General features: G+C 38.2%; 2 protein-coding genes across 2 annotated transcripts; both read right to left on the reverse strand.

Annotated features, from left to right (window-relative positions):
- Nucleotides 1-41,741: 41,741 nt before the first annotated feature.
- Nucleotides 41,742-43,032, reverse strand: ACRALDRAFT_1032533 (uncharacterized protein; the record flags this gene model as incomplete). Its single annotated transcript, XM_071014926.1, has 3 exons — nt 41,742-42,567; nt 42,652-42,910; nt 42,966-43,032. The coding sequence occupies 3 exons, from the start codon at nt 43,030-43,032 to the stop codon at nt 41,742-41,744; spliced, it is 1,152 nt and encodes a 383-aa protein (XP_070871318.1).
- Nucleotides 43,033-47,535: 4,503 nt separating this feature from the next.
- ACRALDRAFT_2023016 (uncharacterized protein) lies at nt 47,536-56,124 on the reverse strand (the record flags this gene model as incomplete). The annotated part of the gene is made up of 4 exons (XM_071020120.1): nt 47,536-47,554; nt 47,602-47,641; nt 48,506-48,700; nt 56,112-56,124. 4 exons carry the CDS (start codon nt 56,122-56,124, stop codon nt 47,536-47,538), a joined length of 267 nt encoding a protein of 88 aa, XP_070871319.1.
- Nucleotides 56,125-72,089: the final 15,965 nt, after the last annotated feature.

A 72,089-nucleotide genomic window follows, 5' to 3' on the forward strand; every position in this document is an offset into this window, starting at 1 on the left:
GTCTTTCGAAAGAATAAGGAAAAGAAAGGACGAGGAAAGATGAGTCTCTCTCGAAGAGAGAAGCATATAATAAACCTCATACTAAAGGTAAAGCAACAGCACGTCTTCGATACGTCTTTAAAACAGGAAAATAATGACGAGTCTACTACGGTTACTATGATTTTAGATTAGTAAAATTAACTATAGAAACTACAGGAAAGGAAAAGCAAAAGAAAAAGAACAGGAAGACGATAATAAAGATAAAATGGCAGGTGTTATTTTTAAAGACGTCCTCCCTCCTCCGTTTCCTCTTCTAAACCATCCAAATCCTTTTACATAGGATCTAATAGATATGGATCAGGTATTTACTATCACTTCTAAAGTCAATAATAATAAAAGAATACTAACCTTAATATAGATGAGTTGGTAGAAAACATTTATGAAATATAAGCAGAAAATAGTATTAAATCGGATCTGAATTTTCATATAGATAGCGGGGCTACGGTATATATTATTATAAATAAAAGACTCTTTCCTACTTCTAAAAGACAAGAAAGGACTATTCGTTAAGGTCAGGTAAAAGAAATAAAGATATAAGGTAAAGGAGACTACGTAAAAGGATTTAGAGATACTAGAAACCGTCTGCTTCTAAAAGAGTGCTTTTATATACCGGAAATATACACTAATATTATTAATCTCTCTCGCCTTAATAGTAAAGCTGGCGGTCTTACTAGAAATACAAAGCTCTTACTATTTAATAATAAATAGCCCCTCTTTCTTTATATAACGGCTCTGCTTTATAATGGGCTATACTAGGCTATAGCACGGGCATTACCGTATAGAGGAGTTAAGTCTCTAAAAATAAATATAACGAATACTGGAAAGAAACATAAAGAAACTGTTATAAAGAGGTATTTTACCTAAGGAATAGTCTTAAGAGTTAACTAGAATAAGAAGGGTTTCTAGGTTTAAAGAATGAGTTTTAAAGAAACTAAATAAACAAAGAAAAGCGTTAGTTAAACCTTAACTAAGTAAGAATATAATAAAGACACCTTAAGAAGAGCTTTATAAACAGAGAGACCGTAATAACTGTCGAAGAACTAGTACTATAACTGAAGACACAACGCTATGACATAATACAATAGGTTATATTAACTCTATTACCTTAAAAGGTCTTTATACTGATACTCTTTAAGAGGACTTTAATATAAGTAATGAAGAGTTAACCGAAATATAGAGTTATAATGCCTAAAAAAGAAGTAAGTCTAATACACTTACGAAGAAGGATTTAGTTAGTAAGTATAAAGACGTTTCCTATTTAGAAAAGGTTTATACAGGTCTTTACAGACCGATCAAACCGCTTTCTTATAATAAAAAGCGTTAGATTTTATTTATACTAGACTGTTCTACCCGGTTTCGATAAACATAACTACTCTCAGACAAGTCTAAAATAACGGTAATAACAGCTATAAAAGAGTGGAAATCTCAGGTAGAAAATAATAATAATAATAATAATAATAATAAATATCACTTCTTTATTAAAACAAATAGATACTAACAGTAAAAAAGAATTTAATAACGCCTCTTTTTAACGCCTTTTTACAGGCGTAAAGCATAATATAAGGCCACCGTATACTCCTAAAGCTTAAGGCTCTATTAAACGAGTAATAAGAACTATAATAGAAAAGATTCGCGCTCTTCTTTTCCACTTAGGACTACCTAAATACCTTCAGGGTGAAGCTGTTCTTTTACCTGTTTTTATATATAATATATTACCTAATTCAGCTCTTAAGTCTAAGAGACCTTATACCCTTTTATAAGGTCAGAAACCTAATATTAATAAGATACGGACTTAGAGTTCTATTATTTATTATAAAGATAACGACCCGAATATAAAGAAACTAGATCTAAGAGCACAAACAACTGGTTTAATAAAGTTTAACAACTATAACTATAAAGTTTATACCCTAGTAACTAAAAAGACTGGTTGGTTTCGCGACATTTACATTTTAGAAAATCAGTTTCTTACTCTTTTTTAGATAACTATAAAGACAACTATACGCCTAAAAACTATAATAACCTTCCTCCTTGTATTAATACTCAGGTATATAATCAGGGTTCTAACCACGGGCCTTATTAAGCCGTAGAGTATAATAAAGGAAGCGCTTTTAGTGAAAATACCGGTTGATTCTTATAAAGTATTCCTTTACGCGTTTCGAAACCTTCTATTGGGTCTACTTAACCCGACGAAGAGGATAATAATAATAATAGATCAAAGAGTCTATGGGCACCGGGCTATAAAGTTCTAGCTATTAATAATAATAATAATAATAATAAATCCATTAAAATTCCTACTATCGTAATAGATAGTAAGAGTATCAAAAGCTCGGTAAAAAGCCTGAATTTTATAAACGGGTAAAGTATATCGACAGACAGTATCACTACTAAAGGCAATAGCTATATAATAACAATATATTATTATTATTATTATTATTATTATTATTATTATTATTATTATTATTATTATTATTATTATTATTATCTTACTCCGCTATTCTAACTAGTATAGGAGCCCGGCTTAGACTATACGGTCCTTCTTAGCTGGTTATAGGGGGGGAAAAACTCGTTCGGGTAGAAAGACATCTATACTCTCCTTATTAGGATCAGTGCCGCGTCGGGGCCGTAATAGTCCTGGTAATAACTTAATACGTATCTGGATTATACCTTTAGTCTAGTAGCTAACGGGAAGGCAGCAGGCTAGGGGTTTCGAGTTAGCCTAGGATATAGTACATTATGCAGGGAGCCGAAAGAGGTCCGCGGCGGCTCCGCGCTCTAGGAATCCTCCCTATATCGGGGTGGCCGGTTTTATTTACGTCTTCCTTTAAGGCGGGGCATTTTAGTAAGGGCTCCTGCCTTTATTATATATACCCGCCGAATTCGGCAGCCTTTGAAAATTATAGCTAGCTTAATAGAAATTTCTATTGATATTATACTTATAATAAGTAATAATCATCATAATAATATAAATATACTAGGTATCGTAAATACGATATCTTGGTTATTACTTGAGCAAATAACGTGGCGTGATAACCGTCGCGTAGGCTGTTGACGTAATAGTCGCCACCTAATCTTTCAGGGTCTTTTGCTAGCCCCGGATCCAGGAAGAAATCCTAGAAGTTAGTTCTTTACATATAAGTGAAATAAGCAGTAATCCTACGGATCTACGAATTTAATAGCTTTTACTTAATATTCCCCTCTTCCGCACGTACAGCCTACTACTCGTAGCCCAATCTAACAAAAACTTCTGAAGGCCTCCGCCCTTTTTCTTATTTTCCCTTCTTTAACCCTCTTATCGTGATATCGTAGGTTTCCCTTTAAGCCGCCCGCCCCTTTACTCCCGCCTTTATTCCCGGCTCTATACCGTAGCTACTAATAAAGCGTCGGGTGGTCTATAAATAGGCCGGGTCTTTTTTCCGTTTCTTTTCGGTATCGTCTATTTATAAGTAGTAGCGTGGTAACACGGTTAAGAAGTCGGCGGCTTTAGGGCGGGCTAATAAGATAGGTTATAGTTAGTTAAAAAGAAATAATTAAAATAATTAATAACCCGGAGTCGTTAGTATAAGTTCGAGGGGGTGCCGCGGGGGGCGTATTAGATCTTAGCTCGGTGTTAATAGCTTCCTCGATACCGCCTAAGAAAAAATAGTCTAAGAAAAAAGGTAATTCCCGCTATTATAAGGCTAGAGCCGCGCGAGTGCTGCCGTGGGTTTTCCGAGAGGTGCCCTTAGGGTACCGGAGTAATACTGTTAGGTAGCCGTCTCTAACTTTAAGTAGATATCCTAGATATACTAAAGGCCTTAGGGGCGAAAAGCCCAAAGATATAGAAGTATATACTAATATTATCAGAAAGGGAGTGGTATATTATTAGTATACTAATAGTCGATAAATCTATCACGATAGAAGTCGGTCTTATAATAGTGTCTTAGTAGTATCGGGGCGGTGGTAACAGGTTCTAATATCTAGACCAGGTTCTAGCTATAGCTTTAAAGTATTAATAGCGTGTCCTTACATATTATCGAGAGTTCGTGAAGGCTATTAGTAAAGGCGGTAACGGAGTGGTTATAAGTTATAGCCCTAGGGGGGTCAAAGCTATATCATACTAAGTTAGGGTAGGCTTAAGGTCAACGTATAGCGGCGGTAATATCCTTTAAGCGCGCCGCTAGGCCTGCTCGCTATGCTAGTCGCCGCTATAATAATAACGCCCCTCTAGCTAGTCTAGAGCGCTAATTAAATTAGCTAAAGGGAATAATCGATATCGTATTAAGGGTGGCCGTATATATCCCTATAGTCCTATTATAGTAAAGTAGAGCTAATATAATAGAATAGGGTCGTGAGTATAACGCTAATAGCGATAATACCTCTAAGAGTAATAATAAGGAGGAGGATAATAAGACTAAGGCTAAGTAAAGAGTAGATACCGCTATAGTATATTCTTTTACTGCCGCTAGGGCCCCGGCTTATAAGGCCCTAGAGTAAATAAAAAGTCTAGATTAGGTGCTATCTTTATTCCGTGTATTCTTTACCGGGCCGATCCCGCTACGGGGTCTTTAATATATAGTTCCTTATAATTTCTAGGGCGAGACGGAAGTCGTTTAGACGGCTAGGATATAGGAACTATTTCGTTATTGCTTTTACTTTTTCGGGGTAGTTTAGGGCGTTAAAAAGGTCTCCCCTAGTTAAGATCGGCCTCCCTATAGCACTATAAAGGTCCCTTCACGATTCCGGAGTGGTGTTTTAGTATTTAGGATAATATATTTAGCTATCTCCGCCCCTCCGTCTCTGTAGGGGTATTAGGCGGTAGTAAAACCGGGAACCCTCCCTCTAAAAAGAAAGGCCCTAAGGCCTAGTTTCTTAGAGCGGATCTAGGTAAGGACGGAGCTTTATAAGTTTTAGGAGGCCTTTATACCTCTAAAGGTCTCTTTTTTATATATTTCTGTCTAGTACCGCCGCGGCATAGGTCGGGTTCCGCGTAGACCCTATATCTTACTACCCTTTCTTTTATTCCTCCCGGAGGGTAGTATCCGGGTTAGATTTATTTATCTAGTTTTAGGCGGTAAAGGATTAAGCGGGCTAGGCGAGTACTTACTAAGTAATATAACAACGCCTTAGCGCCACTAATACTCTTATAGCGGCCTAAGTACTAGCTAGGATAAGTCCCTTACTTCCGGTATTTTAGTAATTAAAAGCTTTTTTAGCTATAAGACGGGTAAGATATAGATTTAAGGGGGGAATATATATCTCCTTTTCTAGGATCCGGATCGGTATAGCCTTATAGGCTCCCGTAATAGTCCTAAGGCACTTATTCTAGGCCGAGCTAAGAGCTGTAGCGAGGCTATAGCAGGGTCTATCGGTGATTCTATAGAAGATAGGGGCGTAATAGGAGATAGCTAAACGGATTATAGCGGTATAAAAGCGTTAGGCGTTAGTAAAGCTATAGCTTTAAGCTATTACGCGGAGCCGGGTTAGAGCGTAGTTTTATATCGTTAGTTTACTTTAGATCTCCTTCCTATACTATAAGAAATTTAGTTTCCGGTCTAGCTATACCCTAAGGAACCTAGTCTCCACTAAGGGTAATACCGGTATAGTGCCGAGGTAAAGAGGTAATAGGGATAAGGAATAGGATTTTATTAAGGGTATAAACACGTATTTTAAGGCCTTAAATTAGAGCCTACTCGCCTAGGACTAAGCCTTATATATCCGCTAAGCGGAGGCGAGTCGGTACCGCGTTTAGGCCTTTATATAGCTAAAGGTAATAATATTTATATTATCCGTAAAGCCGATAATAATAGTTCTCGTAGCGTGTTCGTGCTCTTTATATAGAGTAGAAATATATAAAATAAAAAGGATTAGAGAGACCAGGGACCCTTATATTATGCCGGCGCGGAGGGGCCGCGGGGTTACCGCCTAGCCGTTAAAGAGAGGGTAGACTATCCGGTCTTAGAGAAAGCTACCGGTTAGCTAAACGGTCCAGTCTAGGAATCCCTTACGCTTAAGGGACTTAAGAAGTCTGGTATAGGGGACGGTATTAAAGGCCCCGCGTATATCTAGCTAGAGTATCGCGGAGGTGCCGCCTAGGGCCTAGGCGGCTCTAATAGCCTTTATTACGTGCTATATAGCCGTCTTTATACTACGCCTTGGTTTATTTCCTATTTACCCGCTAAGGAGTAGTCGGTGTTCTTCCGCTACGGCTATAAAGCAGTCCGCTATAATACTTTTAAGTAGCTTCCTAATTATATTAAGGAGGGAGATTGGCCTTTAGCCTTTAGCTATCTTATAGTTACTTTATAAGCGGCCCTCCTTTTAGATAATTATAACGGTAAAGGTATAATAATAGCGCGGGAAGCAGCTTAGGGATAAGCAGGCGAAGGGGATCGTGGCTAGGATCTAGTATAGGACCGGGCCATAGGCTTTTAGGAGGCCTACTAGAAAGCCGTCCGGGCTAGGAGCAGGCTATAGCTTAGTCCGGCGGAGGCGGCCCTAAATATCTGCCGCGGTGATATTCCGGTTTATATCCTACCTAAAGGGGTACTCTCGCCTTAGGGGCCTAGGATCTAAGTCTCTAAAGGGGGGGCGGGGGGGGGGGGAACCTAGCGTATAGGATATTTACTTTCTTATTATAGGAGGTCGCTAGGTCGCCTTAATCGCGGTATAGCGGTGGTATAATAGGGGGCCTGGGTGGTTAGTATCCCTTAGGTCGGGCCTATCTTTAAAGCCTTTAAAGGAGCCCGTTATTCGCTTAGGTCGAGTAAAGGAGGTAGCGGTAGTATTACCTTTTCGCTACCACTATAGCTTTATCGCGGCGAAGCTTAGCTTACCCATACTCTTCTTACCTATTCCGTGATTTCCTTACTATATATCGCCTATATAGTTTACGCGCTTCTTAGGTTAAGAATATTAGCTTATCGGTCCACTACGGGTAAGGTAGGCGACTAGGGGGGCCGGTTCGGCGTCACGGGGCTATCTAGTCGGTAATAATAATAAGGTCCTAGATTAGCTAGTTAAGGGCTTTCTTAATATTAGAGGGCGTTATTAGGGGGCCTAGTTATATAAGGATCCCGGGAGCTACCTAATAGGCGTGGGAGGGTATAAATTCCTTTTAGACCTAGTATAGGCGGTCGGGGGGCTATAGCGGGGATATATGGGCAGGGCGGTCTATATTAAGGTAAATAGTCGCGGTTTAAGAGAGGTAGTCTAATCCTATAACCTTACTATCTATACCGCTATAGCTATAATAGAGCCCCTAGGACGCCTAGATAAGGTTAATAATACCTAGCCGCCGGCCTAGCCTTGTTAAGGGTTTTCGTGTAAAGAGTAAAGAGACGTTATAAGATAATTAAAAGGGCAATATAAAGTAATAGGTCGAATTAAGAGTTAAATTATTCGCTGAACCTCTAAGTTAGGAGTTTAGCTTTACCTATCCCTTTTATAGATAACCAGAGCCTTTTCCCCGAGAACCTTATAGAATCCCCCCAAAAGTATTTCTAGGACCACGATCTATCCGCTAATAGTCCTCCCTATTATACTATACTAGACCGGCCCGGATAGTACTAGTCCCGGAGCCGACTCGACCGCCTATCTCCGAACACTATACCCTATCTAATCTCCTTTATAACCATTAAGATATATTATTTCCTCCTATTTAAGCTATCCCTGGCTTTAATAAATTATACCCGTGATATTACGCCCCCTCCTTTAGTGCTTATATTCCTAGGAGTAATATAGTTAACCGGGTGCCCTTATAAGGACCCTCTTTTATCTAACCTATATCCTCCGGATATAGCTCTAAAAAAGACGACTCGGCCCCGGACGGTACCCGACTACAAATAGCTTAAGTTAGCCTATACTAGGATTTTAGCTCGTAAGCCACTATTCGTATCCAGGTTATAGCTATCCTATTATAGGACCTTTTATAAATAACTTGTTAAAGCCAGAGCTAAATATAACTATAAAGATCGACCTTCTTTAACCTCTAAGCTATTATAATAAAGCCTAAATAAAGCTTCGTAAATTCTTTAATACTCCGCCTTTAAACTATCATTAAAGGTTTCGTGAATAACCTATAAATAATCGGATCGCCTAGTTAAATATAACGGCTATAGACTTAAAGGAGTATACGCGACGCTTTATTATTACCTAAATAATAAACTATAGGTACGCTCCTAACATAATAGGTATACTTAGATTATAGAGTAGGCAGGAGTAACCACGTAGGCTCTACTTAAGGTCCGGTAACTATTATAGAATATATCCTAGCTAGTCCTCCTAGCTTATTATTATTTTCCTTTTCCCTTCTTTACCTATTCGAGTAACTATTATTATAGCCTTACCACGAAGTTCTATCTATAAGTTAATCCTTATCACTGTATCTTAGCTATAAGGTATTATCTTAGTGGTTTATCTCGAGTTCTCTAGAGGTCTTCTTATCGCGTTACGCGAGGTCTCTGGCCGTCCCTTAGTTTTAGTAGTCCTAATATCTATAATAGCTTATTATAAATATCCTTTATACGAATAATAATAATCCCTATTAATAATATACCTTAATTTTGTGTAGAATAATAATATAAGTGATTATTATACGTGTTTTCCTAAGCTTAACTAACCCCCGTGTTCTAGTATAGCTCCTTAGAAGCGTTAGTTATGTACGGCTAATAAGGTAGCTCGTTAGCTCCAGTCTTCTAATAACTCTCCCGCTAAAAAGCCGGCTTTACTTAAAAAGTCCGTTACTCCTATAAAGGATAGTAAGAAGGCTAGCGGTGGCCTTAATACCGCTACTAATAAGACCTCCGTTATTAAGGATAGAGTTATTAAGAAGACCACTAAGAAAGGTAGCACTAATAACGGGTTAACTGTACCTAGCGCGGCGTCTAAGACGCCCGCTAAAGTAAAGGGGCCGGCCGCGCTTAGTACGGAGTTACTTATAACTCCTACTAAAGCGCGCCTAAATAATAAAGGGTCCGCTATGCCCGGTATAGTATCTAAGATACCTATCAAAATAAAGGGGTTAGCCGTACCTAGTACGGGGTCGCTTATAACTCCTACTAAAGTAAGGGGCCTAGCCCTCCCTACTAAGAAGACCTTTGTCGTCCCTAATTATTAGGTTAGCCGGGTTCTTGCCCGGTTTTCCCTAATAGTTAAGTTAGACGATAGTTTAACTAGTAGCTAGTCTGCTAGCGGCTAGAGGACTCTATCTCCGGTGCTATCGGACTATAAGGGTAATAATAATAATAATATCGACGATAGTATCGTTAACTATAAAGTGGATAAAACTATATCGGGTAATGCTAATAGTATCCTCTATATTAGTAGCGATAAGAGGGGAAATAATTACTTTGTCCTTAGCGGAGGTAAGAGCTTCTTAGGTAATAATATCTTCGGTAATAATAACGTTACCGATAAAGGACCGGGGGCTAATAGGGGCGATAATAAGGCTACGCCTTCTAATAACAGCGATCCCTTAGGCCTTTACCCGGTCTAGGAAGTAGTTATAGGGGGCGACCTTTATAATCCTCCCTATTAGCGGTATTACTTAGGATTCCTTGATATTATCTTAGATAGCTAAGGTCCTATTATCTTTGGTTTATACCGTAACTCTAATCGATAATCATTTAAATACCACTACTATTAAAAGGACTAGAATGGTAAGAGATATAAGGAGGTATAGTTATACTCCCCGCCCGCTATAAACCGCCCTGGTATACTAACCCTTTCCTAGATAAATCTCTGTACTACTTATATTACTATCGCTTTATAAAAGGCACTTATTAATACTATACGCTATAGTGGTTTTACTAATAAGAAGCTTATAAGTTATCTCTCCCCTGTTTTATCTATACACTCGTATTAATTCCTTTTTATTAGCGTGCCGCCTACAAGCTTCAGGGGGAGCTATGCTAAGTATACGCTAATAATTAGTACTATAACTTCCGAGGTTTTAATACGGCTCGGTATAAGTATCGTCGGGCCGATATAGTTACGGAGGCTTACCTTATATAATATTTAGGCACGGGAGTCTTATAAGCAGATAAAAGCCCTTTATTAAATTCGCGACCTCCTATAAGTCGCTAGCGGTATTAAGACTAATAGTAATAATAATAATAAAAAGTATTTTATTAGATTATAGGTATAGAATAAGAAATATATCTAATAATCTAACTTGGCCGGCTATCGTTTATACACTATACGGGCACCACTCCGTTTCTTTTCTTTTTAGTATTTAAGATATAATATAGTAAATTAGTAAAATAAAGATAGTAACGCGACCCTCCGGGGTTATAGTATAATAAATTAATAATAATAACGAAGGACCCTATAGGGTTATAATAGTCTCTGTATTTTCCGAGCCCTCTCCTCTTACCGATTATAATATTCTTAAAGAAGTTCCTCTAGGATATAACGCCTCGATTCCTAGGTATTATCCTTATACCTATAATCCGCCTACTTAACTAAATACTGCCTCTGTTTCCTATTAAACGGATAAGCTAAAATCCCCTTTACCTTATACTCCTCCGACTCCTATAGCTCTATATCCACCTCTATAGGCTCGGGAGCCTAACTATCGCGAGACCGCTAAGGCTCTAATAAAGAGATCGGGAAAATATTATAAATCTTTATCGACTATAGGAGGTCTAGCTTATAAGCGAGACTATAATAACCGATAACTAAGGTGATACGGTACGGCCTAAGGTACTTATTTAAGAGTTTCTTATTAGGCCGCTTTTACTTAATGTTTTTCAAGGAGACTAAGATATAGTCCCTTACCTTAAACCGCTATTAAGTCCGTCCGGTATTATAAAACCTCTTATAAGACTCTTAAGCCTTCCGAATAAAAGTTTCTATTACTTAATAATTAGCGATTAGGTGCTTTACCCGTTATTTAGCGGATATCGCCCTAATATCTAATAATTTAGGTAACCGGACGTTATTAGGGCTATAAGGGTTATAGCCTATTAACGCTATAAAGGGCGTTTATTTAATTACCGAGTATTACGCGGTGTTATAAGTAAACTATATAAGGGATAGCGTATCTACCTAGTCAGTCTACTCCCGCGAGTAATAGCTATAAAGGTAATACTCGATACTCTGATTCTAACGCTTAGTCTGCCCGTCGGTCTAGGGGTAGAATATAGTAGATATTCTATAGTAGAAGCCTAAAAGATTATATAGGGTCCTTTAAAACTTATTTATAAATAATAAACCCCGATCCGAAATAGTACATAATACGATCTAGTAACCCGTAAATACTAAAAAACTCTTAACTATAGGATATTAGCTAAACCTTTAGCGGTTAGTATACTACTATAAGGCATAAAAAGGGAATACTTTATATAACGGCAAACCACTATAAGGATTATATTCTTTTTCTTTCCGCCCTAATTAATAGGAGGGAGACCTATAATAAAATTAATTAAAATCTCCTAGAACGGATAAGACGGAACTAGAAGACTACCTAATAGGCTATAAGGGTTATGCTATCTCCCCTTAGTCCTTTAATATACCCTACACGTAGGCACGAACTTCTTTATATCCCGGGATATATACTCCTAATAAAACGAGTCCGAAATCCTCTTAATCGTTTTACTAAAACTATAATATTTAATAATAGGTTTATTGTGGAAGGCCTATAAGATCTTTTTCCTTAACCCCTATATATCTAGGATAAAGAGGCGACCTCTAAAAAGGATTAGGCCCTCTTTATCCCTTAATTATAGGTTAAATAACCGGTCCTTCCTAGATAAAGAAATATAAAAGGGATTATCCCTTTAGGTATCGGCCACCTCTTCCTTTAAACTTAGTAACAAGTCCTCGGAAACCCTAGGTGCTCTGTCCGTTTTCTCCACGGCCCTTAAGACGAACTTATAGGTAAACCGCTTAATAGGCTTTTAACGCTCGGTATCTAGGTCCGCCTACCTAGAACTATACTATAGCTTCCGCGATAGACTATTAGCTAGGTTCTAAGCCCCTGGTTAATACTTAATCTTAAAGTTAAATACCGATAGCTCCTTTAGCTATCGCGTATACTATAGCTTAATCTTAAGCTTATGTATTAGGTACCGATAATTAAGGTGGTCCGTTAAAACTTCTATTAGGGTCTAGCTATAGGCTAAGTGATACCTTTAATACTAGGATACCTTAATAATAGCTATTAACTCCGTGTCCGGAGTCAAATAGTTTAACTCCGTACCCCTAAGCTTCCTTAAAAAGAATACGATAAGATACTATACCCGATCTATATACTAGCTAATCACCGCCCCTAAAGTAAACCCCGATATATCCGGCTTTAGTCGAATATGCTATGCGGATTTCCCGTATCTATATGTCATAGACGTGTATAAAGAGAATTCAGAGAAGTGAAGATATATTATGTAAGTACGAGCTCGCAGAGCTCTATAGGACCATAGACTAATATCTATAAAGGTCCCGCTAACTAAAAAGAGTGTATATAACTAAGCTAGTGGATATATATAATAAGTGCCCTCCGCCGTAAAAGTAATCGTCCCGATTACCACACCACACTCCTCTCCTTTATATTTCCTTATATATATCGTTTTCTATATTAAAGCAAAGTAAAAGCTAAATAAATATCCCGTCCTATTCTAAGCAAATAACCGAAATTCTAATCTCCCGTGTCCCTTTTCGACGCTTATCCTTCTCCTATATCGCCGTCTGCCGATATTAATCGGAATCCTCTAGCTAATCCGTCGATTACGAGTTTTATCGCGATATCGAAGAAACTGGTTATTACGAAGATACTGGCTGTTACTACTAGGGTTACGGCTACGAGGATAAAGGCTGCTGCTATAAAACTTTTAGCTTTACCGACTTTAGTCGTGGCGCCTATAGCGGCTACTAAGATATAGTCGGTTAGGCCGATTTTGGATAAGCTGATTTCGGCTATTTCGATGTCTTCGAAGCTTTTTTTTAATTAGGCGATTTCCTTTTATATTATCGTGATCTACGCTTTAAGTGCCCTGATACTTACCTTTATAACTGTCTGATTATCTTCGACCTTCTTATTAATCTGCTATAGTTCCGTCTACTATCGTTAACTATCGCCCTCTAGCTGGTTAATATCTACGCTAGGGGAGCGGCTATAGCGTTAGGGCCGTTAACGGTTTTCTTTTTTTCCGGGGATTCGCGTCTATAAATTCCTGCAGGTTACTAGGGGAAGCTAACCTTTTCCGCTATCTATTATTTTCGCCCTTTTACCGCCACTATATGATTTAGTCGACGATAATTTCTCGGTTTATTATATTCGGCTAGTCTAGTCCGATCATTGCTTTATCTCTAAGTACTAAAGCGATAATATAGTGTTTAATAAAGGATTTTCCGGCTACTAACTTATTCCTAAGCCGGACTACCAGGTCGGTATAGTCGAAGAATATAGATCCTAATAAGTGGTCCACTTTAGCTATAGTATGCTAGTTATTAGCTCCCTCCGCCCCCGCGATAGCGAATCGCTAGTCCGTAAATATTTACTTTACTCGATTATTATTACTAGTTAGCTATACTTAAGTCAGGTTAGCCGTTAACTGCTATACGGCTATATTAGTAAGGGGTTATAGAGCTAAAATAGCGGCCGGCTATAGGGTTATACTAGCGGTTATCTATAGTGCTACGCTCGGCTATAGGGTATTAATTTATTACTAATAAGGATCCGTTTACTAGCCGGCCATAGTGACTATATTATCTAGCTTGTTAGCGTTATTATTATCGCACGGGCTAAAATCGTTATCGCTATATACGCAGATATTACTATCGGATATAGCAAAGTTTATATAATCTATATTCCACCGTTTATCGTCTCCGATAGAGTTATCGTCCTACGCGTTAGTAATAAAGCTCGGGTCCTCCTAGTATCTAAACGTCTCGGTGTCGATTAAACCTTTCTCGAATAACTATAAGGCGTTTTCGTTATCGGGCAGGTAATTATCGTCTTAGATTCGTTTATTTACCGTATCCTATATATCCTGCTAGCTGTTAATATATCGTTTCGTACCGTTTATCTAAATATAGTATACTACGTGCTATACCTCCGGTAGGTGTGGGCTTAGGTTATTCTTAAGGATAAAGTCGTTAAAGTTTTCGGTTTTCTTTTTATTACTACTACTCGTAACTATCTAGCTGGTATAGAAGGTCGTGGTGGCCTTCCTTTCCTAGTTATTACGTCTCCACTCTACTAATAAAAATAGTAGGACGTCGTGATACTACTTATATAATCGATAGTATTTATATAGATATTTGGATATCTTTCTAAGTAGCTTAATACTCTCCTCTGCCTTATTACGGATAAAGCGTTGTTCCTATAGATTAGGAATAGGGTCCTTGCCTTTCTTCGCTATAGTAGAGAAGTGGTTAAACGTAGGGGGAGGATGGATATTTATGTGTTAGTATCCGTTGGCGTGGAGGAGGGATCTTAATTACTGTTTTCTGCGAGAGCAGATAAAATAAGAATCGGCTAGACGTAAAGAGGGTTAGAAAGAATTATCTGTTTATTACTTAAAATCGCTAGGCTAGGCGATTATATCTTTTTATTCTATTCGGAAGCTTAGGAGGTTTAAGTAAGAATAGAATATAACGTAAGGGATATCTAATTACGCCTCCTTTTCTGGAAGCGGCTAGTCGTTTTGTGTTCTTTCTCCGTTTAAATAGGTCTTCTTATAAAGGATAACTACGTTTATACTCGTATAAGTCGTTTTTTAACTTCTATTTATATAAGGGAGTAGGGCCGAAGATAAGAAAGGGGTAAGAAAATAAGGGAAAAAGGGGTTAAACGGAAAATAGGGGAAAAGGGGTAAGCGAAATAGGAGAAAAGGGGTAAGCGAAAGTAGGGAGAGGTGTCCCCTTTATTAGTTATTATCGTTAAGGCTTATCTCGTAATATTCTTCGTCGTCCCTGCGTCGCCCGTATAGGAGTACTAGTTTAATATACCTCTAATTTCTTTATCTGCTAGCGCTAATTATTCTTTCCTCTATCTTATTATCGCCTATCATTTAACCTACTAACTCCGCTATAATAATTAGGTTCCGTCTCTTGAAATCGTAGACTATATCGCTTATATTCTCTATTAATAGCTATCGTGGATACTATTTATCGTACTATACCGGCTAGCCTTTCTATTTTACTAGGTATTCCGTCTATAGTTATCCCCTGATTTTTATTACTCGCCGTCTCTATAGCTTCTTGATTTTATAGGATCTCTATTCGCCGTCGTCTCCGTCCACTACTATAGGTCCCGGCTTTATTCGTTCTCTACTAAACGGATCCCCTATTAGCGTTAGTACTAGCTATATAATCGATACCACCCTATAAACTCGCTATAACCGAGGGAAATCTAACTCGTATATAAGCGGATTAATCACTCTAACTACTCGGAAAGGTCTAACCCTTTATTACGACCACTTTCTCGAATCGTGAGCTTATCCCGGAAGCTTATATCCTCGGTGTAGATAAAGATATACGGAATCGCCTATTTCGAAGGTATACGGATATCGCGTTACGTCGTACCGTTATTTTATATTAGCCATAGCGATCGTTACTAGGTGCTCCGCCTCTTAGTGATATAGCTGCCTAATATACTCGGTCTATTCCCTATTATAGGCTTACGGAGCGCCCGTGCCGACTATTAGGTCCGTAACTATCTATGGACGCAATCTAAGAAGGAATTCGTTTAGGGAGGTATTAAGCGTTTCGGTGTATACTTAATTTAAAGCGTGCTATACCGCTAGAATAATATCTGGCCACGGAATATTATTAGTAGAGGTATAATATCTTAGGATAATTTCTATAGACTAATTCTTCTATTCGGATAATCCGTTAGTTTATACGTGCCACGCCGTTAAGATTATTAGCAGCACTCCTAACGCTTTAAATAACTCGCGCTAGAATTCCGCCACGAATTTCGGGTCCTTATCGGATATAATCCTTATAGGTAGGCCCTAGTCCGTTAGCTATAGTATCCGGAGTAGCAGCTTTACTTAATCCTTTACGGTGTATATAGAATATCCGGGGACAAGGATCGTCTTTTTACTAGTTTTATAGGTAACTATAAGTATAGTATCGAGTCTATTTATTAACTTACTCTTAATCTTCTAGAATAGTTATCGGTATTCTATAGGTAGTAAGCTAATTATAAAGTCGATCGTGATTACAGAAAATAGTATCGCTGGCGGTGGAATCGGTTATAGTTCTCTAAGCGGTTTTTATCGATCTATGGTATTTTCTAGGTATACTGGGTAATATATCGTCCACTCCGCTATAGCATATATTTTACCTTTAAAGCTAAAGTTATCCAGGGCGTGTATTATTCGTTTTTCGCTAAAATAGTAATTATTGTTATGCACTATTTATAGGACCTTTTTAATAAGTTTACGGGGCACTACTAACCTTAGTTTATTAGCTTCTCCGACCGTATATAATAGTCCGTTCTCGAGTCGGGTTAGTAGAGGTCTTATTAGTCTGCCGCTAAAAGTTCGTTTATCGGTTTATCTGGCTTTAACTTCGTCGATTATGGCTTTATATTTCGGATCCTCCTGGTATGCTTATTAGAACTCCCTTTTTAAGTCGTCTAGCATTACGTAGTCCACTGCTATATAAGTTAAGGAGCGTTTATCTATATCTATTAGTAGCCTTAGGTCCGAGATAGCTATATATACTACTAATGCCTTATTATGCTCGGTCTATATATCGTCTAACTCGCTATTATAGGCCTGTTTCTTCTTATCTATTCTTTTCGCTTTCTTAGTTCCTATTAGTGCCTTAGAATCCTTATCGTTTGCCGTTAATAGTCGAGATAGTGTATCTGATACTATATTCTGTTATCCCGGAATATAGCGGATATCTAGGCGAAATTAACTAAGAAAAGTAGACGCCGCTATTAGGCGTGGATTTAGTTTATTAACGTTTATTGTTTTTAGGGATATTTATCCGACGATTCCCTTAGTTACTTAATAATCGGTAAGAACTACTATAGGCTCGCGGCAGGATTATAGGCGTGTTCGGAGTATTTTATAGGCCTAGACCAGGGCGTAGATCTCTAGCTCTATCGCTTTATATCGTGATTCCGTTATTATTAGCTTTCTTAAAAGGAAAAGTATCGGCTAAATAGTATTAACTAGGATTTTGCCGCTATCCCACGGCTTCGCTAGATAAAAGAGGAATACTCCTAAACCGTTTATACTAGCGTCTACATTTAAGAAAGTAGTTTTATCGGGGATATAATAATATAACCTTATTTCTTCTATAACTTACTTCTATATAATCTTAAAAGCCTGTCGTTTAATATCTATAGGTTTATAAGTTAACTTACCTATCTATTTTTATCTTAAGTGCTTAGGTGCGTATACGGTAATCTATCCGGCCTCTTTTACGTTATTAAGTATAGTTATCTTCCGTCGTTATAAAGGCTTAACCTTAACTCGGAACCACGGGATAAATCGCCGTAGAAATCCCACTTTGCTAACGTATATCTCTAGGTCGCTAAGCTTTTCGGGTATTTTAATCTACCGTAATACGTCGATTTAATCGGATATAGTATATAGACCTAAGCCGTCCACCTTAAAACCGAGTAATCAAACCGAATTATACGCGTAGAAGGACTTTACTAGAGATAGTGCTAGCCGGATATCTTCGAATAGCTTTAGTATAGTCCGGAGGTATACTATATATTCCTCGAGGGTGTCTAAGAAGATAATAATGTTACTAATATACGCCCTATAAAAGTAGCGATACTTAAATAGTCTCTAGTCTATAAATTATTATATAAACAGCGGTAAGTTTCGGAAACCTATTAATACCACTTCTAGGCGTTCTAATCCTTTAGGGGACACGATTATTATCCTCTCTTTATGCTTTTCCTTTATAGGCAGCTAATGAAAAAATAAGCTAGCGTCGAAAGCGCTAAACCACTTCTTCCCCTATAGATACTAGATAATCTTATCCTATAATAGAATCGGGTATACGTCCGGCAGAACGGTTACGTTAAGCTTCCGTAGATCCACGACCACTCTACCTTTCTTTACCTTCTATGCTATACGCTATACTATAAATACTAGGAAAGCGAAAGGGGTCGGTAATTTCTGCTATATTATACGTCCGACTTTATATATCCCGTCGAACTTATTATCGAGCAGGTTATAATCTTCTCCGCTAAGTTAAAAAGGCCTTAAGTATAAGTTTATCTTCTACTATCCGTCGATTAGATCGACTCGTATCCGTTCGTTAAGGGGTAAAGGTATAATTCCTTTATCGCGCTACACGTTAAAGGATTCTAATAACTTAACGATTTCCCGAGCCTTCGGTAAGTCTATCGCATACACGTATACGCCATCCCTTATTATAATTTCGGGTATATCGTCTAGCCGTTTAGTCTTTATATCGCTATACTTCTCTCTGTCTACTTTAGGTTTATCGCTTTTACCGTCCCTTATCGTGTCGTCTATTATAATCTTCTAGAGTTCCTCGGGGGTGGCTCTTAGTAATCGGCGCACTAATTCGGAGTCCTCGAACTCTCCGTGCTTTTCTATAGCTATTAGTGCATAAGCGTTTACCTAGTTAACCTCTTCGACTTCTTTATTATCCTATAAATCTATTAGTCGGCCTATTCTTTTATTTCTACGCAGGACTTTTAGTTTATCCGAGTTATTTATATAATACACCACCTTAGGGGTGTCTGTATCGTGGATATATCGTATTATATCGTGCTACGGGTCTGGATTAAAGTGAAATTCGTGGTTCTTAGGCAGATTTATATACCGCACTAGCATAAATATAGCTGTATATAGCGGCACTATAGTGGTTTACGCTATTATAACTCGGCGTTAGTGTCTGTCTATAGGCTTTCTACGATACCCGATAATTAGGATCCGTATACCGTGATATCCTGCTATCTATAGTATACCGGAAGAATATAGGATATCGACGCTAAAGGTCTTTAGGAAGGTTCCTCCGAGTAGTATATTTAGTTCTAAGTCGTTAATTACCTACGCTATAATTATAAAGTGACCTGTGACTAGGGTATCTTTAATATAGCCGCCGACGTAGAAGTCGAAAGTAGCGACCTCCTATACTTGGATTATCCCCGTAAGTCCCTTTATCGGTTTCGGGTCTATAGCTTTTCTATATTAGACGTTCTTCCTATATTCTATTAGCTAGTTTCTATCGACTAAAATTAATATATATCCGGAGTCTATATAGACTTCCGTAGTCTCGTTATCGGGTATAAACTTAATCGCTATCTTATAGTGTGTGTATCGCTTGAATCCGGGTTTAACTAACGCCTATGCGTCGATAATCTCGTGTAGCTTAAATACGAAGTGGTAGCTAAGTTTATCGGGCTTAGGTGGTCTTAGTGGCTTTATATCGGCCATCGTCGGCTTAGCCTCTTTATCGGTTAACTGCGTGTATGTGGTTTCGGATCTATACTATATATCGGTGGATTATATTTATATAAGGTCTTCCGTGCAGATCTCTGGTTCGGTTAGCTATTCGATAGACTCGGATAGCGTCTTAGGATCTTCTAGCGTGATTAGCCTAGTTACCGCCGGGATAATAAGGGCTTTATAAGGTCCCTATCCCTTTAGCTTTGGCTCTGTATAGGTATTTAAAAACACGTGTCGAAAGGGTTATGTGTTACTAGGGAAGTAGGCGTTATATTTTCTGTAACTAGTATATCGGTGGCTTTGGTGATTACGGTAAAGCGGGAGTCTATAAGGTCTGTTATAGACATGCTAAGGTTTATTCTGATTTATGTTTATATGTTTATCGGTTACTTATATAGGATTAGCCGGCTTAGCCTATAAAATAAGAATAATAAACGTTAATTTCACTATTAACTAAGTCCTCCTCGCTAATCTTATAAATATAGGTCTCCTCGCCCTCGCTAAGAATTTTATTAATAAGAATATAGCCCTTTTTATATAAGTCTTTTTTATCGGTATCTCTGCCGGGGTTATCCTCCGCTATATATACCACTTAGTGGTTACGATTACCGCTGCTTTTTACCTATTATCGTATACGTCGCTAGTATAGGCGATATTCCTCGCGGAACTAGCATCCGCCTCTACGAAACTAGCGACCTTTATAGCCGTGGTTACCGCGGCTATTATTACCTCGGCGACTTTAGAAGGGTCTGTCGCGATTACTAAAGTCGTTTCTTTACGGTCGGCCTTTTCCGAATCCGCTATAATTACTAAAATGATTTCCGCTGTTATTAAATCGTCCTTTATCGAAGCTTCCGCCCTAGCGTCCCTAGTTTATATATTCGCCCGTCTTATTTATATCGTCTACGGGGACCACGTCTACCGTGTATACGATTAGGCGATTATCTAGTATTATCTATACGGGAACGTTGGCGTAGGGTGCGGTAACGTTAGTATAAGGTGCGATCTATTATACCGATAACGGTCCTAGTTAATCTACACGGAATATACTATACTAGAGTCAGTGTCTTAGCGAGAGTTATCGGTTAGCGATCTAATCGTCGATTTATCGAATGAATTCGTCTAGATACCTGTTTATATCGGGTCGGGCATAGATTTCTCGGAGTAATAGATTCTATTCTAAATTTCCTGCTATATATTAAGATTAGTATAGGGGCTAATTCCCGAGGCTTTATGTAGACGGGCAAGGTGGTTCGCCTATTCGGTAAAGGCTTTACCGTTAATAATATCCCTAGCTATAAACCGTAAGTCTATTATCTTTACCGCTACGGTCTCCGGGTTAATTTACTAATATCGGCGAAGAGCTATATACTATCCGTCCAGGGAACGGCGTACCTCGCTACGCTACGTGGCCGTAAGGCTAGTTAGCCACTATAAGGCTGCCTCGCCTATAAACAGCGCGTATAAGTTAATATAAGCCTTTTCTGCTATATCGGGGGTAGTCGCCTATTCCTTAACGTTTTCGATAAAGAGCTTAACGTCGTGCTAAAGAACTTTATCTCCGGAGACTAACTATAGGATAAAGGTTAGCGATACGTGCTTAGGAGGGCTAAAGAATCCGATTATAGTTAGTTTACGACGGAAAACCTAAGGGCCGCTATTATTCTACGTATCGCTATTATTAGCGTTACTTAGTCCGGCGCCTCCGGTGCCTCCGCTATCGGCGACCGGAGTTCTATTAGCGAAAAAACTTATTATACGTTAGAACTATTCAGGGGTGAATATAACTACAGGCGGCTATAGGTTTAACTAGGGAGCCGTTTACTGCTACTAGTCTTAATACTATCATCGGCTACCCTGACTCTAGGTGCCCGAACTAAAGGCTTATATCTAACTATTAGTATCTATGGCTAGTTAGCGTGGTGGTTACTCCGGGGCTAGTTATTCCGGGGCTATAAAGGGTTCTCGAGATATATATAGGGGTGGTTGGCTATCCTCTGGCGTCTATAGAGTTTATGCTAGGGGAACCTAGCTTACCGGCTGCTATATATATAACACTTCGAACAGAGGTCGATATAGGGCGTTAATATTTAAGGACGTTAATTAATTATTAATAGTTTATAGTCTGTTATCGATTAATAGCTATCGGCTATATTATTCGATTACTTATCTGCCTACCTGTATACTCTATAATAGGTTCTGGCTATTATTACGGGAGTAAGTTCTGCTGCTATTCTAACTTCTACTAATATTTAAGCGCCTTAGCATACCGGCGAGAGTTACTTTTACTACCTAATTATCTATCTCCTACTATACTAGGAAGGTCGGTCGGTTATCTATAGCGGAGGTTCTGTTATTACGTCTAGCTATACGGATTACGTCTCGGTATTCCCTTACTACTCTATTATATAGAGCTATTCCCTCTTATCTAATAATAGCGATGGCTCTATCTAGCAAATTCTGTTATACGGCCTACTCTAGGTATGCTTAAAGAAATTTATGGATACAGAATAATTCTCTCTTAGCAGTTATTAATAGTTCTATTTATAGCAGAGGTGCTAATAACATAGGTTTATAGCGGGGTAGGAAAAGTGATAGAGGTCTTAAGTTTATAGCTTAGTATTTTATAGCTCGTATAATTAAATATAGTAGGTGATACTAGGTATAAAAGATAGGAAGGTGTAATTATAAGTGGATAACGTAATCGCCTGAAAATAAGGTTATAGAGAGACTAGGAATAATAATAGAGGGGAAAAATAGGGAAAATAGGGAAAATAGGTAAACTGGTCCTACAAATATATAGTAACGCGTCGAGGTAAGCCGTTTTATAACGGCTATGGACGTCCTTGCTGGTTGCTTAAAGGCGAGCTCTGGTGTAGGTGTGGAGATAATACGTCTGCGGTTGTATGCTGTAGATGGGTGATCAGCTGCAGCTGTGGGAAACGAATTCGAATGACAGCTATAGGATTGATTTGTGTCGCGGAAATAAGAAAAAAGGGGGTTAGGGTATAGTATAGAGCGAACGATTGCAATAATTCAGTTACTACTATTTGCTATACGGATTTCCCGTATCTGTGTGTTATAGACGTGTGTAAAGAGAATTCAGAGAAGTGAAGATATATTATGTAAGTGTGAGCTCGTAGAGCTCTATAGGACCACAGACTAATATCTATAAAGGTCCCGCTAACTAAAGAGAGTATGTGTGACTAAGCTAGTAGATGTGTGTAACAGAATAGGTAATTTAGGATCGAAATACTATAAAACCGGAGCCTTCTAAAACCTTTAGCGTAACTCGTTAAAAGCCTCCTTCTCCTTTATAGATAATATAAACTCCCCCTTTACTCTACTCTTTTTTATTAAGTCTAAGAGCGGCGCCGTAATCTTTAAATAATTCTTAATAAAACGCCGGTAAAACCTAGTAAACCCTAGGAACATTTAGATAGTCTTTACCGAGTTCGGCTCTTCTTAATCGCGAATAGCCTTAACCCTAGACTAATCTATATAAACCCTATCTACTTTAATAATAAACCCTAGGAACTCCACCTTTTAAGTCTTAAACATATACTTCTTAGGATTCGCGTATAACGACCACTCCCTTAACCTCCCTAAAACCTCCTTTATATATACTTAATAAACTTCGAGGTCCTTACTATAAATTAAGATATCGTCTAAATAAACTATATACATCGTATCGACTAACTCACTTAATACTTAGTTAATATACTATTAAAAGCTAGCTAGGGTATTAGTAAGCCTAAAAGGTATAACTAAGTACTCGAAATAACTATAGCGAGTCCTAAAAGCTATCCTCTACTTATTACCGGGTCGTATATAAAGTCGATAATAGGCGTCCTTAAGGTCTAGCTTAGTAAAGACCTTTAATAAGGAAAGCCGGTCTATAATTTTATATATTAATAGGAGCGGCGTATAGTCTTGACGAGTAACCTTATTTAACCACCGATAATCTATATATAATCTTAACTTCCTACCCTTTTTCGGTATAAAAAGAATAAGAGCACCCGTAGGGCTAATAAAGTAACGAATCTAACCTTTAGCGAGGGCGCCCTAAAGGTACTCCTATAACACCGCTAACTCTTCCTCCGCTAATAGGTAAATCGGCCTAAATAGGGGCGTTTTCCTTTTCTCTAACTTAATTCCATAGTCCTATTAATAGTAACCGGGTAGCTTACCGGCCTCCTTTATATTAAATATATCTAAGAACTTATAGTACTGCTCTGGTATAGCTATTAATATCTCTTCTTAACCTATAAGTAAGGGGTCCTCCGGCGGTTCGAGTAATAGTTTAGGTAGGGGAGTAGGCGTGGTCGTGTCCCCCGAGATATAAGCCTAAACATAGCTAACCCGCGCTACCTAAGACCTAATAAGCCTAATAATTACCTTCGCCCTATTCGTAGCCCTCTTTAACTCCTTTTATAAACCTATAAACTTTAACTCCTCCTTCTAAATCCAAAACGTCTAACTCCTTTTTACTTAGTTAACTATTAGGTTATACTTAGTTAACTAGGGGATCCCGAGGATAACCTCTAACCTATCTTTACCTAAATCTATAATATATAACTCTATATACTATATCCGTATACGATTCTAACTATCTATAATCCGAACTATAAATAAGATCGATCTAAGTATTTTAGTTATATATTCCTTATTTAACTACCTAACTTCCTTAGGGGGTCCGGTGATTATTATATTAGAGGGTATTATGTATTTATCGATAATATTAAAGTCGGTAGCGTTATCTATAATTATAAGTCGATAATCCTATCTATTCTTTAGTTATATATTAAGCCTTACCCTTACTAGACTAAGGGGAGGGTCCGACTCTAATAGCGTATTATCCTAAGCCTAACCCTATAAGGCTTAGGGTAGGGCCTATACTTAACCTAAACTGGGTCGATTAAGGGCTATAGCCCCTTAATTAGGGTTAATAGCTAAGGTAGAACTTTAGCTAGCCCGCCTATTCTATAAGCGAGGGTAAAAAGGTTAAATATAGCCCTTATCTCTATATTTATAATATTTCTAGGGGCCCGAGAATTCCGAGGTTCCGCTAGGGTTATCCTGCTATTAGGCAGGGGTAGTAGTAATAGCCGCGGTTATAATAGTAAGGGGCGTAGGCGAGTTATTATAAGGACCACTAGCTTAGGATACTAAGGGTTTACTATTAGTTCCGTGCTTCCTCTTATAACCCTAATTACGGGGTATATAATAGCCGCGATCCTAATTAGACAGTTTACCTTTACGAGATAATATAACCTTAGCCTAATAAGCCACAACGTTTAGCTCCTAAAAGGTCTTAGGCAAAATCCTAGTAATAATTTAACCGCGTAGAGGTCTATTTAATTTAGATATAATAAACTATATACGCTATTTATTAGGAAAGGGGATAAACACCTTATTAAATAAGGTATCTAACTTATTAATAAATTAGTTATAGGTCTAACCGGGTTACTAAAAGGTTTATTCTAAAAAGATCTATTCCGTAACTAATAACTCGCGGGTCTTATCATCGACTAATTACTTAGTTAGGAAGGCCTTTACCTTAGCCTATATTGCCTTTATTAAAGAACTATAGGTCCTCCTTTAATAAGCTAATTAACGGGACTTCGTGTTCCTTTTAAGGTAACTAGCGGTAAAGTAAACCTTCTTCGCCTTTATTATAAAACTAGCTAGATTAAGGTAAAAGCGTTCTTTAATCTCTTTTATAAAGGCTTTAAACTAATTGTATAACCTACCGTCCTACTTTAGGGTAGGAAGGCTTACCTTAAATAGGTTACCGCGACCACCTCGGGGATAATAGTGGTTTATCGAATAAGGGGGTAGGGTAGTATCCGGGTCCTCGCCACGATAAATAGCTTCTAGACGCTCTAACTTACGCTCTTGCTGCTTACGTTCCTTATAGTAATTTAGGAGGAAGTCTAGCTCCTCGGGAAGTAGTGAATCCGGAGGATAATTCTTTAGTTCCTTAATATTATACCGCGTATCCGATTAAGGGTAAGACGGTGGCTTTATAGTATTAACCGGGGGAGCCGCGGGTATTTTACGCTAAGGGACTATAAGAGGCTTATGCTAAGGTGCTAGAGGTGGTTCTGGCTATAGCTTTAGAGGGCCCTATAGGATAATAGTCTCCTATTTACTAGGCAGAGGCGCGGTGGTATTACTTCCCGGACTAAAAGATAGCGTGTGTTTATAAACCGATTCGTGATCCCTGTCCTTAAGGGGAATAATACTAAAGCGCGTATAAGAAGGTATAGTTATTTATTAGCTAATAAGTAAAGGTAAATTATACTTATAACTCTTAATAGTTATTATACCCGTTAAAACGGTTAAGCGAATAATATATTAAGGGTTTTTATATAAAGAGTAAAGAGACGCTATAAGATAATTCAAAGGGTAATATAAACTAATATGTCGAATTAAGAGTTAAATTATTCGCTAAACCACTAAGTTAGGAGTTTAGCTTTACCTATCCCTTTTATAGATAACCAGAGCTCTTTCCCCGAGAACCTTATAGAATCCCCCCGAAAGCATTTCTAGGACCACGATCTATTAGCTAATGGTCCTCCCTATTATACTATACCAGACCGGCCCGGATAGTACTAGTCCCGGAGCCGACTCGACCGCCTACCTCCGAACACCACACCCTATCCAATCCCCTTTATAACCATCAAGACATATCATTTCCTCCTATTTAAGCTATCCCTGGCTTTAATAAATTATACCCGTAATAAGCCTATACTAGGTGGTTATTCCGGGGGGGTAATAAAGTCGAGGTTTTAGCGGGTAGTTAGCTCTAGGAGGGTGCTAGACCTAGGATAGAGTCTAGGATAGCTAGCCTAAAGGGGATAGTAGAGGTTAAAGTCTTTAAGGAGGATATAGCGGTCCTAGGGGGGGGCCTATAAGGTCCATAGTTAGAGGGGTATACTATAGGGTAAAGGCAGATTAGTAATTCTCGGAGTAAATTAACTAGATTATAACGGCTTAGTCGCCTACGCTAAAAGTAACCGTATAGGAGTCCTAGTAGGCCCGCTATATCTATATGCTAGGAGGGTATTATTAATAGATGTAGAGCAGGGCTCTGCTACTATCCTAAATTAGGAGGTATAGAGCCCTGTCTAGGGCTTTTAGCCCCTTCGTAGAGGGGTTAAGCCCTGGCTCTTAGATAGCTATTATATCGTACTCGGTATAGGTCTATAGCGGGAGCTCTACTCGGGCCTATTTAGCTCCTATATCCTATATTAGGACACGGAGTGTTATTATTTAAAGGGGGAGGGGTTTAAGATTAATCCGGCTAGTACGGCCTCCTAGGTGTCTTATATCAGAGTCGGGTCGGTCCCACGGGGGATAAGGAAAGGCTCTAGGGGTCTAGAGGCCGTGGGGTATTCGCTGGGTCTTTTCGGCGGGCGGCCGGGACTATAGCGGATAGGGGCGGCCTATAATAGGGTAGGGGAGGGGGAGGGTAAGGGATACCGGAGGCAGGGTCGCTAATATACCGCTTTAGTCTATTTTAAGATATTAAACTCTTTTACCCGGTATTTATAGACTTCCCGGGCTCTCGTAGCTTCCTATTTCCTAGCTTAGTAGCCGTCCTAGAAACCTTTATAGTCTCTATTATAAGCGGTATACCTCCGGGTAGCCTTTTAGGCCGATACTAGATAGTTCTTAAAACTATTCTAGTGAGTAGATTCGGGTTTAGTATAATAACGGCACCGCTTCTCTGCCTTTAGGCACTAAACGGCCCTATACCCGAACTATAGGTAGGTATAGTACCGTAAAAGGCTTATATCCGGGTTATAGAGCTTATATAGGCAGCTACCTCCCTTAAAAAGGAGACTATTCTATATAAGGCTTTTTACGCTTTCTGGCGCAATAGTCTTAATAAATGGTATTATTACCTAACTAATACTATATTTAAGGAGCCGGGTCCTTATTGAGTATATTTTCGTATTAGGATTAAAGATGCGTGGGGACTATAGGAGCTTATTTTCGGTTAATAGGTCTAGGATTAAACGGGGGATAGCTTTTACTAAGACTAGGTAGGTTCGGGTAGCTACTTTAGCTGTAACACCGAAGGCCTAGTTAACCTAGTAGTTAGTAAAGGTAAACCACTATAACGCCCCTTTAATAAAGGTTAGGTATATATCGCGGCTAGGTAGTCTCTAAGCCGTTATAGCGTTATCGCGGCTAGTGGCCGTGTTTATAGCTTAGATAATCTTTTTCGCGACCAGGCTTAGAGTATCTAGTCTAGCTAGTCTTTATATTTAGGGAGCACTTATTCCGACTGGGGCATTTGTTTATTCCGACTAGGGCCCTATTTTTTGCAGCCGGCGCTAGCCGCCAGCTATCACGAACCTTCCATTAATTAGGCAGGCAATCCAATTTATCCATCTACTATAACCACGATATCGTCTTTTCCACCTTTATAACTATCCATCTTTAATAATAACGTCAAAATAGCGCTTTTACCGCCTTAGTTTTTTAACCTTAGATACGACGATATTAAAGAGCTTCTTGCCCACGCCAATAAGTAGGCCCGCGATAACGGATACGCGATTATAATCCGACGTCGAACTAACCTAGCTAAGGACAGTATATATCGCCGCTATAATCTTTACTATAATCGTGGAGGCTCTATACGCCCTTCGGTTACTAGGGGCGCGAGGCCTAATATAACCTCGAAGAAGACTGCCTGCCCCTTTTAGGTTAAGGCTAATCTTATTAACGATCGTTGGTTTACTATGATTATAAACCCTGATTATAACCACGAGGTAAGCCTCGATATCGCGGCCTATCCTATCCACCGTAAAAGGAACTGGACCGATAAATAAAGGGAGGAGATCCGCTAGTAATTCCGTATAACCCTATTATCGGCTCGTGTAATTTACTCGTTTATACGCGAGAAATATCCAGACCAGGTTAATACTTAATCCTCTATACTCTTCCCTATTTAATATATTCTTTTTTATTAGATTTAGCTACGAAGCGATATCGTTAATAAGATCTTAATAGTATAGGAGGTGTTACTCGGTGGCTATACGCCTATATAAGCCCTAATCCGCGAATTCGAGACGCGTAGGATTAAGCATAGCTATTAATAGCTTAGGGGAGTAATCACTTCGATAATCTAGACTTATCTATAGTATAAGCAGATATAGAAGCTTAATCCCGAGGTTATAATCAGCGATAATATATATAAGACTAATCGGTTTAAGATACCCTTCGTTAATATCTATAGTATTAGTAATATCCAGCGCACCTTTAATATCGCCTTTTACCTTATTAACAAAGAAGACCAGGAAGCGTATAAATAGACCCTCTAACGTCTTAATAAATATCGTGTCGCCCTCGATATTAAGCGCCCGCTTATAATTATCTTAGACTTCGATAAGGCATTTAAGAACGCTATAGCTATTATAGTATTTAACGATACCTCGTAGCAGATCTACGTATAGTATATAAATAAAAACGTATAAGGTAAGATAAAAGATAAATAGATCTAGGAAGGCGATAATACCGATTAATAACGCGAGGCGTTTAAAGCTTCCGAAACTATGGCGCCTCTTTTTAGTAAACTCTCGATACCTAAGGGTCCCTTTTATACGTCCCTCCCTAATCGTAGTAAGATTCCGTATAATCCTCGCGGCTTTATAATAGTCTAGAAGGCTATTATATACGCAAAATCGGAAAAGGATTATAAGGCCGCCTAGCTATTTATACTTAAAGAGTTCCCTGACTAGGAGGCCGTTATTTAATATATCCTTAAGACTTAGATACTATAGCGGAAGCAGTTCGTTACTTTTTAGACCTTATAGCTTCGGAATTTTAGTATACGCGTTACGTTACGCGTAGAGTCGAGCCATAAGGAGATTAAGAGCTATCTATATAACTCTACTACCGATCTTAAATTCTTAGCCGAACGTATAGAAGAAATAGTAAAGAATCGTTAATCCGAATATAACGCGGAGGAGGCTATTTAGGCCTTATATTAGATCTAAGACTATCGCTTACGCTAGTGGATAGGAGATATAAGAATAAGATATAGTAGGCCCGCCTTAGCACTGGTTCTAGGCTAATATCGTATAGCCGTCGGTATTAAGAAGGGTAATCTATTATTAATAGATTATACTAATATATTCAAAACCTAGTTCGGCTTACCCTGCTCGTATATAATTCTAGTAAAAGAGCAGGAGGCTAATCTATAGCCGTTTACGTATCTTAAGTTCTATCCACACTAGCACCTTAATCGCGATCTTATTATAGAGGATCGATTACGTTATATACTTAACCCTATCGTTATTCTATCTAGCCATAGCCGCCCACGTATCGAGCCTAACGATATACTAGTTACCTTAATTCCTCGTGGAAATAATAGGCGCCTATAGAATATAGCGACGCGTGCCCGCGACCCTTCGGAATAGGAACTCGATAAAGAGAGGGTTCGCTAGCGGCAGGCAGAGGTTACCGCCCGGTTTATAAAGGAGTAGCAGGATTAGCCTCGTGGCCCGGGTCGTGGCCGGGGTTATAGCCGGGGTCGTGGTCAGGGCCGTGGCAAAGCTCGTGGATAACGTAGAGGGCGAGGGCGAGGATAAACACAGCTAAATTTAGTAGGAAGCACCTCGATATAAGCTAGATCTTAGTCGGGAACGGATAAGGCTATACGCAGGCTATAGGAAGAGCTAGGACGGCGTGAGTAATACGGTAGGAAGATAGCTTATAGCTAATTAATTAGTTAATTAATAATCGTATCTAAGGGTAAAAGGATAATCCGAATAATATAATAAGCTACTATTTATATTAAACTAATTAATCTAAAAAAAGAAAAAATGAAAATAATAAAAGATAATAGCTAGCGGCTAGCGCCGGCTATAAAAATAGGGCCCTAGTCGGAATAAACAAATACCCTAGTCGGAATAAGTGCTCCCTATATTTAATAATTAGTTCTTTATAGTATTAGGCTAAAATCACTTTAGGGGGGCCTAAGTCTTATAGGGGTGCTATAATAGGCGCCGTTACGGCTATTATAGCCTAGATCGGCTGTATTCCTTTTCGGAGTTCCTCCTTAATTATACTCTATACGGTGGCGTAAAAGTATATAATCGGGGTCGTTACGGTACTCTAGCTATTAAGGTAGTATAGCTTAATAAGCTCCTCTATTAGCTTTATAGCCTAATTAATTATACTCCTACTAGCTAATAGACTTTAGATTAAGGTCTTAGCTTACTGTATTTTTATTCTAGGGGCCCGCGGAGCCCCCGTATCGGTCTTAGTTCGGTTATATACGGGATTACCCTAGCTTAGGCGGTAGGAGTCGAGTAGTGGTCACTATTGGTAGGGGCGGTTTAAAGAACTTTTAGGTGGTAGGCCGGTCGCTACTACCCCTTTTATCGTATTTAACCCCGTATCCGCACTACGGCTTTTACTCGGTGCTATCACGGCGTAAAGGAGGGAGTTAGGTTCTTTCTCTAATTAGTTTTATCCTTTTTACTTAAGTTACGCGTCGGTTAGCTCGAATCCTATCCGTGGAGTGCGTTTATATTCACTATATATAGCCTTATACGTTAATAATAGTATAAGAATCGTATATATTAATACGAAATTTAATATAGAGATATAATAACAAAAGGTGTAGTAAAAGAGACTTATAATACTCTTTACGGTTATATAAATCTAGGTTATAAAGACGATACGTTGCCTGAATATAATTTGCCGTCTTATAATAATATCTAATAATTAAAATACTAGGTTTTAATACTTAGTATTTTAGGCTCTTTATAAGGGGGTATAACTAGGTTTTTTACCTTCGCGTTTTCCTAGATATTAAAGGATTTTCTAAACTTTCCTTTCAATAACTATACACTATAAAAATAATAAGGATTTATGAAATTTTCCCTTGAATTAAAAAGAATAGGTTGTTTCTAATATTTCCTTAATATATTCTAGTCTTAGATAGACTAGGATTACTACGCAAAAACATAACCATAACCTAACTAGGCTACAGTTATTATATAAGAGTCAGCTTACGGGGGGTGTAAATATTATATATATAATAATATATATAATAGTTATAATAATAATATATCACGGGTATAATTTATTAAAGTCAGGGATAGCTTAAATAGGAGGGTATAATATATCTTAATAATCACGAAGGGGATTAGATAGGGTATAGTGTTCAGAGATAGGCGGTCGAGTCGGCTCCGGGACTAGTACTATCCGGGCCGGTCTAGTATAGTATAATAGGGAGGACTACTAGCGGATAGATCGTGGTCCTAGGAATACTTTTAAGGGGATTCTATAAGGTTCCCGGTGAGGAGGCTCTGGTTATCTATAAAAGGAATATATAAAGCTAAACTCCTAACATAGAGGTTTAGTAAATAATCTAACTCTTAATTTAACCTATTAGTTATATTACTCTTTAAATTATCCTATAACGTCTCTTTACTCTTTATATAAAAATCCCTAAGATATTATTCGCTTAACTATCCTAATAAGTATAATAACTACTAAGAGTTATAAGTATAAGTTACCTTTACTAGTTAGCTAATAAATAACTATACCTCCTTATATACGCTTTAGTATTATTCTCCCTAAGGATAAGGATCACGAATCGGTTTATAAGTATACGCTATCTCCTAGTTCCAAAAGCGACACCACCGCGCCTCTGCCTAGTAAATAGGAGACTATTATCCTATTGGATCCCCCGGAGCTATAGCCAGAACTATCTCTAGCACCTTAGTATAAGCCTCCTATAGTCCCTTAGCGAGAGATACCCGTGGTTTAATCGTCTAATACTATAAAGCCATAACCCGATCTTTAGCCGAATATACGTTATAATATCGAGGAGCTAGAGAATTATCCCACGGATTAACTGCTTCCTAAGGAGCTAGACTTTCTTCTAAGATATTATAAGGAATACAGGAAGTAAGAGCATAAGTTAAAGCGTATAGAAGCTATCCGTCGCGGCGAATACCAGGACGCTACCCTACCCCCTTACTTAGCGAACCACTACTATCGCCGAAGCGGTTATAGCGATTTATTTAAGGTAAACCTCCCTACCCTAAAATAGTACGGTAAGTTATACGATTAGTTTAGAACCTTTATAAAAGAGATTAAGGAACGCTATTACCTCGATCTAGCTAGCTTTACGATAAAGGCGAAAAAAGTCTACTTTACTGCTAGTTACCTTAAAAGGAATATAAAGTCCTATTAGCGAGCTTACTAGAGGAGGACCTATAATTCTTTAATAAAGGTAATATAGGCTAAGCTAAAGGCCTTTCTAACTAAGTAATTAATCGATAATAAGACCCGCGAGTTATTAGTTATAGAATAGATCTTTTCGGAATAAACCTTTTAGTAACCCGGTTAGACCTATAATTAATTTCTTAATAAGTTAGATTCCTTATTTAATAAGGCATTTATCCCCTTTCCTAATAAATAGCGTATATAGTTTATTATATCTAAACTAAATAGACCTTTACAGGATTAAATTATTAGTAGAATTTTACCTAAGACCTTCTAGGAGCTAAACGTCGCGGCTTATTAGGCTAAGGTTATATTATTATATAAGGGTAAACCGTCCGATTAGGACCGCGGCTATTATACACCCCGTGATTAGGGATATAAGAGGAAGCGCGGAACTAGTAGTAAACCCTTATTATCCTAAGCTAGTGGTTCTTATAAAGACTCGCCTACGCCCCCTGCTACTATAACCGCGGCTATTACTACTACCCCTGCCTAATAGCGGGCTAACCCTAGCGGAACCTTAGAATTCTCGGGCCCTCGGAAATATTATAAATACGGAGAGGAGGGCTATATTCGACCTTTTTACCCTTATTTACGGAATAAGCGGGCCGGCTAAAGTTTTACCTTAGCTACTAACCCTAAATAGGAGGCTATAGCCCTTAATCGACCCACTTTAGGTTAGGTATAGGCCTTACACTAAGCCTTATAGGGTTAGGCCTAGGATAACGCGGCGTTAAAGTCGGACCCTCCCCCTAGTTTAGTAAGGGTAGAGCTTAATATACGACTAAATAATAAATAGGACCGTCGAGTTATAATTCTAGATAGCGCTACCGACTTTAATATTATCGATAAACGCGTAGTACACCCTAATAAAATAATTACCGGACCTTTTAAGGAAGTTAGGTAGTTAAATAAGGCATATATAACCTAGATACTCAGATCGATCTTATTTATAGTTCGGATTATAGATAGTTAGAATCGTATACGGATATATTATATAAAGTTATATATTATAGAGTTAGGTAAAGATAGGTTAGAGGTTATCCTCGGGATCCCCTAGTAAACTAAGTATAACCTAATAGTTAACTAGGCAGAGAAGAGTTAGATATTTCGGATATAGAAAGAGGAGTTAAAGTTTATAGGTTTATAGAAGGAGTTAGAGAGGGCTACGAATAGGGCGAAGGTAACCGTTAGGCTTATTAAGACTTAGGTAGCGCGGGTTAGCCGTGTTTAAGCTTATATCTTAGAGGATATAACCACGCCTACCCCCCTACCTAAACTACTACCCGAACCCCCGGAGGACCTATTACCCGTGGGTTAAGAAGAGTTATTAGTAGCCGTGCCGGAGCAGTATTATAAGTTCTTAGATATATCTAATATAAAGGAGGCTAATAAGCTACCCGGTCACTACTAGTAGGACCACGGAATTAAGCTAGAGGAAAGGACGACGCCCCTGTTTAGGCCGATTTATCCGTTAGCGGAGGAGGAATTAGTAGCTTTACGGGAATACCTTTAGGACGCCCTCGCTAAAGGTTAGATTCGTTATTCTATTAGCCTTACGGGTACTCCTATTCTTTTTATACCGAAAAAGGGTAGGAAGTTAAGACTGTATATAGATTATCGGGGGTTAAATAAGGTTATTTATAAGGACCGTACGCTACTCCTATTAATATATAAGATTCTAGACCGGCTTTTATTATTAAAGGTTTTTACTAAGCTAGACCTTAAGTACGCCTATTATCGACTTTATATACGACCCGGCGATAAGTAGAATATAGCTTTTAGGACTCGCTATAGTTATTTTAAGTACTTAGTTATACCTTTGAGGCTTATTAACGCCCTAGCTAGTTTTTAACGGTATATTAACTAGGCCTTAAGTAGGTTAGTTAATACGATTTATATAGTTTATTTAAACGATATCTTAATTAATAATAAGGACCTCGAGGTTTATCGAGTAGACGTTAAGGAGGGCTTAGGGAGGTTAAGGGAGTGGTTATTATACGCGAATCTAGAGAAGTGTGTGTTTAAGACTTAAGAGGTAGAGTTCCTAGGATTTATTATTAGAGTAAATAGGGTTCGTATAGATTAGTCTAGGGTTAAGGCTATCCGTGATTAATAAGAGCCGAACTTAGTAAAGACCATCTAAATCTTCCTAGGTTTTACTAGGTTCTACCGGCGTTTTATTAAGAACTATTCGAAGATTATAGCGCCGCTCTTAGACTTAATAAAGAAGAGTAGAGTAAGGGGGTGTTTATATTATCTACGAGGGAGAAAGAGGCTTTTAACGAGTTATGCTAAAGATTTTAGGAGGCTCCTATTTTACGGTATTTCGATTCTAAGTTACCTATTCGATTAGAGCCGGATATATAGGGGTTCGCCCTAGGGGCGGTAATTAGTTAGTATATAGACTGGGTATAGTACCCTATCGCGTTCTTTTTAAGGAAGCTTAGGGGTACGGAGTTAAACTATTTAACTCTAGACACGGAGTCAATAGCTATCCTTAAGCTATTCCGGTATTAAAGGTACTACCTAGCCTATAATTAAACCGTAGTAGAAGTTCTAATAGACTACTTTAATTATTAGTACCTAATAAATAAGCTAAAGATTAAGCCGTAGTATACGCGATAGCTAAAGGAGCTATAAGTATTCGACTTTAAGATTAAGCACCGGCTAAGAGTATAGAATCTAGCTAATAGTCTATCGCGGAAGCTATTATATATTTCCGATTAAGCGGACCTAGACGCGGAGCGCTAGAAGCCTATTAAGAGGTTTACCCGTAAATTCGTCTTAAGGGTTATAGAGAAAGCGGGCAGAATACTTAGGGTTTCCGAGGACTTATTACTAAGTTTAAAGGAAAAGGTAGCCGATACCTAAAGGGATAATCCCTTTTATATTTCTTTATCTAAGAAGGACCGGTTAACTAACCCGTGGTTAAAGGATAAAGAGGGCCTAATCCTTTTTAGAGGTCGCCTCTTTATCCCGGATATATAGGGGTTAAGGAAGAAGATCCTATAGGCCTTCTATAATAAACCTACCGCTAAATACTATATTTCTAGCAGAACGATTAAGAGGATTTCGGACTTATTCTATTAGGAGTATATATTCCGGGATATAAAGAAGTTTATGCCTATATATAGGGTTTATTAGAGGACTAAGGGGAGATAGTATAAGCCTTATAGCCTATTAGCTAGCCTTTTAGTTCCGTCTTATTTATTCTAAGAGATCTTAATTAACTTTATTATAGGTCTCCCTCCTATTAATTAGGGCAGAAAAAGGAAGGATACGATCCTTATAATAGTTTACCGTTATATAAAGTGTTTCTTTTATATCCTTTATAGTAATATACTAACCGCTAAAGGTTTAGCTGATATCCTATAGTTAAGAGTTTTTAGTGTTTACGGGTTACCGGATAGTATTATTTCGGATTAAGGTTCTTTATTTATAAGTAAGTTTTCGAGGACCCTATATAGTCTTTTAGGTATTTATTATAGGATATCCACTACGTTCTATCCTTAAACCGATAGCTAGATTAAGCGCTAGAATCAGAGTATTAAGCACTACCTTCGTAGTTATTACTCGCGGGAGTAGAGTAACTAGGTAAATAAGCTATCCTTTATATAGTTTACTTATAATACCGCGTAGTACTCGGTAATTAAGTAGACGCCTTCCATGGCGTTAATAGGCTATAAATCTTATAGCCCCGATAACGTCCGGTAACCTAAGTCGTTAGACGTTAGGGCGGTATCTACTAAATAACGGGTAAAGCACCTAATCGCTAATCGTTAAGTAATAGAAACTTTTATCCGGAAGGCTTAAGAGTCTTATAAGAGGTTCTATAATACCGGACAGACTTAATAGTGGTTTAAGGTAGGGGACTACGTCTTAGTCTCCTCGAAAAACATTAAGTAAAAACGGCCTAGTAAGAAACTCTTAGATAAGTACCTTAGACTATACCGTATTACCTTAGTTATTAGTTATTATAGTCTCGCCTATAAGCTAGACCTCCTATAGTCGATAAAGATTTATAATATTTTCCCGATCTCTTTATTAAAGCCCTGGCGGTCTCGTGATAGTTAGACACCCGGGCCTATACAGGTGGATATAAAACTATAGGAGCCTGAGGAGTATAAGGTAAAGGAGATTTTGGCTTATCGGTTTCATAGGAAGAGGAGCCAGTATTTAGTTAAGTGGGCGAACTATAGGGATAAGGATAACACCTAGGAACCGAGGCGTTATATCCCGGAGGAACTTCTTTAGGAATATTATAATCGGTAAGAGGAGAGGGCGCGAAAAGTATAGAGACTATTATAACCCTATAGGGTCTTATTATTATTATTAATGTATTATATTATGGCCTTAGAGGACCTCGTTATTATTAAAATTCGTTATATATCCTAAATACCCGAAAATAAAGATTATAACTAGAGATTAGATAGCGCGTCGATAGCGCCCCCCGCCTAAACTCTTACCACACCTTACTCGTCTTACTGGCTATTAGCAGCCTAACCCTCCCGATAATAACGACGAAGTCTATTATCGTTAATATCTTTAGTCTTTAGAAAATTATACAAACCCTCTAGAAATTAGTTAGCCTTCCTTATCTCCTCTATAACGGATCTATTATACTATATACGATAATCCGCTAATTTAGCACGGATAACGGTTATACTCTTCCTTATCGAAACCGTTAGTATTATATCGTTAATTACTAGCCAGGGCATAGCGTAGGCGCCCCTATAAGTACCTTATATACTATAGCTTATTATCTCTTAGACCACCGAGTTTAATAGTATTAAGTAAAAACTTTTAAAAGGTCCGGGCGGCTTTAATAGCGGTCCAGTTTAAATACGGTTTTCTTAGTGATCCTGGGCGGTTCACGGTAAAAAGGGGGTATAACTTATAGTCTTATAATTAGCGCTGTTACGAATAGCCAGGTAGTAGAAGTATTTAGTAGAGGCTATGGACTTACTTAAGTCCCGGTATAAATAAAAAATAATAGGACCCTCGCTATCTAGAATAATATTAAGGAATCTATAATAGCACCGCTAATAGGGATTATCGCAGAGGTCACCCCCCTTAATAACCTCTATTACCGGGTATAGGTTAGCGGGATCGTCGCTGTTAGGAGGTATAGTATCGCTACTACCCCTATTAACCCCCGGACCGATATCGGTAACGTTTTTATTACCGAAGATATCGTTACCCTAGGAGCTCTTACCTCCACTAAGGACAAAGTTATTATTATCGTCTTTGTCACTATTAATATAGATAATACCGTTAGCGCTACCCGATATAGTTATATCCCTATCGTAGTTAATAATACTACCTTTATTATCGGCACTATTATCACTATTATAGTTAACTAGACGTCCGACTAGAGTCTTCTAGTTAGCGGTGAACGGACCACTAGCCTAACTATTATCCGAGTCGAACGCTAGGAATAGCCTCTCTAGCACTTCTTTAGCCTTACGGCCGACCCTATTAAGGGTATCTTTATTAGGGAGGGTAAAGCCCCTTGCTTTAGTAAGAGTTATAAGCGACTCCGTACCGGGTACGGCTAACCCCTTTACTTTAGTAGGCGTTTTAACGACCGTACCGGGTATAGATAACCTATAATTATTATAGCGCGCTTTAGTAGGCGCGGCGAGGCCCCGCGCTTTAGTAAGAGTCGCGGATAACTCCGCACCGGATACGGCTAACCTATTATTATTATTACTACCTTTATTAATAGTCTTCTTAATCATACTATCTAAGATAATAACGGACTGCTTTTTAGTAGTGTTAAGGCCACCACCGGCCTTTAAGGGACTCTTCTAAGTCGCGGCAGCTTTCTTCTTAGGGGTCCTATTAGGCGAAGTATTAGTAACGCTAACTAAGTTAACCCGTTTAGCCAACTTCTTAGCCGTATATAATTATTTCTTATAAAAGACTATAATACAACGGAACACAGGCATTAGTAAGGGTCTAGGAATAAGCATAAGGTCACTTATATTATTATTCTACGAGTAAATAAGAACCACTAGAACTAAGGGACCGCCGGGAACCTCGCGTAACGCGACGGAAAGACCCTCCGAGAACTTAAGATAAACTACTAGGATAAGACCTTATAAGTTACTATAATAGGACGATAGAGAATGACTTATAGATAAAGCTTTAGAATAAGGCTATTATAATAATTACTTGAATAGGTGAAGAGGAGAAGAGAAGAAAATAATAATTAGCTAGGGGGACTAGCTAGGATATATTCTATAATAGTCACTAGACCCCCGGGTAGAGCCTACGTGATTACTCCTGTCTACTCTACGATCTGGGCGTGCCTGCTATATTAGGAGTATACTTATAGTTTATTATTTATATAATAATAAAGCGTCGCGTGCACTTCTTTAAGTCTCTGGGCTTTATATTTAGCTAGGCGATGGGATTATTCACGGATTATTTACGAGGTCTTTAACGATGGTTTTAAGACAGAGTGTTAAAGGATCTACGAAGCTTTATTTAGGCTTTATCACGATAGTTTAGCGGTTTAGGGGAGATTAATCTTTATATTTATATTTAGCTCTGGCTTTAATAAGTTTTTTATAAAAGGCCCTATAGTAGGATAGCTATAACCTGGATATAAATAGTGGCTTACGAGCTAGAGGCCTGGTATAGGCTAACTTAAGCTATTCGTAGTCGGGTACCGTCCCGGGCCGAGTCGTCTCCTTCGGAGCTATATCCGGAGGATATAGGTTAGACAGGAAAGGGTCTTTATAAGGGCACCCGGTTAACTATATTACTCATAGGGGTATAAGCATTAGAGGAGGGGGCGTGATATCACGGGTATCATTTATCGAAGTCAGGGATAGCTTAAATAGGAGGGTATAATATATCTTAATAGTCATAAAGGGGATTAGACAGGGTATGGTGTTTAGAGATAGGCGGTCGAGTCGGCTCCGGGACTAGTACTATCCCGGCCGGTCTGGTATAGTATAATAGGGAGGACCACCGGCGGATAGATCGTGGTCCTAGAAATGCTTTTAAGAGGATTCTATAAGGTTCCCGTGGAGGAGGCTCTGGTTATCTATTAAAGGGATATATAAAGCTAAACTCCTAACTTAGAGGTTTAGCGAATAATCTAACTCTTAATTTAACCTATTAGTTTATATTACTCTTTAAATTATCTTATAACGTCTCTTTACTCTTTACACGAAAACCCCTGATATAATAAGTATAATATCTAAGTTAAAGTAAATAGTATATAGTTAAGTTATATAACTAGATCTCTACTTTATAACTAGCTTCCCGTATACTATAATACTAAATATATTATCTATATATATACACCTAGCTTATAATATATATATATATATATATATATATATATATATTATAAATACTCTATATATTATAAATACGATATCTTAGTTATTACTTAAGCTAATAACGTATAGTAATAACCGTCACGTAGGCTGTTCACGTACCAGTCGCCACCCAATCTTTCAGGGTCTTGTGCTAGCCCTGGATCGAGGAAGAAATCCTAGAAGTAAGCTCTTTACACACACGCTTGCGAAACAAGCAGTAATCCCACGGATCTACGAATTTAACAGCTTTTACTTAATTTGCCTCTCTTCCGCTCGTACTGCCCACTACTCCTAACCCAATTTATGAAAAATAACCATGGGTTAGAAGCGAACTTACCTTATTATTAATATCGATATTAACTTTAGCTATAATCTCCTTTCCGTTATAATAAGGCGGTGAACTATAAGAACTATAACTAAAAGGCTAGTAACTTATTAGCATCTACGTAGCTTACTCATTTAAAACAACTCTTATTATAGGCAGCACTTATAGCTATTAAAGAAATACTTCTTATATTACTTAGTGGTACTCTAAACCGAGATATAACGATTAAATTTATTCTAGCCCGCGATCAATGTGTTAACGTAAGGCTTATAAGGAGTTTCATACTCCTCTCCTATAAACCCGGGAGGCGGATTTTAACAGAAACCGCTCCTTGGGAGCAGGAGTGGCGGTATCCGCGCCCTTAAAGATAATAGCGGCATTACCGGTCTCGGCGGCAGTGGTAGCGGCGGAGGCAGTACCGGCGGCGGCGGCGGTATTAGCAGTATTTATAATAGCCTTATAAGCTTTTTTCTAAGCCTCGATTACTAAAAGAATATCCGGTAATAACTAGTAAATAACTCACTTTAGCGGTGTTAGCAACCCGGTCAGACTTTATAACATACCTTTTAGTAGGGATAGCCTTCTTAGCGGTATTCTTAATCATATAAGTCTATTCCCGTTGGCACTTATATAGCTTAGTTAAACAGATTCCGAGCCCGGTTAGCTATAATATAAGTCAGATAAAAACAAATCAGAGCTAAGGCGATAGAAAGAAAGGCGAAATATTCTTTAAGATAGTCAAAAATCGTTAAATTATTAAAAAGACGATTATTTACTTTTAAAAAACTCGAATTCGGCCGCTAGGCTACTAAAATTACTTATAGCAAGCTGCCTACTAACCTCTAGCTTAGATTAGCCTTATGTTATTATTCTGTGTTATTATTCCCAGCTATATATTTAATTTATTCTAATTATCTTCTTTAATTTCTTTTATAGTTATCTATGAAATAGCTCTATTAAAGTTATTTATATAATAATCTTATTCTAGCCTAGGTATATTCACCGCCTTTTTAGATAAATAGCTCGAAATAAAGGCATATTATAGAACTAAATAGGTTATATAAATATAGCTATACTAGTATAGCTACGCGGCGCGGACATTAATCTCCGAGCTCTTAGGGTATTAATCACTAGAATAGGAATAGCTTATATATAAAATAAGCTGCTGGAATATAATTCCGATTAGTTATATTTGGCCGAGGCACAGTCTATATAAAGCTTAGCCTGTAGCAGCCTCTGGCTAGGAATTAAGGCAATCTATGTATCCTTGAAGCTCGGTTCGGTTGATCACAGCTTCACACGACACCCTTACCTCTCTTTTAAGTGCTCTAGAAGACAGTACGACATGTGTTATGTTTTTTTTTTGCCGTTTTTCAGTAGCGTGTTGAAATTGTCGAACGGGGCCTAAACCCTCCCTAGATAAAGCCTTTTCTGATTCGATTCTTCGTCGCCTTGTCCCTTTGGAGCTCCGTCCCATAAGCGACCAAAGACTTGCTCGAGTCTCTGGAGTACATCGTCTTGATTTTGGGCGATTTGGTAGTGTGCCACGAGCCTGTTCCCTATTAGACTGAGCCCCGCATCCTGGCCCAATTTGACTAATTTCGCCGTTGACAAACCAGCGGACTGCAAGTCGAGCCAGCACATGTTTGTTTGCACCGGATATAAAACCCCTCCCCCGAACTGGGCCCAGAGCTCTTCAATCTTCTTGGCAACAATATGGGAGTCTTGCAACAAGCCACCATGGCCGTTGGGTCCTTTGCCGAACGTCTCATCCACAGCTACTCTTGCTGGCCCGGCAACGACCCCTGCTTGTCGTAAACCACCGCCAATAGACTTGCGAACCCACCTAGCTCTCTTTATGGTTTCGGAAGTTCCGACCAATATACTACCAATAGGCGCGCCTAGGCCTTTAGAGAAACAGAGTGACACCGTGTCAAATAAAGAACAGAAGTCGGCAAGACTACCAGCTCCCGCCGCAGTGGCCTCCCATAGTCGAGCACCATCACAGTGAAGTCCGATACTATGCTGACGTGCAAATGCAGAGATCCGTTTTATCTCGCTAAGAGGCATTATCACGCCGTTCAGAGTATTCTCGAGGCTGATTGCCTTAGTGGGACAAGAATGAACGTCTTCGTCGGTACATGAATTTTGACTAATATCATCAAGCGTCAGGTAAATACCGTTCCGGGGCATAACAGTCTTAACCAATGCTCCGGTGAGGAAAGATACTCTGAAAAACAGGATCACGTGTCTGAGTGTTAAAAAAGGCTCGCACAATAACATATAGGTAGTTGTAAGAAGGGAATAGACATACCCGCCTGCCTCGTACTGCACGATATGTGAGCGGTGATCACAAAGGACACTGTATGGTGGTTGGGTCAGGAGTGACCGGAGTGCAAGCTGGTTACCCATGGTACCAGAAAGAACAAGAAGGCCGGCTTCTTTCCCAGTCAAAGCAGCGATATGTGCCTCCAAGTCTATGGTGGTAGGGTCTTCCATGAAGACGTCGTCCATTAAAGAGCAGCGCTCGACGGCAGCGAGCATCGCCGGCGTTGGGGTCGTGATAGTGTCGCCTAATGACAAGTATATGTTAAACTTGCTGCCAATCTATGCACAAGGGAGACTTACTTCTCAGGTCCAGGCGCGCTGGCCCCATGTAGCCCATCCATGTCGAACCAGGCCTGTGCTGGCGCATTAAGTCTGGGACAAGTTTGGAAGATATAGAGTAAGACCTTATGAAGCCACACCTAGGGGGGCACTGATTCAAGTATGGCAGTACACTATGGGTGCAAGGCAAGAGCCGCTTCCCATGACGGACCAGTGTGCCTGGCATTGGAGTAGAACGGAGCTTTGGGGTGTTAATACGGCGATTTATAGATAAAAGGGCGTGAATAGTGGAAATTAAGGGAAGCACTGCGGAGCCTGTATATTTTGATATCGAGCCCGTAAAAGTGGAGTCATGAGTCTATATGTTCTCTTACTTATATAAGACCTATTTTTCTATAATAAAGCGAGGTCTGAGCGGGCCGAGGTATATATAGCTATATCGTATTAATTCCGTCTACTTCGTCTATACCTACCTTACTGCCTACCTAGGTATATAAGGTAGGTAGCCTTTATTACTTTTCTTTAGGGTAAGGATATTCCGACTAGGGCAATCGGATATGCCGACTAGGGTCCTATATTAATAGCCGGTGATACCCGCTAGCTTATTCCGATTATACCCAGATACTTCTATATAAGAATAACCGTAGCGACGATACCGACGATACACTTAATTAATTATAGTAACGATACACTTAGTTAATCGTAGTAACGATACACTTAATTAATCGTATATACTTAATTAATTATAGCGACGATACACTTAATCGATTATAGCGACGATACACTTAATCGATCGTAGCGACGATATACTGAATTAATCATAGCGACGATACACTTAATTAATCGTTATGATAATACGCTCTACTAATTGCGTACGTGTCTATAAGTATCTAGGCATAAGAGGAAGTTATTGCAGCTAGCGTCAGGCGTTGTTAGTAGGGCCCTAGTCGGAATATCTAATTGCCCTAGTCGGAATATCCTTACCCGTTCTTTAATCTTTAACTATCTGGCTTAGTATCCTACTTCTTATTATCGATTATCACTACTATAGCAATAAAATACCCCTACGGCCCGCCCCCGCCGATTAGCCCGACCTATAATTCGGTAGATAAGGCTTAGAGGGCTATCCAGGAACACGGCTTCTTAAACAGCTACTCTCTTATTATTAAAGGGTCTAACTAGAAGGCCTAGACGAATTAATATTCGGCCTATAATCGTGGCTTTTTAGTGGGGTATAATAAAGGCGCCAAGCTACCTAAGTACTAACCTCCTGCGTATGTACAAAGAATAACGCACTTTGTATATATATCTTAAGCAGTACTCCCAGGATCATAACTCCGAGCCTTTTTGGCTGGGTTTAAGGGCAAAATTAATGCGTTAATAAGGAGCGTTAAGAGGATAAGAATAAGGTAGATAGATTTAATGAATTAGCGCCTATATTATAGTGATAAGAGCTGGATTGTCCTACTTAAGATATATAACGTAGGTATATATAAAATATATATGGTACTTAGGTAGGGTGCTTAGTATCTTTATTATAGCCCCACTGAAACACCATGATTATAAGCCGAATATCAAAGTGTCTAGGTCTTCCAGTCAGTCCCTTATTAAAGAGTAGTATCCGGCCGTCTTTATAGGTAGGAAAGCGACTTATATCACGTTTCGCTATAGGAAGGGACGTTTTAAAGCAGCTCGAGTCTCCTAAGCCTATAAATCTACGCGTAGGAAGACGTTAACGTAGATAACGAACTGTCCTTTTCGGATTAATATTAAGAAATAGCACGATAGGAAATAGATCGGGGATTTGGTTTATAGTCGCGGTAACGATATAGCCTCTTCCTATAACCACGAATAGGCTAAGGCTTACTCTTTTCTAGCCTTTCGAACCTCCTATCTATCTATATTTAAGAATAAAGTTATTAATATATAGAATACTAGCATTCGGCCTTAACAAATTATAATAAGGCTCCGAAACCCTAAATATCCAGAATAAATAGCTCTTTAGGTTATATATACGGATATTATAAACTTATTTACTAAATATCGTAAAAACAAGCTTACGAGCCGATCCCTATTATAGTGGCTGTATAAAATACTCTTTACTCACCTACGTATCTAAAACTTAGCTAATACCTAGTAATTTAGTAATAACTTAATAATAAAACGAATTACTTTTACTAAGACCTTTAAAATAACCTAGGCCGTATTAAATACCTCTTTATTATATTATAATCTTTTTTTAGCTACCATATTAAGTGCCGGACTACCTTCTCTTTAACTATACCTATAAAACTAACCGCTTTAATATACTATTACGTAGTATCTACGGTATTAGGCCCTTCTATAAGGCGTTCTAAGTTACCTACGCCTTCCTAAACAGGCGGAAAATAAGTTAATATAGCTAGGCGTTAAACTACCGATTCTAGTTCCTAGCCACGTTTGACCCTTTTACCACGCTATATTATCATAGATTATTGGCTTACCTTAATTAAAGCATATAAAAGTAATCTACAATCAAGGTTAATCGACTTTATTTTATACTGCTAAATACTAACGGTAATATCCTTGCTAAAAAAAAAGCGCTTTTTTAATAATAACCCGAAGAGCGGATAATCACCTTAAGTAATACCCTTAGTTCCGTGCCTTCCTTAAGGCCTAGAATACCTTAATCAATAACGCTATAAGGACGTGTTTAATTAGGAACTCGAGGAGTTCTAGCAGAATAGCGTATACCTAGTAAACGCTATTAGATACGCTATAAATACCTGGATTACGCTATAAGAAAAGAGGTTTATTCTTTACTACCTAAATAAAGTCACTTACTTTAGGTATTTAACTATATCTATTATAGAGTCCTCCTACGCGAGTCTTAAGACCTTCCTATACTCTTTAATTAGTCATTTAGCGATAGTGCTTCGTAAACTAAAGCTATACTAGAGAACTTAAAAGAGGGGGGATTATACTTAAAAGGAATAGGCGAAGTAATAAAGTGGCGTTTACTATATATAGCTTTCTCTTTACCCTTATTCCCTATTAACTTATCCTATAGGCACTCTAGATTCCGTAAAGCAGCGAAATCTCTTTTCAACCTAAAGAGTATTAGGGTTATTAATAGCCTTAATATTAATAGCATTAGTGTTAGTAGCCGGCGATGGGCGACTACCCACTATACCCTATTCTACGGACCTATAGTTTACCTTATCACTACGTGCTTACCCGCTATATACGCGATAACGAGCCTCTTAAGCTATAGTCTTTTAATACCTATTAGCAATAAGATTAAGACCGACTTAATATATAGGATCGTGATAACCTTAATAGGCTGGATCGCTATGAGGCTAGTATTATAGGCGAAGGTACTCCGCCCACCTTATCTCCTTAGGTGCCCTTGGATCCTATGCGTATTCGTGGAAAAGACCGCCCTAGAGGCGCCCTATGAATATTAAGTTCGAGTCATGCCAGGGGCTATAGGAGGAATAATACATAGAGACTTCCTTCGGGCTTTAAGATTACCTAGAATAAAGTATAGAACGAAGCAATTACCTCTCTTCTAGCTATAGCACCTGCCGCCTGCCTACGGTGGATATATACGAGCCTCAAACCGCGGCTCCGCGTAGGAGTTATCGGGTTTACGAATATATTAAGGCATCAAAACCAGAGGAGCCTGTTAGGGCACTATTAAAGTATTCAGATATAGCTATATTTACCTATTTTAAGAGTCCGATTAATAAGCGATTAAGGCAGCGTAAGGTGGAGGCAAGGGAAGCTGCTTAAGATAATTAAGACCCGGATACAATAGATACGCTGGCTATATAACCTATCTATGAATACACTAGTAATAATTAACTTAATTGAGATAGTGAATTAATACGATTTAACTATATATACCTCGGCCTGCCGAGACCTCGCCTATAGAAACATAGGTCTTATATAAGTAAGAGAATATATAGAGTTATAACTCTATTTTTACGGACTCGATATCAAAATATACAGGCTCTATAGTGTTTCCTAAAATTAGGGTACTTAGGCTCCGTTTGATAATTTAAAGGCGTGACTGGAATAACTGTAAGTCGTACTATTCCGACTATAATCAGTGGGCTAATAACGTAACGCCTGACCTCCTTATATATGACACCGAATTTACGAATAGAAGTTAAGGTCGATATTTATAATTAGTATACGTATATAGGTATAGTCTATTATATTACTTTACCTATCTTATTAACTGTTATGATTTTCCTGGGTATATCCTGGGTATATAGGTACCGTGTTAGGTAACTAGATACTGGTAGGAATAAGGTATACAGGCCGACGAATTCCTTGCTATATTATGATTTAGGGCGTATTTTTACCTAAATGCAGGGGTGAAATGGATATGTTAATAGGGAGGTGAAAGACATGAATTAAGGTGGAAGATGTGAATTAAATACCTTACCTACTACGTATATTATACTAGGTAATAGAGGTAGTTATATAAAGTTATAGCGGTAGTTATACGAAGTCTTGATGAATTAGGCTACGAGTAGTAGGCTGTACGTGCGTAAGAGAGGAAAATCAAGCAAATAGCTGTTGAATTCATAGATCCGTAGGATTACTGCTTGTTGCGCGAGCTTGAAGCTGAGAATAGTAATATTGATATTATGTGTAAAGAACTGACTTCTGGGATTTCTTCCTGGATCCGGGGCTGGCAAAAGACCCTGAAAGATTGGGTGGCGACTGTTACGTTAACAACCTACGCGACGGTTATCACGCCACGTTATTAGCTTAAGTAATAACCAAGATATCGTATTTACGATACCTAGTGTATTTATATTATATATATCATAAGCCAAGTATATATATAGGTATAATACGTATAGTATTATAGTATAGGTTAAGCTGGTTATAAAGTAGGCGTCTAGCTATATAGCTATAACTATATACTATTTGTTTTAACTTAGATATTATACTTATAATTATTATGATTATTACTTATTATAAGTATAATATTAACACCCCCCCGTAAGCTGACTCTTATATAATAAGTGCAGCTTAGTCAGGTTATAGTTATGGTTATATTATAGCGCAGTAGTCCTAGTCTATCTAAGACTAGAATACATAGAGGAAAAAAATTGAAAAACCTCTTGATTTTAATTCAAGGGAAAATTTCCAAAACCCTTGTTATTGTTATAGTATATTATTCAAAGGAAAGTTCAGAAAAACCTTTGATATCTAAGAAAACCCGAAGGTAAAAAACCTAGTTATATCCCCTTATAAAGAACTAAGAATACTAAGTATTAAAACCTAGTATTTTAATTCTTTAATATTATTATAAGGCGGCAAATCATACTCAGGCAACGTATCGTCCTTGTGACCTAGGTTCATATAACCGTAAAGAGTATTATGAGTCTCTTTTGCTAAACCTTTAGTCATTATATCAGCTTTATTAAATTTCGTATTCATATATACGATTTTTATTTTATTATTATAAAGTTATTGCCTATAGTAGTGATACTGCCTGTCGATATGCTTTACCCGTTTATGAAATTCAGGGTTTTCGGCGAGCTTCTTTACACTCTTACTATCTATTAAGATAGTAGGAATCTCGAGAGTTTTATTATTATTAATCTTATTATTATTATTCATCTTATTATTATTATTATTATTATTATTATTATTATTATTATTATTATTATTATTATTATTATTATTATTATTATTATTATTATTATTATTATTATTATTATTATTATTATTATTATTATTAATAGCCAGAACTTCACAGCCCACTGCCCGTAGACGAAGACCCTTACGTTTATTATTATTATTATTCTTTTTTTGAGGTTAAATAGACTTAACGGAATATTTCGAAACGCGCGAAGGAATATTTTATAAAAATTAACCGGTATTTTCAGTAAAAGTGATTCCTTTATTATACTTAACGGGTTAATAAGGCCCGCGGTTAGAAGTCTAGTATATATGTGTGTGTATTTATTTAACGCCTTGGCGGCGGCTAGTGAAGACTAGCGCCGCGTCCCGTTATCGGGATATCGGTCGGTAAGATATCTATATATCTATACCCAGGCCGTATAGTGCTAATCGCTTAACTCTATGCCTCTTAAACCATAATAACTAACGATATCTATACTATATTATTAAAGAAAGTATATAAGATAAAAGATAGTTCCTATATCTTACCGTGTACCCTCGGGGGTCTATGTGCCTATAGCTATCCTACTATCTATTAGTCCGTCCACCTTTTAGCTAGTGCTCCTTCTATTTAAAAAAATCAGGCAGATCCTGTTAAGGAAGCCCGTTATATCCGCTAGCGCGGCGAAGGCCGCGCTATTTATTAGGATCTTTATAAGGGTCTCCTAGGGGTTAAAGCGGCTAGTTTTCCTCCTGTTTTGGTGGTGCCAGAGTTTATCTGGCTATCTATAGGAGTTTCTGACCTTATAGTAGTAGGCGAAGTGCTCCGGAGTCTTTATATAGCCGTAGCCGTAGTAGGCCACGTAGCTATTATGACGAAACCTTTAGTGGTATTCTTTAAAGTCCCCGTGCTCTATTCCTACTTAGATTAGGTATATCAGGGTCTTACGGGGGAGGGTTAGTTCTTTTAGTTCTCTTTAACTAAACCCTAGCTTCTTCTACACGGCTATTTCGTATCGGCGTGGCCAGGACTTAGCGTGCTATTTCTAAAGCCTAGTCTTATAGCGGGCTATTATAATAGCTTTTACCCCTACCTAGGTCGGCCTCTTATTTTCTAGTAGGATCCCCTAGGCGTTTTTACTTAAATAAAGTTTATCCGCTTATTTATTACCCGGGATCCTTATATATCCCGGTATCTACTATAGGTAGGTCGGGTAAATCGTTATTAGGTATTACTATTATAGGAATTTTTACCGTAATAACCTAGGTATAATACCGGTAAGCCCTTAGATTACCGCTTAGTTATTAATATACTAGGTAATCTTTCTTATTCCGGGGAGGCGGACCGCCGCGGCTAGTCCTTTGGCTACCCCGGTTACCTCCTTATTAAAAACCATTATATTACGAATATATCCGCGACTAAAGGTGATTTCTCTTCCGCCGCGCTATATTAAAAAGGCCTAGGTTATATTTTAGGCTCTTAACGACCCGTCTAAGAATACCAGGGTATACTCCGGGTCTAGCTCGTCGACCCACTTACTAAAAGTCTTTATAGCTTCCTCTTTAGTCCTATTATTAAACAGGATCTTATCCTAGCAGCTTTATCCTATAAAACAGAGTCTTATTAGTCGGTGTTATAGCGGTCTTATATATATTAGTTCCTTTATCCGTAGTACTCTTAAGCGCCGCGTCGGGGCCTTAGTCCGTTTTACTTCCCCTTAAATAATTAGGGAGATAGCTTATACTACCGGGTAGTTCTTCTTAAGTCCCGCGATCCGGGTTATATACCTTTACTATAAATACTCCGCGTAGTCTTTTACTATAGGGATTCCTGATTCCCGGTATAAGGCTAGTACTAGGACCGTCTTCTAGGCTAGGAGTATAGTTCTAATTATAGTTATCTATACTCGGGTTATTACCTTAGCTTTAGGTAAGTATCCGGATAATAACCGGCACTACTTCTTATAGATAATATCGTGGGGGCCCTAGGCTAGAGCCCGGGGTCCCTCCTATTAAATCTCCGCCGCGTAGTAGGTAATAGTTAGGATATATACTAGCATAGCTTATTATAATAGCGCTGGGTTCGGGCCGTGGGTGGCTCCGGTAAGGCCCTATATATAGTTAATGACCTTAAGTCCATTCCTCGCCCACGTCTCTATATAGTCTTAGAAATTAAGGCGTTTATCTATATATATACCGAGCCACCTAATCGGGGCTAGTAGCTTCTATCCCTATAGGTTAATAGTATAAGCGACCGCGACCTTATAGTTAAATAGGGGTAGTTCTATTATAGGGAACTAAGGGATCCTCCGGCAGGAGAAGAGTTAGGCTTCGGCTTTACTATAGTCTAGCTCGACTCTATTATCTTTATATTATTAGAGTTACTATTATAGTATCTCCTTAATTATCGTCACCGCTATATTAATATCGGTATACGCTATAACGACGTATATATTATTAGTATATCCGAATCGGTTCTCCTTATTAGGTAGACAATGTATTTCTATAATACTAAGTGCGTATCCGATTAGTAAGGCCGGGGAGCCTTATAGGAGGCCTACTAGGTCTAGTAAGGTATATTCTTCGGGGCCGGAGGCTCCGAAGATTACTCTAGTACTTTATACGGAGTTAAAGCTCTCCTATTATTATATAATCGGTATATCCTAGCCTTATTTACGTAGCCTATAAATAAACTAACTATATAGTATAGTATCGAATACCCCTTTTATATTATTAGTTATTATAATAACCTGCTTCCCTTATATAAGCCATAACTTAACTTTATATATTAGGATCGCTACTAGGTTAATCGTGGACCGCCCTAGTAATACCCCGATATACTAAGGGTTTAGGATTCTAGCGTCTATCGCCCTATAGGCTATCCTTTTTACTATTATACGTTCTAGGCCTTTACCTAGTACGCTTAGTAACTAGATCGGTCTATAGCCGGCGATAAAGCTAGTATCCTTCCCTGGCTTATCGATTATTACCACGTCTCCTTTTTAGAAGGGTTAGGGGTAGTGGCCGGTTAACCTATATGCTTCGAAGTGTTCCGTAACCTCCTCTTTAATTTCGGGCCAGATTAGTTAGAGTAGGGGGATACTAGCGTTATTACCGCCTAGGGTAATAGTATTAACCTTTACCGTATATCGTCTTACCTTATCCCTAAGGATAGGGCTATCCTCCGGAATAGCCTTAACCGGTCTCTCTAAAGGGTAGTCCTATAGGTCTTCTAAGTCCAGGATATCTAGCCGCCTAGCTAGTTTTGTTTTACGGAGGAGTTCCCCCTTCTTAGCGTCTTCGAAGTAGCCTAGACCATTATAAAAAATTAAGGGGGCGGCTATACCGTCCCCTATTTTATACTAGCCGACAATTTTATATAGTTTATCGGCGTTCCTAACGCCCCTAATCCTCTTATTCTAGTATTCCCTGCTAACCCGTTTTATAGTTTTCCAGAAGGTATCCTATATTTCGGTATTATCGGGGTTATAATATCTACGGTTAATCGCTACCCTCTAGGCTACTTTATATTCGTTATTCTACCCCTGAAGAAAGGCGAAGCCGTTACTATACAGAACGGCTTAGGCAGTGTGATCTTGGATAAGCCTTTGATAACAGGAGTGCTCGAAACCACGAAGTGCATATAACCAAAACAATATATATAATAAGGAGACCTTTAGAAAAGGTTCCTGGAAGTGCGCGCTGCTTTGATTACGGCAACGTAGCTTAAACAAAGTGAATATAATAAACGTGGCAAAACTTAGGGTTAAAAGGATAATGATTATATGGGATGATCCTTATTATCTGTGTCTGGGTGGCGTCGCTATGTATATATAATATATAAGATAAATAAAAAAGCGCGCTTCTTATAACGTCACGTAACGTCCTAATAATATAGCACTAGGTCTCCGATCCACCCCTTTATAATCGGCCCTAGTTATCTTACTTATATCCTTATAGCTATAATAACTCTAAATATAATCAGGTTACCCTAATTAAGCTAAGTATAATCTAGTAAAACTATTCTAAAGACTTACTTACGCTTACGGAGAGTCTATCCGCTAACTATATAATCCTCCTTCTTAGTATATACTCTCTTTATAGTGGCTATAACTATATCCTTATCCTACTTAATCCTAGTATTATACCGTAACTATCCTTCCTAAGGAATCGCACGTAAAGGCGGTATATATAAAGAACCGTTAATAGCGGTATCGTGAAGTATCGTCTAGTAAACACTATTATATAAATAAACCTAATTATCTTAAAAGAATAAGCTAGGTCTAATCGGATTAACACGAGTATCTATAGGGCTAGGATTATATAGTCTATAGAATAAGTAACTATAAGATATCTTAACGCCCTTATCCTGCTCCTCTATATCCTTAATCTATTTCCCTTAGATATTAATCTTCCTAGGCTATACTAAGACCTTTTTTAGCGATATCTAAATAATCTTATAGTTATTTAGGTTAATACTAGTAAACTTAGAAGATTTAAAGGGCTTAGGAGTCTTCTTAGGACTCTTTATAACCTTAGTGATCTTCTTAGGCGTGACCGGTGCTAAGGCCTTCTTAGAGATAGCCTTAGGTGTTTTAGGGCGTACCGGGATACCCGTATCTTTCTTAGGCTCCTATAACTTAGGAGTACTCGTAACTAGGGCCTAAGTCTTTTCTTTTAGCCTAATTAGAGGAACCAGGGGCTATAGGCTTAGACTTAATAATAGGTTTATTAATAGGAGTGAAACCTATACTTTTAGGGGGAGGCGGTAAAGGAGACTAAGGAACTACCGGGACTATTAATATTTTCTGATAGCTAAAACCGAGAATTACTCTAATATAGGATAGCTATTCTTCCTTAATATAATAAGCGTAAGCTATACTATTATTCGAGTAATAGCATCCTTATACAAACCGGTGAATCTTTAAGCTTTAAGTGAATAAATAGCCCTCCTAAATAATAGCTTATATCTACTTAATAATAAAGAGGCCGTACAAGTAATTATCCGTCTAATAAGGACTAGGAATAATATAGAAACGGCGAGTAAGGCTAAAGATAATCTTATTAGGTATACTAATACTACGTAGCTAACCTATAGCGTACTTAAATAACCGTAAAAGGCGGTCCTTAGTATTACTAGTATTCTAAATACTATTATACCTATATATACACTATATCTCTTAATCTAAAATTAGACTAATAAAGTGATTCTTAAAGTAATAAATAATAGGGATTAAACGACTCCTCTTAATACGATTACTTTCCCTAAGTGGTTAAGGGGAGTAGACTACCGTGCGGCTATTTAGCTCCTAGTAAGGCGCTATATTAATCCAGGCTATAGGGCGGGTATCTCCTTATCTACGCTTAAGCATAGCACGTATTATATCTTTTAGACTGCCTCTTTTAAGCCATCTTTTATTTATTAGGTTATAGTAAGTCCTAAAAGAAGACTATACTACCGGGTAAATATCTCCTAGCCTCTCGCTAAATATACTTATTATAGGAATATAAGGCAGTATTATATTAACCGTGGCAGCGTTAAGTTTACTATCTATTGCGTTCTTAAGAAGACGTTAGACTGCGCGTATATTATTTTTAGGCTATTAAGGGAAACCTATAAAGGGGGCGGCGTTATCGGGGACGTTAAATAGACGATACGGTAGTCCTTATATAGGGAACACCTATTAGCTATTATTAGGATTATTAATACGGCGGGGGCGCGTGGTCTTATCGATAATAACGCGGGTAGCAGGAACGATATTAGCGGTAAGGATAGGACCGGCGGGAGCCGGCTCCTAGTAGTTAGTAAGGGATATAGATATTCTTAATATATCTATTAGCCTAATCACGGTAATATATAGGCGGGGGGATATAGGAAAATATATAAGGGTAGCGGGGGTAATAAATAGTAAAGAAATAGATAGGGGGTAAGTTAGGAGTAAACTTAACGATATAGGAAAAAAAGAGGAAAAGAGGCAAAACGGGTTAACTAAAGCTAGTAATAGGGGATATATATCCTTTATCGATATCTAATATTTCTAGGCAGTCCCTCCTTTACGAGACTGGCTTTAACTAGAGTTTCTATTACGGCTACTAGTTAAATAGGGTCGTGATTATTAAAGAAAGGGTAATCCTGATACTATTTATGGTTTTCGGATAAAGGTAACTTAGTGAATTAGGCGTAGGATCTAAATACGGAAGTCGGCTTACTATATAACCGATCTGATTAGGCAGAAAGATTAGATAGTACCTTTTCTATTATACCTATAATCGCGACTATATAATAAAGCGACGTAAGGAAGGTAATTATAAATCACGCTTAAAGCCTAATCCTTTTAGTAACTTAAAATAGGCTATTTATTTAACTACGCCTCCTTAAGTGACTAAAACTATAAATCGCTAGGCCACGTTACCTATTATTAAGGGATATAAGGCGGGGGGGGGCTACCGGCCAGAGGCGTATTTTTCGGGCTCTACGTCTTTATATTATCGTACGATTCGATATCGTGTTTCCTTTAAACTTCTTATTAATAATAATAATAAGATTATTAATATATCCGCTAAAGCTCTAATCACGGGGCTTAATAACCTTAGCTCTTATAAGCGTAAGAAAGCCGTGGCTTATTAGGAGTCGGTCTATCCTATACCGTGCTTCTAGTCTAAGACACGACTTATCGTAGGTACGGTTAATAAGTATAATGTTTTTATAACGGCCTAAGATATAGTGGTAAGTTCTTTTTACGCTTTTAGTCGTGTTACCCTGATTAGGGTAAGCTAATATTATAGATCTAGGCAAACTCGTACTTTATTTAGTACAAAGTGGCTAGTAAGGGTGGTGTATCGTATATCGAATTAGAGTTTATAGGCTAAGTTATTTAAGGTAACTCTAAGGCTATTATTATAGGCCGGGTATAGGATAGCCTGCTAAATCTTACTAATAAAGACGTGGAATAGGAGCTATTTAAGAAGGTAAGGTCTAGTAATGGTTCGTCTCTGTTTCGCCGCCGTATATTTATAGCTAAGGACCTTACTAGTCTATAAAGGGAGTATATTATAAAGACGGTAACCCGGGCTTATACGGTCAGAGCCCTGATTATCTAAGGGTTCGGGGTTATTAATAAGGTGCCGTGCTAGTGCTATAAGGAACGGTAGTCGGCTATAAATAATCGGGTTAATAATAAGATCACTTATCCTTTCTTTAAGTACGTATCGCTTTAATATAACGATCGATTTCCGGACTACGCTAACTACTATTTTTATAAGATAGCTTATATATATCGTAATAACGGGCTTCGGAAGCAGTTTTATTAGTCTAATAAGGAGGTCTTATAGCTAGATAGTAACTATACAGGTATTAGTCACTTTAATCTATATACTAAAGACTTACTAATACTATTATAGTCCGTATACGATAATAAGATATATCCACGGCTATCGCCTCGATACGGCGTCTTCGTGGTAAGCACTATTACTTTATATAGTGAAAGTGCTTAGCAGATACGCGACGTTTATAAAGGAAGGGGTCTTAAACCATAGGACTATATAATAGCATAGGTCTCTATATTAGCGTATAAATATAAGGACGACCTCGAGAAGTTCTATCACACTATTTAGAATAACCCGATAAAGAGGGATTAAGAAGAGACGGTGGAGTGGTATTATATTCCCTTTATCTCTAGGGCTTAGGTTTAGCGGTATAAGTTAGAAGTATATAGCCTTAGTAATAGCGACTATAAGAGTAAGCCGGAATAAGATATAGATAGGTAATTCGGGTAGTGATTACTATAATTAGGGTAACCTTGGTATAATTAGGATATTTCATTTTAGTACGCGGCGTAAACAGGTAAAGGAAAGGTAGATAAATAATAAATATATTTAGTGGATATATCTTTATAGTATCTACTTAGTTAGTGCGTATAAACGGAAAATAATAATAGTAAAATATAAATAAAAGGAACTAATAAATAAAATAATAAATAGAAGGGCGTGGAATAAGGTAATCAGGGTAATAAAGGGTAAATAGGGAAGAAATAGGAAAAAGAGCGAGTTAAGGAGTCCTAAAAGTGGTGTTTTTATTTTAGGGGGTAGTAGTTAGTTTTTAACGATAAGCAGATAGCGGTTCCTTATATATCCTCGGCCCTAATACTATATATAAAACTCCTATTAAGTATAGTATTACTATAATTAGGTTAACTAAGTAAAAAGTAATAGTAGGGGATAAAGTATAAGGTCCTAGTATAGTCCTTATACTTACTTAGGTTAAAGTCAGGATCTCTAGGGATATAGACTTTAACTCTTCCTAACTACATCGCTTTCCGGAGCTTTGCTTCTAACCTTTTATAATACTCGCTTAGTAAGTTCTAAAGTCTTACTAACCGTTATAGAAGTGCGTTAACGGTCTAATCAGGGGAACCTACGTCGTCTTAGCGCTCGTTATCCTCGGCCCTAGTATCTTTATTCCTAGATATACCTAGGAGGAGGGGTGCTTTAACTAGCTCTTTATCCATAGGGACACCGCGGGCAGGGTATATAATTATTAGTTCTTTAGCGTAGTCCCTTTCCAGTATCGTCTAGTCCTCCGGCTCCTAGTATCCGTCTTTATCCTAGATAAATTTCTTAAGGCGGTTAGCGGTAAAAGTAACGCCCTAAAGCTCTTCCCCTAATAAAGTCAATAGCCTAAAGGTCTTATTATCCTAATTAGATAATATAATACGAAATAAGCTATTCTAGCGGTAGTCTAGCTTCTTATCGCGGCTTATATCGATAGCTAGCTTAGTATCGTGTATAAGGATAAGGTCGCCGACTTAGAGTCTTTGCTTACGCAGGATCCTAACTCTTAAACGGTTAATAGAGTCCGTCTTCTATTACCGTTACTTATTAACTATATCGGTAGTAGTCCTCTAGTCGGCTTCTAACTAGGCGAAGGCCCTTAGGCGTAGTAATATCTTTTCCTTAGGGGTCTTAACGCGGCCCTAGTCGAGCACTCTCTAAGTAAGGCAGGGTACCTTAATAGGCGTAATAGCCTCGTAGCTATAAAGGAGGTAAAAGGGAGTCCTTTTAGTAGATACTCGGATAGTTATACGATCCGCGAAAAGGACTATAGGCAGGATCTTATATAATATACCGCGGTAAATCTTTTACTAGATAGTAAGCGTATAGGTAATAAGCTTATATCCTACCTTGTTTAGACTATTAGCGCGGGGGTAATAGGCAGAGATAACCTTCCGCTTTATTAGGTATACCCGATTTAGCTTAATTACGCTACCCTTATTCTTAGGACCTCCGTCCACGATAATATACTAGTATAGTCTATACCGGCAGATAACGTCTTCCTATAAGAATATCGCGACGGCTCGCGACGTGTTCTTCTATAGCCGATAGGCTTTAACTTATCGCGTGAATGAATATATATTAAGCTTTTACTAAGTAGTACCCGTTAAGATACTAGATATCGAGACTTACTTATATAAAGGGGAGGGCTTATTAAGGTAGTTAGGTGGCGATTAGGGGATCTTTGCGTGCTTTGCCTTAGCGGCTTTAATACTCAGCGTATACTTCGATAACCTCCTTAATCTGCTTATACATACCGTCCTAGGTGTATAAGGGGGTAAGCTTCTAGTACGTCCTATCCCTTATATAATAGCCTAACTTATTATAGGCCTTCCTAATCAGGGTAACCTAAGTCTTTTTATTATTAATCTACCTTTTAGGAGTCGAATCTTTCTTAGTAACTCTTATCTATAATAAACTATCCTTTATAAAAACACGGGTCGATCGATCTTTAACACGGCGGGCGTTACGAGGGTCTATTCTAAAGGGTATCCGTAGGCTTATTAAATATAAGGCCACTTATTAAGAGAACTGGCTCTAGGTAACGTCCGGGTCTAAAACGTCTTCGGCTAAGGTAGGGTTATTAAACCTTTTATCCGTATCTATAAGGAAGATTCGGCTATTAATAAAGTCGTTAATATCTCTTTCTATAGCGTTATTAGCCTAATTAGACGGAGTGGTAGGTATCCTAAAAGTCCGTTAGCTATAGTGTTCTTAGTTCCTTTAATATACTTAACCTCGAAGTTAAAGAGTCGGATCTAGGTAATCCACTAAGTAATAAGTGCGCCGGGTAGGTCCGTGGTAGAACCACTAAGCTAGGACACTAAGGCTTAAGTATCTGTTTCTAGTATAAAGCGGACTCTATAAAGATAGTTACGGAGTCGGCGAAGCACCTTTAATACTCCCCTTAGCTCTAGCTTACCGGTATTATAGACCTTCTCCGCCGGGTTCTATTTACCGCTTTTATACCAGGTAATAGCTTTTTTCCTATTAATATACTAGCCTAAGATCCCGCCCTAGCCCTTAATATATACGTCGACGATTATATAGATAGTGCTAGCCCCTTTACTATACTTAATAGTAATTAAAACTAGTATAGAGGTTAGGGTAACCTTAAGAGTATCTATAGCGTATTACTAAGGCTCGCTTTATAGGAAGATAAAAGTCTTCTTTAGCAGGTCTATTAACGGCCCTACGATAATAGTAAACCGGTAGATCTAGATATAGTAAAAGGTAGTAAGACTAAGAAAAGAACGGACTTTAGAAATAATCCGGTACTTTTACTACTTAGTTAACTTAGCCACCTTAGCCTGCTTAGGGGAACGGCTATTAGTACTGTATATATAGCCCACGGTAATAGCCGCTTTCTAATACTATTAGCTTTTAGCGCTAGCTATAGTGCCTTTAGCGAGCTTTATATTAAGAAGGACTTTATCGATATTACTAATATACTTAGCCACGTAGCGGCGAATTCTAGGCTTAATTAGGGTATCGTTATAGGTAGTAGTCGGCCCTTTAACCGTAATATCGTTAATAAAGGGTTAATAGTATTAGGGAATAAGGTCGTAGAGGATACGGGTTATAGTATATAAAAACTAGGCTACTAAGTTAGTCGCCTTTTACGGAAGGGTATATATCCTAAAAAGTCCTAAAACCATAGCAAAGATCGTTAAGTCCCTTAATTCCTTATTAAGGGTAACCTGGTCGTAGCCGGAGAAGAAATCTAGAAAGGAAACTATCTTATATATACCGAAGTCCTTAGAAAACTTATCGGCCCTAGGCGGGATAAAGGCATTATATAGGGTAATAGTATTAATCTTAGTAGTAGAGTTAATAAGGCGTATATTACCGTCTTTCTTCTTTATAAGGAACCAGGGATTTTAGTAGGCCGCGTGGCTTTCTTTAATAACCCCCTTATCCTTCCTATCCTTAATTATCTTAACGATAATAGACTTTAGGGCTCTCGGGATAGGGATCCCTTTCGCCTACTATACCTTATACGGAACCACCTTAATCTTTTACGGCGGGGCGACTCTAGGGTCGAGCCTCCTATATTCTTACTAATCCTATATAAGGGTAGCTTCGTGGTTTAGGAGGGTCTTTATTAAAAGCTCCTTTTTTATAGGTAGTACATAGTCGGCAGAGTCTAAGATATCTTTAAGTCGCTTTTCTATAAGTCTCGAGTAAGGGGTAATCTTAGAGAACTTTAGGGTGATTAGGCTAATAAAACGGTCGTCTTCCTATACCTATATATCCTCGGGGATTTCCGCTAAGATCTTCTACTTCTAAAGGGGGTCGCTTTCGGGGACGGAACTATTAGACGGCGCGTTATTTATAGGGTGAATCTTAAGGGTTTTCGGCTTATATATAGTATAGATAGCCTAATTAGGCTTATAGTATACCTCCTCGATTAGGTCTTAGTGCTTTTTCCTCTTTACGGTCTATAGCTTTTTCTCGGCTATTATAGCGGCGTTAATAATACACGCGTCTTCGGCCCTTAAAGCCGATAACACTAATAACTAATAAGACTTCCGCGCTTCCGACTTAAAATTAGTATAAATAACTTAGTATAAATTAGGCTAATTAGGGTAACTATAATAAGGACTTATAGAAAAATATAGTGGCGGAGGAAGAAAACGGTATTTATAGTATTATCGGGCTTCTTTATCGTATTTCCTATACCCTTAGCCTTAATTCCGTGGTATCGCCCTTAAGGCCACGTATACCCTTAGTAAAAGTGGCTTAATCTCCTTAGAGAACACGAAGGCTATTAGAAACGCTACGCCAGCGTCTTCGATTATATATTAAATCTTATCGCCCTCCTTTAGAATATCTAAAGGGTAATAGTTAGCCTTATCCTCGATAAATAGCGAGGTAGCGGCCCTAGGCTAATAGGTAAGGTCGCTATCCTAAAGCTAATATTAATTAGCCTAATTAAACCGATTCTTATCGATCCGACGCCTCTTATTAGCCTCGTAATTCGGCTAGCTCTAGTTCCTCAGTATCTCCTTAATCTACTCGTGATAAGTAATAGGTATAAGAATATAGGCGTTACTAAGTATAAAGTCGGTATCGATCTAACTATCCCGGAAAGAAAAGGACGCTCTAGTCTCCTAGATCCACGGTATACTAAGTAGTAGATTAGGCCCTAGACCGGGGAGGACTTAAAAGTTAAAAACGCCGCTTTACTTACTAACCTATAAACGCTCCTCGAGGTACCCTATATACGGTTATCCCTCTTAGTTATTAATAGCCTTAATCCGGATCTTAGTCTAGCTAATATAATATTCTAAACTAAAGCGTTTTACGGTGTTTATAAAGATAGTATTAAAGGTAGCCCCTATATCGCTAATAGCCTTAATAAAAACGTCGGGGTTATACGTTAAGGCACCCTGATAAGTAAGCCTACACTTTTAGACTATATATTAGGTAATAACTAAAGGGTTATCGGTTTTAGGGACGGCCTCCTTTTCGATAATAGTAAGGGTATTTAAGTTAGCGTTATTAGGTCGGGTAAATAAGACGGTATACCCCTTAAACGAAGGCGGGGGAGGAGGTATACTAGGGGGACCTCGTCTATTAAGGAAGAAGGCTTTATTAGCGGTTAGGCGAACGATCTTACGCTAAGGCTACCTAGTCTTAGCGGCGCGTATCCTCTTATTATTTCTTAGTCTTATATCCGGATCGTTAATAAGGTAATACTATAAAGGAACTTTAATCCGGAGATCCCTAATTTACCTATCCAGGTCTTTCTATACTTACTCTAGGTCGTAAGGCTTATTCGCGGAGGTATTAGCCTTACCTTTACCTTTATCGATAGCCTTAGGTTATTATTAGTCGGGCTATATCGGCGCTTCGTTTATCTCTATTTCTTTATCAACGGTCTTAGCTACGAGTAGAGTCGGGACCCGGTAGCCTAAACTAGGGTTTAACGTTTATAGGCGCTATTTAATAACCTAATTAGGGAAACGGACGGCTTTAGGAGTGGCTTTAACGACTCTCCCGCTCCTAGTCGGGTAAAGAGGCTATAAAGGGGGCGGCTCTTTCCGAGTATCCTTTAACACGGTATAGATATCCGCCTATTAATAATCGGATATAATAGACACGAAATTAACACTAATACTTATTATAGGAGCCTTAGCCCTTGCCTTTTCCTTTTTTAGCCTAGTATAATATTCTAACGTTACTCGTATAACGTCTTCTATCTTAATAAGGAGGCTTCCGGAGTTAGTGCTAATATAATAGGCTTTAGCTAGGTCCTTATACTTCCCTTAAAGGCGCGTGCTAAGCTAGTAGAGGACGGACCGCCGATACAGCTAGTCTTATTACTTAAGGTATATATCCTAGGGGCAGGGCTATTACTCGTTATTTTAGTCTAAGGCGAGGTAGTCAGGGTAACGGAACCTAACTAGGTGCTAGGTCTTATCTAGCTATAGTACCGCGTACTACTCGCGGCGGTAACGCTCCTATCTATAGTAAAAGTAATAAGGGGGTTAGTTATCGATAAGGTAGTATTATAACGGGCCGCCGGAATAGGAGTAGGAATTCCTATTTCCGTACCGCGGTGGCCCTTGCCTATACTATATATCGTCCTTATATATACCGATATTAATCTAATTAAGGGTAATATAATAAGCTACTAGAGCGGCGTCCTACCTCTTTAAAGTAAACTGCTTTAGGGCGGCGTAGAACGGGGTCTTTAGGTAAGGGTTAGTAGCTAGGATCGCGTTAACCTTATCGGCTCTTACTCGGTATAAAAGGGCCACGACTTAGGGGACCGCGTTCCTAATAACGCCCGTACTATTATAGACTATAGAGATAGCGTACTTCTCTAAAAGCTCCGTTAACTTATCTATATCGCTCCTTATCTATATAGCCGGTTTAGGCACTATAGTAGGCCTCCGTAAAATAGTCGGCGTATATATAGTCGGGTTAGCCTAATTAGGCTAAGGCGTAACTACTAGTATTAGTTTAGCGGTTAGCGTAGGAGTAGGGATATCTATAATACTCGCCACTTTATTAATAGGCCGCCCGTCGGCTACCTAGACGTCTTCTACCCACTCTTTTAATATATCCGATAGGTCGTAATACCTGTATAATCGGTCCTTTAGGTTAACGAACTTATACTTTATCCGGTTAGCGAGCTATATATTAATATCTTTATATAAGATAGCGAGGAAGATATCGTAAAGCTCGTGGTCTTTAATAAAGGTGCCGCCGACCTTATCTACTCTTAACTTCTAAACCATAACGCTTATTAATAGCTGCTTAACTTACTAGACTATCTTAACTTTTTTATACTAATAAGTAAGTCGTAACTAGCGTATTTAGTCGGATAGGTCGAGCTGCTAATCGGGATCCAGGTAAGAGTATTTATTAAAAAGCCGCTGCTTTAAGTGCTTTTATTAGCCGCCGGATACTTCGACTAATCGGATTATTTTATTAACCGTAGGACAAATACTAGGCGCCGTGAATAGGCTAATATAGGAGATCTTATCGGCCTCGCTAAGGCGGTTAAGCTTAGTATAGTCTTTATAGTCCTTAAGAAAGTTAGATAGGGCCCTTTTATTAAAGCGAGGGGCTCCTACGGTAAAGGGGTTTAGGGGCGTATAAGATATAATAGTAGCTTAAGTCTTCTTATCGTCGTATAGGCTAATATACTAGTAGATAGCCGCGAGCGTCTCTAAGGTAAGGCTTACCTTAAAGTTCTTTAGGATATCGTTAAAAGACGCGATAGCCGTGGTAGGTGCGTAAGCCTGCTAAGGAGCGCTTAGTCCGGGGGAAACAGGGGAAATAGGGGAAACGGGTAAAGCGGGGGGAACTAGCCCGCCGCTAGGGTTCGGGTTACCCTGACTAGGTAAAGGGGAAGCCGATACGGCTCTATAGCTGGATACCGGGACGCCCTAACCGTAAAAGATAGTCGTTAATAGGCCGATACCGGGGTCTGCGTCCCTTTACCTAAGCGAGGCGGTTATAAGAGGAGGGTTAGCCGTAGGAGCAGCGTTACCTTAATTAGGCGTAACCATAATCACTAGGGTTAGGATAACCGTGTATATATTATTATTATTAGGCTTAGAGTCGCTATAGACTATAACTATAGGGGGGGGTCGCGATAATCGGTCTATTATAAAGCCGTTATATTATTAAAAGGGGGGGAGTTAATCTATTATAATAATAGGTTTAGGTAGATTAAGGGAATTAGGGTCTTTAAAAAAGAAAGGGTTAAGAAATAAAAAGTAGTCGTGTATTAAGTCTATAAGTCTAAGGATAATTCTACTTAGCGATAGCGGGTAGGAGGAGCCTTTTTCTTAGGGGCCTTAAAGGATATAATATAAGTATTCTCCGCTAAGGCTTAGGAGGGAACCTACTATAGTTAGACTAACGGAGATACCTATAAGGAATAGGATAAGGTATCGCTAGCCGTTATAGGAGATTAGTTTAAGTCGTATCCGAGATCTACTAATAGGTTTACCTAACCGCCGGGTCTATAAGGGCGTGATATCTCGGGGCTCCTTAATAGGTTCTTCTAACTATTAGGGCCTTATATAACTAGATTTTCTTAAAATTCTCGGGGCTAAGGACTTACCGCCGTTTATATAGGCCGTCGTTACCCTAATTATAGTAAGGTTAACCCTACGCCTTTATCGTTTCCTACTTAGAGGGTTATAGTAAAAGATTTTTTTATATTTAGGCTCTATAGCCCTTAATAGTCTATATCCGTAACTTGTCCTATTCCGGTAAAGGAGCGCGCCCTCCGTCTCTATATCTATACTATATCCGGAATCTATCTTATAGTTAATCTATTCTTTATTCTACTTATTATACTTTTTTCTTAATAGTTTTTTACTTTTCTTCCTACCTTTACTTTATTAGTGGTAGGGGCCTATCTCTTTATTCATAGCTTTTATCTTATTTTTAGTAAGGAGGATCCGTCCCTATTTTCTGGTTATTAGGTTTTATTAAGGCTATATAGGGGGGCAGGTTTCTTAGACTATTATCGTAATCTTAATACTAATTTTAAATATTAATACTTTATTTTAATCTTAGCTCCTTAGCCGTATACTTCCCTTTTCCGTAATTAACGTATAGTTTATTTAGGTAGGCCGGAACTCCCCTTAAGTGCTTTCGGTTACCCTGATTAGACGATCAGGACCTCCTAGGCACGGAGTAGATCCGCCTCCGAGTATTAATTAAAGAAAGGCGAAGCCGTTATTATATAGAACAGCTTAGGTAGTATAATCTCGGATAAGTCTTCGATAATAGGAGTGCTTAAAACCACGAAGTGTATATAACTAAAATAATATATATAATAAGGAGACTTTTAGAGAAGGTTCCTGGAAGTGCGCGCTGCTCTGATTACGGTAACGTAGCTTAAATAAAGTGAATATAATAAACATAGCAAAACTTAGGGTTAAAAGGATAATGATTATAGAGGATAATCCTTATTATCTATATCTGGGTAGCGTCGCCACGTATATATAATATATAAGATAAATAACAAAGCGCGCGTCTTATAACGTCACGTGACGTCCTAACGATATGGCACTGGGTCTCCGATCCACCCCTTTACACCACGGTTTCCTATTACTAACTAGTCCGCGGTATTTCTTACTAAGCTATCAAAGCGCGCTTATAATAATATCGACTAGGTATTTAGCCTACCTATTAATCGATTCTAGGGTGTTTACCTAAGGGCGGTTAACTAGCTATAGACTATTTATAACCTCCCTCCGGATCGCGGCTTACTTCTTTACTTCTTTAGGTAGTTTATAGCGGTCCGGTCTAGTAGCAGCGTTCTTTAAGATAATATATACGGTGCCGATTTATCCTATTAGTAGGTAATAGCACGCCGGGGGGCCAGCCTCTACCTTTACTCTAATATCCGTAAATAATACTATCGAAAATACTAGGTCTATAACGGTATATACGCCCCCCCGGCTATAAGTCACCTCTCCGGGGGTATTATATAGGCTTAGCCTATACCATTCTCTCCACTTAGCGATCTCGTTACCTTTACTAGTAACCTAGGAGACTCCTGGTTCCTAGTCGTAGTATCTTATATTAAAGTCCCCCCCGATTATTATATTAATAGGGGGCGTTTATCCGGAGGCTTTAAAGTCTTCCTATATATCGGCACTACCTATTATGCCTTAGTAGATATTTAAGAAGCTTATACTATTTACCTTAACTAAGAGTAGGTCCCTAGATCCGGGTAATAGTAACTCTAGTTACTATAAGTATAGACTCGCCTTTATATATATAATAACCCTGGGTTCCTCCCTAGGGTCGGGCTATATTCGTATCGGTAAGTATTTCTTATAGCCAGGAAGGTTAGGTAGCGTCCTATTCCTAGCGTCTCCTTTTAAGGGTTCCTGGTATATTAGTATATTAAGGTATACCTTTTATATTATCGCTAATACTACCCTAAGCAGCGCTTAGTTCTTATCTACGTTCTATTAAACGTATATTAAAGCCGACCGGGTTATTCTGGCCCCCCGGTAGCCGTGCTAGCGTCTAGGCCGACGATTTATCCTCTAGGGTTTCGGTTATTATAGCTCCGGTAATAGGGTTTCCGGCCTTTTCGGCTAGGGCCTTCCGTAGCCACGCCTATATTAGCGTTAGTTTCTTATTCTACGCCGGAGTCGGGGTCTTATTATCCCTCTTTACGAACTTCCTTTTAGGAGTCTATAGGGGGTATTAGACCGGGTCTCCTTTAAGGGTCTTAGGGTCGTTAATATCTATCTTAACGCTATTCTAGGTCTCCCCGTTATTATTAGCGTTAGTATTATTATCCCCTTCGCTATTATTAGTATTAGCTTCGCTAGCGTCGGAGACGGCTTTACCCTAGGTAGTATCGCTATCTTTAGGGGTATCGGCCTTATTTATAAAGGTCTAGGGCGATATATTAAGTTTCGCTTAGAGGGCGTTACCCTTGACGCGAATCTTATTAAGCTCCGCCTTAAAGGGGTAGGTAACTCCCCTATTAACTCTCCTTAGCCGGGCAGGTAATTTAGATTATTCGCCGGGTAGGGTCTAAAATCGTTAATATATCGGATCTTATAGGTATAGTCTTTAATAATAAAGCTATACCCTTTATATCAGGCCTTCCTATTATAAATATACCGGGGGTAAAACCCTAGCATTTATCGTATTATATAATAAGGCGCTTATTTTCCCGGGTCTTTATAGTTATAGATATCTTAAATAGGCGGAACCGATACTTCGGCTATATCTAGAATAAGATAAACTAGTTTATAAGTCCGCTATAGTTTAGTCGGTTTTATCTCTAGACCTATACCGGCTTAAGCCCGGTCCTCTATAAGGCTTTATCTTTTACTATATCCTCTATAACCTTAAGGTTACCGATTTAATCGATTACCTTATAGATTATATAGGTATACTAGACTTCCGCCCCTTATATACCTAGGGCGTTAGTTACGGTAATAATATTATCCCCTGCCTCTAGAATCTTTTATTTAGCTTAGGAGTTCCTCGGGTATAGGGCGACTCCGGTACGGGTACGGTTAATCTGGATAATATCCTAGTCGTTTACTTTCCGGGTCTTTATAATAGTCCGCCTAATAATTATAAGTGGTTTATAGCGTTTTAGTTCCGGGATAATCTAGGATAGGAATCGGAGAAAGACCCTAAGGTCTGCCTTCGGTTTTCCCCCCTATAGCTATTTCTCCGGGGGCTTTATAGTGCCCTTCGGGGTTATATTCTTTTTACCTTTTACTATAGTCTATATCCAGGGGTTATCTTACTAGCCTGGTTCCGTTAGGGTACTAGGGGGTATACTAGCGGACGTTAAGCTAGGGTTAGTCTAGCTAGCCGGCTTCGTGCTAGTCGGTGGTTTAGCGAGGGGGCCAGGGTACCCTCCTTTATCCTTATATCGGCTAGGGTTCCTATAAGCAGGGTCGGGCCTTTAGTCCTAATTAGATTAATAAATTTATTACCGAGTCGGGCTATTAGCGTTATATCGGTTTCCTCGGATACCTTCGCTTTTTCGATTCCTCCCTTAACTACCTAGATAAGGATATTAATAGTATATCCTTAACGCTATAGTATTTTTAGGGCTTTATTTATAGTCTATTAGCATTATTTTCGGGCTTTATTCGCGAAAGTCTTATCTTATACTATTATGCCCTATAGGGGGGGCCTAGTGATTATAGTGGTGGTTAGTTACGTCCCGCTATTAGCTAGCGGCTTAGGCGCTTAGGCCTTCTTCCGTCTAGCTATTATAGGTCCGTGGGAAGATTTTTCGGTCTTTTCCGAGTAGGGTAGCACTATAGCATCCTTCTAAGGCGTCTATAGTGCGTTATAGATATCGTAGAGTAGCGCGCGTAGTACTACTAGGAAGCGTGAATTAAGGGCTTATAGTAAATACCCTTTTTTTCCCTCTTTTTAGCGACTCCCCTAAACCTAAAGTCTAGGGTGGTTCCTAGGAGTAGGGTGGCTATTAAGGATTTGGCTAGGGAAACACCTCCCGCACTAATAAAAGTGGGGGTAGTGGTTAGTAGATATAGGAAGGATATTAGAAGTCTGGTTATATGCCTGAGTATTAATATAAGGAGGGAGGTTATTATTATTTTTAGGCGTATAGTTATTATTATAGTTATCTAAAGAAGGGTAAAGAAACTAATACTCTAAGATATAAACATCTCGAAACTAACTAGTCTTTCCAGTTACTAGGTTATAAAGCTTATTGGTATAGTCGTTAAAACCTATTAAAGCACCTCGAAGTACTCTTATATCTAGTTTCTTTATGTTCGGGTCGTTGTTTTTATAATAAATAATAGAATCCTAAACCCGTATATTATTAATATTAGGTTTCTGACCTTATAAGAGCTTATAGGCACTCTTATATTTAAGAGCTGAATTAGGTAATCTGTTATATATATAAACAGCTAAGAGAATAGCTTCAGCCTAAACGTATCAAGGCAGCCCTAAGTGGAAAAGAAGAGCTCGAACCTTTTCTATTATAGTTCTTAAAAATCGTTTATTATAGCCTTAAGCTTTATAAGTATACGGTGGCTTTATATTATGCTTTATACCTATAAAAAGGCGTTAAAAATAGGCGTTATTAAATTCTTTTCCACCGTTAGTATCTACTTCTTTAATAAAGAAGAGATATTTATTATTATTATTATTATTTTCTACCTTAGCCTTCCACTCTTTTATAGCTATAACTACCGTCGTTTCAGACTTGTCTAAGAGCAGTTATGCCTATAGGAACCGGGTAGAACGGTCTAGTATAAATAAAATCCAACGCTTTTTATTATAAGAAAGAGGTTCGATCGGTCCGTAAAGATCTATATAAACCTTTTTTAAATAGGAAAAGTCTTTGTATTTATTAACTAAATCTTTATTCGTAAGTATAATAGACTTGCTTTTCTTATAGGCATTATAGCTCTATATTTTAGTTAATTCTTTATTAGTTATATTATAATCTTTTTTAAGAGTATTAGTATAAAGACTTTTTAAGGTAATAGGGTTAATATAACCTATCCTGTTATGCTATAGCGATATGTCTTTAGTTATAGAGGTAGTCCTTTAACGGCTATTACGGTCTCTTTATTTATAAAGCTCTTCTTAAGGTTAAAGAGGTTAAGATTTCTTTATTATATTATTTCTTTATTAAGGTTTAACCAACCCCTTTCTTTATTTATTTAGTTTCTTTAAAGCCTATTCTTTAAACCTCTAAAACCTCTTTATTCTAGTTAAGTCTTAAGACTTTTCTTTAGGTAAAATACCTCTTTATAACAGCTTCTTTGTGGTTTTTCTAGTATTTATTGTATTTATTTTCTAAGACTCAACCCCCCCGTACGACAGTGCCCGTGCTGCAGCCCAGTACAGCCCGTTATAAAGCAGAGCCGTTATATAAAGAAAGAGGGGCTTTTTATTATTAAATAATAAGAGCTTTTTGTTTCTAGTAAGACCGCGAGCTTTACTATTAAGACGAGAGAGACTAATAATATTCGTGCCTATTTCCGGTATATAAAGGCACTCTTTTAAAAGCAGAAGCTTTTTAGTATCCCTAAATTTTATAACGCAGTCTACTTCACCTTATATCTTTATTTCCTTTACCTAACCCTAACGAATAGTTCTCTTTTTAGAATTATAAATAGAAAAGAGTCTTTTATTTATAATAATATACGCTATAGCCCTGCTATCTACACAGGAATTCAGATCTAATTTGATACTGTTTTCTGCTTATATTTTATAAATCTTTTCCACGAACTAATCTATATTAAGGTTAGTATTATTTATATCTTTATTCTTAGAAGAGATAATAAATACCTAATCTATATCTATTAAATCCTGTATAAAAGGATTAGGACGGTCTAGAAGAGGAAACGGAGGAGGGAGGACGTCTTTAAAAATAACACCGGCCTCTTCGTTTTTATTATCGTCTTCCTATTCTTTTTCCTTTTCTTTTTCCTATAGCTATTCCTGCTACTAATTCTGTTAATCTATAATTATATTAACTATAGCAGACTCGTCGTTCTCCTCCTCTAAAGACGTATCTAAGGCGTGCTGTTCCTTGGCCTTTAGTACGAGGTTTATTATACGCTTCTTTTTTTAAGAGAGACTCGTCTTTCCTCCTTTCTTTTCCTTATCCTTTTAAGAGGACTAGGATTTATTTACCCTATTCTGGGTATTTTTCCTTAATCCTGAATTATCCTTTATTACCTAGTTCTTAGGTGCTTTTTTAGGATAAAGAAAGTAATAGTTAGTCGGCGTATAGCCAGGCTTCTTATAGTTCTTATAGAATAAACCCTTAGTCTTCTTCTAGGGTTTCTTTATATTTTTCTATGATTTTAAAGCTTATATAAGGAGGGTATTCGACGGCTAATCGACCTTTCTTAAAGCATCTATTAATTCCGCTATTAATTTATCTAGTATATAACTAGTAATATCGTGGCGGAGAGCTTAAGTTATTTACCCTACTATAGATTCGTACCTCTTATTAAGACTATTAAGAATCCAGGCAAAGATCACCTTATTAAAAAAGGATATACCTCTATAATTCAAGGTAAGCAGTCTCTCTTATATTTTATATAAATACGCTTCGAGATTAGGGAATTTAGAAGGCGAGAGGTTAAAAAAAGAAGTTAGGACGATATAGCCGGCCTAGAATCCCTTTACTTTATATAAATCCTTTAGTTTTTCCTATACTTTTAAAGCTTCGTTTATTCCTTAAACCTAGGTTAAGGGACCGTCTAAAAGAGCAGAGAGTATATCTCTAGCTACCTTTAGAGACTCCTCCTTCTGTTTTATAGAAGGATTTACTAGAAGGGGCTTTATAACGTCTTTAATATATTTTCCTTTACGGGCAAAATAAGCGTATATTCCTATAGTCCAGTTTTAATAGTCTATACTGCCCTAGAGCTTCCGGACGGAAATTTCTTCGCCAGTCTCTTATTAAGCCATTTTTAAGCAGCGGAACGATATTTTTTATTATTTATTTAGGTTAGAATTAACTAAGGTATTTAACGATTTATTTCTATTATTTTTATTCGTTTTCCTTTATTCCTTTTTTCTTTATTACGTTATCGATAAAGGACAGAAACAAAGAATACTAAGCTAAAGGTCTAATTCTGATTAGCCTAGCTTTAAAAAGTGGGTCTAAAAATAGGTCTAAATAGTAACGCTATTTATAGATCTCGCGGCACGAAGAAAAGCGATACTCGTATAAGCGAATAACAGGATTTCCATGGGCGGACTTTTTACTAAAAGCTTATATACCACGTTACGATATCCTATTATTATAGGCAGCGCGGTAAGTTAAGTGGCTTAATTATTATAGCTATTAATCGTGGATACATAATAACTCTTATATTTAATCCACGTATTCGTTATTTTTCTTCTTTTTTAAAAAGTCCCTTTATAAACAAAGGAATAGTATATCCGATCGTAACAAAGAGTCTTATTCCGATTATATAGTTCTTCCGGAACAGGAATAAAGAGCTAGCCTCTTAGCACGACTCTTAGCAACCGTATTAGGAAGAATAAAGAGCTTTAAACCGTGGTATCGGAACGAACGGTTTAATTCGATTAGCTATCTTCGGGAGACAAAGGGATTTCGTACGGTTAGAGACAAGTATCTACGACCGGGGGAGGACAAAGGGATAGCCTAAAAAGGCAGGTAGCCTAAAAAGGCAGGAAGTCTTTTTTAGTATTTCG

The sequence above is a fragment of the Sodiomyces alcalophilus genome, assembly GCF_042370955.1.
Source record: "Sodiomyces alcalophilus JCM 7366 unplaced genomic scaffold ACRALscaffold_9, whole genome shotgun sequence".
NCBI lineage: Eukaryota > Fungi > Ascomycota > Sordariomycetes > Glomerellales > Plectosphaerellaceae > Sodiomyces > Sodiomyces alcalophilus.